The sequence below is a fragment of the Xyrauchen texanus genome, chromosome 11 (genome assembly GCF_025860055.1).
Source record: "Xyrauchen texanus isolate HMW12.3.18 chromosome 11, RBS_HiC_50CHRs, whole genome shotgun sequence".
Lineage (NCBI taxonomy): Eukaryota > Metazoa > Chordata > Actinopteri > Cypriniformes > Catostomidae > Xyrauchen > Xyrauchen texanus.
In genome coordinates this window covers 3298026-3367490 of record NC_068286.1, presented here as the reverse complement: position 1 = coordinate 3367490, position 69465 = coordinate 3298026, and the positions used below count along the sequence as shown (strand labels likewise).

Here is a 69465-nt window from a genome sequence, read left to right as displayed (position 1 = left end):
TGGGTTGTTGGAAAAAACACTCCCCCCTTTTTGTAGCTTTTCCTTTAAATTGGTATGTAACACTGCCTCTGCAGCACCTTCATTTTCACCTACAGTCACAAACGTTTTTACATATATAGTTCTCATCAAGCTGGACAACTTCCATGATTATAGTAATTAGCTTCCCCCAACAGGAAGTCAGACATTTTGGATTTTTTTTTAAATTTGCAGTCTCTGAACTTTTAAATATTCCTCCTAGGGGATTCATGGGACTGTTACCACATATAGACAACATTATGCCAAGACATTGAAGATGCTAAATTGTGAACAGATTTTTTTATATTTTGAACGGTGCTGCCATGGTGAGGCATTAATTTAATGGCAAAAAATGGAAACAGGAAGTGTTACGTATCTTCTGTGTGCAATGTGTGATTTAGATAAAATTGAGATGTATGTTTTTACATGTTAATTACATGGATGTGACTATTTTGGGTCATGGTCATAGCACCACCAACTGGCAGCTGGAAGTGTGGCTCTCACAACAGACTTTAAAATCAATCTCCAAATTGCTTCAAAATTGTTTCAAATAATGTCAAATTCCAAATACATGTGTCCTTGCATTGTTTTCCGAAATCCACAGGGTGGAAATGGACCCATGACCTTTGGGCACATCATCGCTGCTTGCATCTATATTTAGTGCCCCAGCACTGATTGTGCTCTTAACAATATCTTAAATAATGTTGCCATGGCAACACATTAATTGTTATTATTTCTTTCTTCCTATATTTGGGTGTTTTTGAGGCACTTGACATGCTTAATATTTCATGAAAATTTGCACACCCATAGTCGTCGGCCAGTATGACTGGGCAAACATTCATACTTGTGTGAATCTAGTGCCCTCTTTAAAATGGCATTTTTTTTATTTAACTTGGTAAATATATTGTTCTCATCAAGCCGAACAACTTTCATACTTACAGTCATTAGCTTGCACAACAGGAAGTCGGCCATTTTGGATTTTCTGAAAATCGCAGGCTCTAAACTTTTAAATACTTCTCCATAGCACCCCTTTAAAATGGGCATGTAAGACGGCCTTTGTGTTAATGCCATTTTCATCTACAGTCACCAAAATTGGTACATATATAGTTCTCATCAAGCCAGAAAAATGTCTAAAATGTAAGCGCAGCGTAGTTCTAGCAGGAAGACACACAGCTGTACATCATCACACTATTGGCTAGGTTACTCCTAGCCAATCATGTGTCAGCTATTGCTTTATAAGACTGCTCACAATCTTTCATATTGCTGTTTCAGTTTGCCATCAGAAACTGATGGCAAACTTTAAATCCTCCTCCTAGGGGATTCATGAAACTGTCACCACATGTAGGCAACATTATGCCAAGACATTGAAGATGCTAAATTGTGAACAGATTTGATATATCGAACAGTGTTGCCAGCAGGAAGTGTGGCCCATATAACAGACTTTAAAATAATCCTCTTATATTTACCCAAATTTCTTGAAAATTGTTTATAATAATGCCAAATGCATGTATCCACCTTCCATTGTTTTCCGAAAGCCACCGGGTGGAAATGGACCAGTGGTGCTTGTACCCAGCTTCGCTGCTTGCAGCTATCTTAAACATTATTTTCAATATTCTTTCTGTTGTTTGTTTTCTGGGCTTACATATTAATAGACTGCAAACCTGGGGCTCATTTTTATTTTATTTATTTACATTTGAATGCAGAAGATTTCATACACCTTAGCCAAATACATTTAAACTCCCGACATTTAATCATAGATAATTTTCCTTGTCTTAGGTCAGATAGGATCACTACTTAACATAAATTATGTGAAATGTCAGAATAATATTAGAGAGAATGATTTATTTCAGCTTTTTTCATTCATCACATTCCCAGTGGGTCAGAAGTTTACATACACTTGGTTAGTATTTGGTAGCCATGCATTTAAATTGTTTAACCTTTAACATTTTAAATGTTACATTTTTTTTTAACATGTTGGGTAGCCTTCCACAAGCTTCTCACTATAAATAAGTTGCTGGAATTTTGGCCCATTTCTCCAGACAGAACTGGTGTAACTGATTCAGGTTTGTAGGAATCCTTGCTCGCACATGATTTATCAGTTCTGCCCACAAATTTTCTCAGGACTTTATGATGGCCACTCAAATACCTTGATTTTGTTGTCCTTAAGCCCTTTTGCCACAACATTGGATGTATGCATGGGTACGTTGTTTATTTGGAAGACCCATTTGCAACCAAACTTTAACTTCATGACTGATGTCTTGATGTTGCTTCAATATATCCACATAATTTTCCTTCCTCATGATTCCATCTATTATGCAAAGTCCACCAGTCCCTCCTGCAGCAAAGCACCCCACAACATGATGCTGCCACCCCCATGCTTCACAGTTGGGATGGTGTTCTTCGATATCAATGGTCATTATGGCCACATAGTTAAATTTTTGTTTCATCAGACCAGGGGACGTTTCTCCAAAAAGTTAGATCTTTGTTCCCATGTGCGCTTGCAAACTGTAGTGTGGCTTTTTATGGCAGTTTTGGAGCAGTGGCTTCTTCTTTGCTGAGCAGCCTTTCAGGTTATGTCGATATAGGACTCATTTTACTGTGGATTTAGATACTTGTCTACCTGTTCTTTCCAGCATCTTCACAAGGTCCTTTGCAGTTGTTCTGGGATTGATTTGCACTTTTCTCACCAAACTACGTTCATCTCTAGGAGACAGAATGCATCTCCTTCCTGAGTGGAATGATGGATGCATGTTCCCATGGTGTTTATACTTGTATACTATTGTTTGTACTGATGAATGTAGTACTTTCAAGAGTTTATTGCTCCCAAGTGTGATCCAGACTTGTGGATGTCTTGGCTGATTTCTTTTGATTTTCTCATGATGTCAAGCAAAGAGGCACTGAGTTTGAAGGTGGGACTTAAAATACATCCACAGGTACACCTCCAATTCAGTACACAACTTACCAGAAGCTAATTGACTAAAGGCTTGACATAATTTTCTGGAATTTTCCAAGATGTTTGAAAGCACTTTAACAGTTAACAGTTAAACTTCTGACCCACTGGAATTGTGAGATCAATTAAAAGTGAATTGTCTGTAAACAATTGTTGGAAAAATTACTTGTCATGCACAAAGTAGATGTCCTAAATGACTTGCCATAACTATGGTTTGCATATATTAAATCAGTGGAGTGGTTCAATAAATGAGTTTTAATGACTTCAACCAAAGTGTATGTAAACTTCTGTTCCCCTTCTGTCGCTCTCTCCACGTTGTGTCAGAGAAGCGACACTAGGGGTCTCTCTTGAGCGCCGATATTCACCTCTGATCTATGAAAAAAGGCCAATGAGAAGTTGGTATTTGCATGTCCCGCCCCCGGACATTCGGGTATTTAGGCGGCGCAAATACAGGAGTTCATTCAGAAAATTTCTTCGGAGCCGATGGTCGTGCATGCAGTCTGCTGCGAGTTACACACCAAGTTCCTGTTTAATCCTCTGACGCTCTGCATGCTGTTGGATTTGACGGCGCATAACAGCGGCTTTCTCCTTCGTGCACGGCTGTGCATTCTTGCCCCTGGGCGCTTTGACAGCGCAGACAACTCGAAAGAGTTATTCTAAAAGAGTAATTTTGCTCTAAAGAGCAAAACACAGTGGCGTTGAACGTCCTTCTCAGGACGCGTCTTTTTAAAGACGATATTTCTGCCCCTGTGTAGTTTCTGGATGTGGTTGATTTCTCCCCACCTCTGATGGTCATAAAAACTGCCTTGCATTCCTGGGTTGCGATCACACGCAGGCAGCGTTTTTATGAATGGTCTATGTTTTCAGTGCGAGAACATAGCCATGACAGCATTGCGGTCGTAGGCTTTCTCTTGTAGTGAGAGAAAGCCGCTTCAGCCGCCCCCCGCACCTCGCCTCCTTCCCACGGGATTGAGGCAGGCGCCGCGGGCGATGAAAACGATCTGGGGACAATGACGGGCTCCGTTTCGCCGGGTGAACCCCCTCGAAACCCCCCGCCTCCCCGGAACGCTTGCTTGTTTCTGTCCGAGCTCGGGATGAGCATTCTCTCCAATGGGTTATGTTTTCAGTGTGAGAACATAACCGCGGCAGCGTTGCGATCTCTGCTTTCTCTTGTAGTGAGAGAGAGCCATTTCAGCCGCCCCCCGCGCCTCGCCTCCTTCCCACGGGATTGAGGCAGGCGCCGCGGGCGATGAAAGATGATCTGGGGAGGATAACGGGACGCTTTCGCCGGGTAAATCCCCTCGAAACCTCCCGCCTCCCCGGCACGCTTGCCTGCTTCCCCCGAGCTTGGGATTAGTGCGGTCCGTTTAACGGCCTACCGTCCGGTCCCTCGAGCTCCCCGGCATTGGATGATGACATCACCGCTGCATTGGAGAGCGTAACAGCGGCGTCGGATGCGGATAACTCGCCTGGGCCGCCACCTTCGGGTCTGCGCCCAGTCTGAGCCTGACGCACGGAGGTCCACTATGCTTCCCCGGGCTTAATTGGTTCCGCGGGCATGTGCGCCGCTCATAGCCGCGCCCCCCCCCGTTCCTTCCCGGACGTGCATGACGAGCTGAACAAGCCCAGCTTCCTCGCTCCTCCGCTCTCGCTACCCTCGGTGGTAGAACGGTCCGAGACCGCTCCCCCCTGCACGCCATGGCCCCCTCCTGCAAGTCCACCGGGCCAGGGCACTTCAAATCTGCACTTGGGTAGTCCTGTTCTTGACGTGCTGCAGGAACTGCACTCAAACAGGCGATGGCCACCCCCCGTGGTCCAGAAACGCAACGATGGACAGGACCTGGTCGCAGTACAGGAGGCAGACAAAGCACGCTTTCTCAAAAAACGGCCCCATCTCCCAGCTCCGTCCATTCGGCGACACCACTTGACGACTCCGCCCAGCAGTCCTCAGTGGTGAAGAAACAGACGGAGGCTATTTCACACATCTTGCCCTGCCGCAAACCTGCCGCCAGGGGCCATGCCCTGTCTGCTCGCCGAGGGCGTCCTCCTGCGGCTTTCAAGAAAGAAAGAAAGTGGTGCTCCGCCTCAACTAACGAAGAGAGTGGGCCCAGCTCTCAGCCCCAGCGTCGAGCTCCCCGCAGAAGTTGGACGCCCCTCGTCTCATGGACCCCCTCGAGGACCCGGAAGGCTCCCAGGTAAGACCGCTCCGTTCCCCGGTGGAGGGCCGGAAGGAGAATTTTTTGTTAAATTCTGTACACTCTATAGAGCTATTTCCTTTTTGTCTCTGGGTCACCTGGCCCGCAAATGCCGTTCTTACGGCACTTTGCTTTCAGGCCTCAACAGTCCCGGTTCCTGGACGCGGTGTCCCCGCCTTCAGCCCACGACTGTTCCCCGGCCGGCCGGTTCAGACGAGTCCAGAGGACGCCAACATCAGACCTCCTCCTCAGTCACGAACCCGCCCCCTGCCGGGTGCGCGGAGCAAGGTAAGTGCTTTGAGTCTATTCTCAGCACCGGAGCCTCGGGCCGCTTCACCGCCTCCCGACGCCGCATTACCTGTTCCGCACCGCTGCGAAGCCCCGCCGGGTACATCCAAAATACTCGTCCCCTTGGTGCCCCTAGCACGGAGCTTAGAGGCGTGGCTTTCACTGCCCAGCCCGTCACGCTGGCTGCACCGGACCATTCAACTCGGTTAGCAATTCAGTTTGCCAGGCCTCCGCCCCCCTTCATGGGCGTTCATTTTTCCGCAGTACACGGCGAACATGCCCATTCCCTGCGTGAAGAAATCGCCTCCCTTCTAATCAAGGACGCGATAGAGCCTGTCCCTCCAACCAAAACGAAGAAGGGTTTCTACAGCCCTTACTTCGTTGTACCCAAGAAAGGCGGCGGCTTACGACTGATCTTGGACCTACGAGTTTTCAATCGGACCCTGTCCAAACTCCTGTTCAAAATGCTCACCCAGAAACAAATTCTATCTGGCGTCCGGCATCTAGATTGGTTCGCAGCGGTAGACCTGAAGGATGCGTACTTTCACGTCTCGATTCGCCCTCGACACCGACCCTTCCTACGGCTCGCGTTCGACGGCCAGGTGTATCAGTACAAAGTCCTCCCCTTCGGCCTGTCTCTGTCCCCTCGCGTCTTCACGAAAGTCGCAGAGGCAGCTCTTGCCCCGCTCCGAGAAGCCGGCATACGCATACTCAATTACCTCGACGACTGGCTCATCCTGGCCCCCTCGCGAGAGTTACTATGCGCGCACAGAGACCAGGTGCTCAGGCACCTCAGCCGTTTGGGGCTTCAGGTCAACTGGGAAAAGAGCAAGCTCACCCCAGTCCGGAGCATCTCTTTTCTCGGTTTGGAGTTAGACTCAGTCTCAATGACAGCACGTCTCTCCAACGAGCGTGCTCAGTCGGTGCTGAAATGCCTCGCTTCCCTCAAGCCAGGTACCGTGGTCCCTCTAAAACGATTCCAACAGCTCCTGGGGCATATGGCATCCTCCGCGGCGGCCGCGCCGCTGGGGTTGATGCATATGAGACCACTTCAGCACTGGCTCCAGACTCGAGTCCCGAGACGAGCATGGCGCCGCGGCACGCACAATGTGAAAGTTACCACCGCCTGCCGCCAAACCCTCAAACCCTGGACAGACCTCTGCTTTCTACGGGCAGGGGTACCCTTGCAGCAGGTGTCCCGACGCGTTCTGGTCACAACCGACGCTTCCAAATTGGGTTGGGGCGCCGTGTGCAACGGGCACGCAGCCGCAGGCCGTTGGAATTGGGCCCTGCTGCGTTGGCACATCAACTGCCTAGAGCTGCTGGCTGTTTTCTTTGCCCTGAGGAAGTTTCTCCCGTTAATTCGAGACAAACACGTCCTAGTCAGGACAGACAGCACCACAGTGGTAGCCTACATAAATCGCCAAGGCGGAGTACGCTCCCTCCACATGTCACAGCTCGCCCGTCGTCTCCTCCTTTGGAGTCAGCAGCGACTCAAGTCACTGCGCGCCACTCACATCCCCGGCAACCTCAATGTGATAGCGGACACGCTGTCAAGACAAAGCTTGCCCAGCGGAGAGTGGAGGCTCCACCCCCAGTCGGTCCAGCTGATCTGGGACCGATTTGGCAAGGCCCAGGTAGACCTGTTTGCCTCCCAAGAAACCTCCCACTGCCCGCTCTGGTATGCCCGGACAGAGGCTCCCCTCGGGGCAGACGCGTTGGCACACCGCTGGCCCGCGGGGCTGCGCAAGTACGCATTCCCCCAGTGAGCCTTCTTGCACAGGTGCTATGCAAGGTCAGGGAGGACGAGGAGCAAGTCATTCTGGTGGCCCCCTACTGGCCCACCCGGACTTGGTTCTCGGACCTCACGCTCCTTGCGACAGCCCCTCCCTGGCGAATTCCCCTGAGGAAGGACCTTCTTTCTCAGGGACGGGGCATGCTCTGGCACCCGCACCCAGACCTCTGGAACCTCCACGTCTGGCCCCTGGACGGGATGCGGAAGATCTAGCCGGCCTACCACCGACCGTCATAGATACTATCAACCAAGCCAGAGCCCCCTCGACCAGGCATCTTTACGCCCTAAAGTGGCGTCTGTTCGCGAACTGGTGTTCTTCCCGGGCTGAAGACCCGCAGAGGTGCGCGGTTAGGTCAGTGCTCGTGTTTCTTCAGGAGAGGAGGCAGTCCCCTTCCACCCTCAAGGTGTATGTCACCGCCATCGCGGCTCACCACGACACGATAGACGGCAAGTCTCTTGGTAAGCACGACTTAATTGTCAGGTTCCTCAAAGGTGCCCAGAGGCTAACTCCCTCCCGGGCTAACCTGTTCCCCTCCTGGGATCTCTCGGTCATCCTCATGGGCCTCCGCAGACCCCCCTTCGAGCCGCTTGATTCAGCTGGACTCAGAGCCCTCTCTCTCAAGACTGCCCTGCTGATCGCGCTAGCCTCCATCAAGAGGGTCGGGGACCTGCAAGCGTTCTCTGTTAGCGACACTTGCCTGGAGTTTGGTCCGGCAGACACATACGTGATCCTAAGACCGCGACCGGGCTATGTGCCCAAGGTTCCTACCACACCCTTCAGAGATCAGGTAGTGAACCTGCAAGCACTGCCCCGGGAGGAGGCAGACCCAGCCCTTTCACTGCTGTGTCCAGTACGCACTTTGCGTATTTATCTGGACCGCACACAGAGCACCAGACGCTCTGAGCAGCTCTTCGTCTGCTTCGGGGGACAGCAGAAAGGGAACACTGTCTCCAAGCAGAGAATCGCCCACTGGGTTGTCTACGCCATTTCCCTGGCTTATCACACCCAGGCTGTGCCCCCCCTTGCGGGTCCGAGCTCACTCCACCAGGAGTGTTGCGTCCTCATGGGCACTGGCTAGGGGCACTGCCCTAGCAGACATTTGTAGAGCAGCGGGCTGGGCAACACCTAACACATTTGCGAGATTCTACAATCTCCGAGTTGAGTCAGTATCGTCCCGTGTTTTCTCAGGTACCGAGCCCGTAGAACTCGGTAGCACGCCCACGATCTGACCGGGTGAATCACTTGCACCTAGCGCCCTTCCCCCTAACCAGGGGAAACAGTGCGCCTTCATTCCCAGGAGATCTCAGGTTTGGGACACTGGTCGATTCCTCCCTAGCCCAGTTCGCAGTTCAGCGGAGGAACTCGCCGACCCAAGCCACTGCGGGTACCGCAAGCTACCCTGTACTGGTATAGGTGCTCCACAGGTAAGGCCTCCTTCGGACTCCCCCTGTGTGTAACACCACGGTTCTGTCCCCTCTGGCGAGCGGACCCCCATGTTTCCCTTAGGCAGTCACGGCTGCCTCGGTTGCCGTGCTGTATGTTCCCCCTCTACGAGGCTGGATCCACCACCGCACCAACTTTTCCACATAGGCCCTAAGTCAGGCCTCTGATGGTTTTGCCACTTAAATTTGCCTCCCCTCTCGGGTAGGCGTGGCCTCCGCAGGGTCTTCTCCGCCCTGAATAAGGGCTAAGACCCCCTTCCCTCAATGCGTGTAAGGGCCCTGGCCTTAGTTGCTCTATGCGAGAAACATAGAGAGAAAAGAGGCCCGGCCAGGCTTGGCCCGTTCCCAGGTTGGCGGCCAGCACCTTGTTCCGCCCCCAGGGTAACGATAAGGAATCCTGATGGCTTAAATGGGGCATTGGGGAAGGGTACGCGCAGCCTGATACAGTTGGTCGTCCTGCACGTAAGAATACCTGCTCGCTCCTGTATCAGCAGTTCACGTACACGGCTCAGCGCATGGCACTTTTATAAGTGGACCCCTAGTGTCGCTTCTCTGACACAACGTGGAGAGGTTACGTATGTAACCTCCGTTCCCCGATGGAGGGAACGAGACATTGTGTCTTCCCCGCCACGTCGCTGAGCCGAGCCACTGTTGTGGCCGGACCATTTCCGGCTCCTCAGAAAAATCCTGAATGAACTCCTGTATTTGCGCCGCCTAAATACCCGTATGTCCGGGGGCGGGACATGCAAATACCGGCTGCCAACTTCTCATTGGCCTTTTTTCATAGATCAGAGGTGAATATCGCCGCTCAAGAGAGACCCCTAGTGTCGCTTCTCTGACACAACGTCTCGTTCCCTCCATCGGGGAACGGAGGTTACATACGTAACCTAGACGATTTCAACAGTATTTATTTATTAATTTATTTATCTTTGACCTCAATGGAAAACTCTTAACTTTTATTTACTCAGCTGTCCTTGAGATTCATTAAAGGAACAGTTCACCCAAAAAAGAAAATCCTCTCATCGTTTACTCATCCTCATGTCATCCCAGATGTGAATGACTTTTGCATTTGGCATTTTTAGAAGAATATCTCACCTCTGTTTGTCCTCACAATGCAAGTCAATGGACACCAGAAATTTGAGCTTTCAAAGTTCTGACCACACTTTTCTTGCATTGAATGGATGAAAATTGCTGATATATTCTTCCAAAAAAAAAGTGTTTTCTGCAGATATTAGTGTTCATATTTAAAATTAACAGTTTCACACCACCTTTTATTTTTAAGAGTCAAACACCAGCATTTTAAACTTTTGTTCAATTAACTTTTATTATGAAATTATTTTAAAGTATTTTGGCCAAAACATTATTATTAAAAAAAAAAGCTTTATTTAGAGTCAACTGAAGAATAGTATGCAAGAGAGAATATGTTTGATCTTCTGTAATATAATCATTTGTTATATATTTATGTAGAGCATCTGTCTTTTTGTAGCATATTCTCGAGAGTAGTGATGCCGATGTACGATTCCTTGTACTTTGCAGTTTGACTTTCCTCTCTTGTTGGCCAGTATTCAACCCAGGTCTGATCATCCAAGATGTACTGTATTCTAAAAACAACAGAATTAGAAGACAAACACAAAACTTGACTTAGTTTGCTGGCTACACTTGGGTATAAACAACCATCTAAGCATTTTCAATAAATTAACCATCATTTATAAAACACATAAAAGAGACACACAGTGGACACCTACCTTCCTCCTAGCTTTGGCAGATCAGTGGATTTGCCCATGATGAGGTACGACTTTCCTTCTTGTAATAACAAAGATTCTCTGCAGTTGGGATGACCCAGAAATGCTCTTTCCTGTCCTTCCACTACTTCATCAATGCCTAGATGACAGTACAGTACTTAAAAAACAATTCTGTTGTAAAGTAATTTAGCCTCCTAGGCAACTTCCCTCCCTCCAGGACATATATAACAGGCAGTGTGTGAAAAAAGTTCGGAGGATCATCAGAGACTCCAGCCACCCGAGTCATGGTCTGTTCTCACTGCTACCATCAGGCAGGCGGTATCGCAGCATCAGGACCCGCACCAGCCGACTGCATGACAGCTTCTTCCCCCAAGCAATCAGACTTTTGGACACGTGACCTCTCACGAATCAATATATCAGCACTGCACTTTATTAATCTTCTTAATCTTCACCTTATTATCTCACACTGGACTGTCAAATATATTATCCACAATGTAACTACTGCATATCTATTTTTATATACTCTTATTTTTTATTGTATGTGTATTCTATATTGTGTGTATTGTTTACTGTACATTGTATATTATATTGTGTTGCATAAGTATGTGTACATTTGATATGTAAATTGTGTAGTGTAAGTATGTTGTTTACTGTAATTGGTATATGTCCCGTCACTGTCATGACTGCTATGTTGCTTGGAACTGCACACAAGGCTTTCACCTACTGTTGAACTTGTGTACATAGTAGTGTGACAATAAAGTGATTAGATTTTTTTTTTTTGATAGGCAGAATCCTAGCATCAAGCACGATCACTATTCAACTAAGCTATAAACAGCAAGCAATACATTTGTAAATAAAACAATAATTAAATAAAATAGTTCCTGCTTTGCAGACATACAGTTCTTTAAACTTAAGAAATATCATGAAACCTATATTAGAAGGAGATTTCAAGCAGAATGTTAGGCAATTACTTAAAAAAGAATCCACTGCAAATTACTTGTATAAAATTGCAATCAGATTTGCCTTCTTGTTACATCATTGGAAAAGTGATCACATTATTAAATGATTCAGCTTCAAGTTATTTTCTGAAAACACTTTTCACACAAAGTTTTTGTTTTTCTGCACAACAAATTCAAAATAAAGGCTATAATTCCTCAACATGCAAATCAAACATATTTTTCCTTTCTAATGACTCATTAGTGACTCTTCAGTTGTCACAGAGACGCAAACATATGTACACATGGAGAGAATTCCTTTTTGACTTTTTTTTCCTGCCCAATTTGGAAAGCCCAATTCCCAGTTGAGCGCATTACCACTGAGACATAGTGCGTGTGGAGGCTTCATGCTACTCTTGCATCCTTTTGCCGTACAAGGAAAGTGAATAACTGAGAATGCCATTCTGCCTAACAGTTTGCCTTGTGTTCCACATAACAAAAAAGATTTTTGGGTGTGATTAAATGATGACACCATTAGTGAGTGAACTATCTCTTTAAGACTAATAGGACTGAGAAAGACTGACCAGGAGCATCTGCGTGTAATTTATTGCATTTTATGGAATCCAGTGAAGAAGCACGTAACATGCTCAACAAAGAGACATTTTCACATACCTTTGTGAACAAAAGAGAAAAATGAAACTTACCTTCTTTCAGGACTTGCTCCACCTTCATTTTATAGATGTCTGAGTGCTGTGACAGATCAATTTTCACCAATTTGACTTTATAAACTGTAAAACAATACAATGTGCCATTTCAATATCTACACCAGATCAGTAATATGGAATTTAAATGATTCAGCAAAACTTGACTGCTTGACTGTCATGAAAAACGTCATGGTTACTGTCGTAACCTCCGTTCCCCAAGGGAGGGAATGAGACGTTGTGTCGAATGATGTGACATAAGGGGTCTTTCTTGGACGCTGAATCGTACCTCTGAACCTGAGAAAGGCCAATGTCAAGTTGGCAGACAGAATTTGCATGCCCCACCCTGGACATATGGGTATAAAGGGAAGCGGGGCAGCGAATGCCAGTCAGGATTTTGCACTGAGGAGCCGAAATGAAGCACGGCCATTTACAGTGCTAGGTCTAGTGCTGTGGCAGGAGGGACACAATGTCTTGTTCCCTCCCTCAGGGAACGGAGGTTACGACAGTAACCATGACGTTCCCCTTCTGTCACTCACTCTACGTTGTGCCGAATGAAATGACACAAGGGGTCCATAGAAACATACCACGCACTGACCATGTTACGTGACTGTCGAAACAGGCTATTGTATGTTAGAGGCACCTGTACCGGCTGCACGTAGCCCTCACCAACAGCCCCAACTTTTTAGAATTTTGCATACAAACCATAGGTTTCCCGCAATCTTTAGGGGGGAAAAAGGTTTTACATGCCTAGCATGGGAGCAAGCCCAGCAAGCCGCAACCTTCTCTCTCACTATGTCTCTCACATAGGACGTAAAGCAGCTGGGGCCTATCTTAAGTTGGGGAAGGCGGTCTTTCCCCGGGGGGGGGGCAGGAGATACCATATCGGGAGCAGAAGGATGTCCCGAGGCTAGGGTGCTGAGAAAAGACTCGAAGCCCTTACCCTACCTTGCACACCTGGCAGGGAGTGGATTAGAGACTGAGGAAGAGGCCTAAGGGGGCATCTTCAGAACTCGTCAGCGCTGGCATGCTGGGGCTGTAGGCGATGCCAGAGGCAAGGTAGCTTTCTGGTCTGCAAATTTCCTATTCTTTCAGGAGGGACAGACCTGCCCAGTTTTAGGGGGAGGTACTGCGTGGCAAATACACCACGAGGGTTGTGAAGCCGGACGTTGGATATGGCGCGGCGTTAGATCCAGCCTAATCCAGCCAATGTTGAGAAACCTTGCCTTGTCAATGTTGCTCATCTCGACCATGTTCAGCCACAGGTTACGCTCCTGAACCACGAGGGTGGCCATCGCCCGCCCGAGTGCCTGCACTGTGACCTTCGTGGCTCTGAGAGTGAGGTCGGTGGCAGAGCACAGTTCCTGCAGCACGTCAGGGTCGGAACTACCCAGGTGCAGATCTTTGAGTGCCTTGGCTTGTTGAACTTGCAGGAGAGCCATGGCATGCAGGGCGAAGGCGGCCTGTCTGGTGGTGCTGTAGACTTTTGAGGTCAGTAATGACATCACTCTACAGGCTCTGGAGGGGAGTACCAGGCGGTCCCACCAGGTGGCGTCGTTCTCGGGACACAAGTGGATCGCAACCGCTCTGTCCACCTGGGGGACCTCCATGTATCCGTGGGCCGCCCTGCCATCCAGGGAAGTGAGAGCGGAGGGGTCGATTTCGGGCAGTAAAAGGTGCCCTACACGACCGCGTCAGCTCATCATGCACTTCCAGGGAAGAATGGAACTGAGGGGGGGTATGAGTGGGACCCTGACCCGAGTAACCGATCGAGTAGCCGTGACAGTGCGACAGAGGTTTTCAGTCCAGCCTCGCGCTCATGGTGGCCCGGGAAAGCATAGCGGATATCTCGTGTTAGCCTCAGGCTGGGCGAGCAGACCCGAAGGTGGCAGCCCAGACCAGTCATCAGATGCCGCTGTGACACTCTCCGATGCAGCGGCGATGTCATCATCCAATTCCAGGGACTCAGAGAATGCCAGCTGGCCCACGAGGCAAGCCGCACTCATCCCGAGCTCGGACGGAAGCAAGCATGCGTGCCGGGGGAGTGGGTGGTTCGTGGGGATTTACCCGGTGAAACCGAAATATCCCCAAATCGCCTTCATCGCCATCTAGGTCTTACTCAATCCCGTGGGAAGAAGGAATGATGTGGGGCGCGGCTGAAGTGGCTTTCTCTCGTGAGAAAAGTAAGCCAAGACCGCAACGCTGCCATGGCTATGTTCTCGCACTGAGAACATGAACCATTCATAAAATGCTGTCTGCGTGTAATCGCAGCCCAGGCACGCGAGGCAGCTTTTATGACCATCAGAAGTGGAGCGACATCAGCCACATCCAGGAACTACACAGAGGCGGAAAGACATCTTTGAAAAGACGCGTCCTAAAAAGGACGTTCAAAGCCTGCTGTGTATTGCTCTTTTATAAGTGGGAACTCAAACTCTTTTAGAGGAAATAAACTCTTTTTAGGAGGATAACACTCTTTTAACAGGAAGAAAGCGCTGTCGAAGCGCCCAGGGGCGTAAACTGCACAGTGTGCAGAGAGAGAGAGACGCCAGCTGGAAATGCGCCATGCGGATCCAACAGCAATGCTTCTCACTGGTAGAGGTGAGTGGAACAGGAGTGAGACTCAGCTGCTTGCTGCACAACCATTTGGCTCCAAGAAAAATTCTGACTGGCATTCGCTGCCCCGCTTCCCTTTATACCTGTATGACTGGGACGGGGCATGCAAATTCTGTCTGCCAACTTGACATTGGCCTTTTCTCAGGTTCAGAGGTACGATTCGACATCCAAGAAAGACCCCTTGTGTTACTTAATTCGACACAGCGTCGAGTGAGTGACAGAAGGAGAACAGTTTGTATGTATCTAAATTTTGAATGTGTTTACCATAATCCATGCCAGCATGACAGACTTTATCCAAACGTGAATCTTCGTCGACATTGTTTTTTTTCTGGTAACTGCAGTTTTCTATATTAAGAGATGATGATACACACTTGCAATAATCACCACCAAAATCAATACCATTTTTCCATTTAAAGGGGCCATATAACAGAAAACAGCTGTACGGCTGTATGCACCATAAGAACCATGAGTGCTCCAACTGACCTAAAAAAACATTTTCTCTCAGAATATTTCTGCTATGATGATGATGCAAATATATATATAGTTGGCTATTTAAAATATTCAGAACTAGTGATGGACGATTCTTATAAGGAAATGTGGGAAATAAGTGTATTTTCTCAAGGTCCCTGATCATCAAACAGTGCTCTTAACAGTAGATTACTTTTTGATTTTTTTTTTTCATGAATCTGTCACAAAGTAATGCAGCTTTGCAAAGAAGTTAATATTAAATGATGGGATAGTGTAAACTAGAGGTCGACAAATGGTGGATTTTGCAGATACTATAAGGTGGTGGAAAAGGTAGACAACAAATTAATCGGCCCATCGTTCTTTCCCGGTCCGACGTGCCGAACTCGACCCACGGTGTGTTTCAGAGGTTTATGTTTTTGAAAGATAAAACTCCAAAAAAAAAAAAGTAAACATAATACATATATTTGGAAAGCTGAGATACTCGTGATTCGAACGATGTAAACCTTTTTAAGATACAATCACAACAGCAGGTACAATCTATATATTTGTCAGACCACCAACATATAAACAACCAGTAACAAAATTTAGACAACTCACCTATGAAGCCTCATAGTATTCCACTGAGCCATAACTTCCCGACAAAAACGGTGTTGTTTCATTGTCAAATGTCCAAACGATCAAATCAAGTAAAATGTTTAGTCCAAATCACATTATTACATCAATAAATATCCACAGACTCTTGTTGCATCATTTCAAAGCACCTGGCAGCTGTGCCTAATCTTTCACATATTATCGGTAATAACTTCAGTTCAGATGTAAACATTTCCTATATCCGGTATCAAAATGGAAGCACGCACTCTGACCTTTCGACTGACACCTCATTTGACCCAATAGGAGCTTCCATGTCCTATCCAAAGCCTTCAATACCCAACCACAGTCTGTGTCGAATGTAAGGGCATACCCACTTTCCTTTGTTTACTGATCAAACCAGTTACATCGAAGAGTGGAAATGACTGACGCATCGTATAGCCAATGAAATTCTGAAAACAGTGATATGCGGCTTTAGTGAAACCATTAGAGCACGGTTCTCTTATGCGTGTGCGTAAGCTGCCTCGAGTTTACCGACAGTTTTGCGCCTCCGTGCGTAAAGCCATTGGAGAACTGTTTACACATTTGGCGATTTAAATATGGTGAAAAGGACGCGAAAAACAGGATTTTCACCCCAGGATGTGATATAAGAAGGCATTCATTGTCAAAATTCTGAGTTTGGAGATGAAATTTCTGAAAACAATACGGATGATTTGGAGGCAGAGGAAATATGGAGAGATGAGACATGGCTCTGGACAAGTAAGTGTTTTCTTGTGTTTTATAACATATATTACTGTATATTCCGCATAAATAAGCTTTAGTTTGAATAATGAACACATTTTGTAATTACCCTTTGTCGTGTGTTTCCTCAGTGAGTGTTTGAACCATTTGTGCGTGTTTTTAGTTCATTGTTTGTTTCAGATCTATTGACATGCTATATAGATGTTTTGTATATTTACTGATATATATATATATATAAATAAATCAATAAATATAAGTTGAAAATAAGAATATATGTTGTGTTTGAGAGTCTATTTGTTACAATGCGGGGAGGTGGGGGAGGGGTAGGCCCATCTATTTGTTACAATGCGGGGAGGTGGGGGAGGTGTAGGCCCATCTATTTGTTACAATGCGGGGAGGTGGGGGAGGGGTAGGCCCATCTATTTGTTACAATGCGGGGAGGTGGGGGAGGTGTAGGCCCATCTATTTGTTACAATGCTGAATTGATGGGGGGAGGTGTAGGCCCATCTCTTTGTTACAATGCGGGGAGGTGGGGGAGGGGTAGGCCCATCTATTTGTTACAATGCGGGGAGGTGGGGGAGGTGTAGGCCCATCTATTTGTTACAGTGCTGAATTCATGGGGGAGGTGTAGGCCCATCTCTTTGTTCCATAGTACATTGGCAAAGTATACAGTATTTACAGTAAATATACATACAATAATGCATATTTACACACTCGAAAAGAAAAACTAATTATATATAGAACTATATATAGAAAACCTCTATATATATATATATATATATATATATATATATATATATATATAATACAGAAAAGATGGAAAAGTTGTGTCTAGCTTTGTAAATTACATTTATTTATTCTCCCCACTCAGCAAGCGGCCACATAAAGTGGAGCAGCAGGACAGCACCTCATCAAGAGAGGAGGGCTTTCAGAGAGACCCTTGCTGAGGAGCTGGCAGAGTTGGGGTCTCACTCCACAGCCAGACCCGTATCTCCTGCTCCACGAAGAGCACATCACATGCCGTTGCACATCACCAAATCTTGCACCGCTGGTCGTCTGAAGTGCAGGCAGTGTCATGCAAAGACACCAGTGAAGTACTCTTCCTGTGTTGTGCCTTTGTGCTTTGTACCCAAATGTGACTGCTACAATGACTGGCATGTTGCTAGAAACATGTACAATTTTATAATGGTTTGTAAATACTTTATGTAAAAATTAATGTAAATAGTTTGTTGTGTATTTTTTATATAAACAAATTGTCCACCATAGCACTAGTTTTGACTCTTTTATATGCACAACATTTAGTTTCAAGAAGGGAAAAGGCACTCTAATGTGTTTATGCATCAGTTACTCTGTGTCAGCAAAACTAATAGTGGATCTGGATATGGAATATGATAGCTCTAAGTGTCATCTTTCATTAGAGCCCAAAATTATGACTGTACGTTGAAGCGTTCAAAAGTAGGAGCCTTTTTGTCCTAGGTTACCAAAGGGTCCTTTTGGAGTATCCAAAAGGCACTTTTGTAAAACGCCTGGGTGTACCCTTAGAAAAACATGAGTAAAATATTAATTTTTTTATGGTATTGTTCTAAAATTTGAACTTGGACTAGGTAAGGCTTCATGCTGTGATCCTATTGTGTTCTCAAGCTAATAGCTACAAGTTATAGTCATCTGCAGGCATCTGTATGCAAAAAAAAATTTCAGGTGGAAAAACAAACTTCTATTTCATTGTGTTCAAACAAAATATTACTCAAAATCTGTAGCACTTACAGTAATTCTGACTGCTGGGGAAAAAACTTCAGAGTGTCCCCTTTCAAATGTGACCAAAACCATGCATGTACTCCAAACGGTTCAAGAACAGCTTTAAATTTACTTTGGGTATGCCTTGATTAGGCGTTTTAGGCTAATTTTACAGGATTGGGAAGAGGTACTTTAGAATGCTAAAAAACTTTTAGTCTTTTCTTACTTTGATGGCTGAAGACAGAGGCTACAAGAGTTAAAAATCAAACAAACAAACCTGATATTCACCGGGGACTCTTATTTTAAAATGACGGAGACTTGACTCGGTTACAATGGTCTACATTAATGTATTAACAAAATTAAGCTTTATATAAGTTTTATATTTTTTTCACTTTTCTCCCAAATATGGCATACCCAATTACCATTAATACTAGGTCCTCGTGGTGGCGTGGTTGCTCAATCGGGGTGGTGGAGGACAAGTATCAGTTGCCTCTGTTCTGAGACCATCAATCCGATCATCTTATCACGTGACTCGTTGTGCATGACTCTGCGGAGACTCACAGCATGTGGTGCCTCATGCTACTCTCCACAATCCACGCACGACTTACAACACACCCCATTGAGAGCGAGAACCCCTAATCACGACCACGAGAAGATTACCCCATGTGACTATACCCTCCCTAGCAACCGGGCCAATTTGTTTATTTAGGAGACCTGGCTTGAGTCACTCGGCACGTCCTGGATTCAAACTTGCAACTCCAGGGGTGGTAGTCAAATTTATTTGCTGAGCTACCCAGTCCCAGTAGCTTTTATAGCTTTTATATTCACCAGGATTTTGTGTATTTTTATATATTTTACCAGATGAGTTTTTTTATTATTATTTTTATTAGATATGAAGTTGGAGACACGATATATGTGCTGATGGGGCACGTTTCCGTATAATCACAATTACTTTGCACATATTCAATTATCTAATAAAAAAATGTAATAAATATGCATTAAAGTGAGTATAAAATATGCAGGATTTCTAGGCAAACTAGGTGGACATCTCGGCCCCACCAACCCTATTGGTTCTGACCGTAGAATCCTCTAGCGTTGGTTACAGAGGAACACAGCGGAAGAAAGAAAAAACTATCTTTGTGGATTTTTTCCGATAACCTATAGTTAAACCGATATATCGGTCTAAATCTAGAGCAAACTATATTAATACCCAAATGGAAAATGGCCATTAAACTCTTTTTGCAATGACACTGTCAAAATGCTACAAAAAGACATGACCCCTTTAAACTTTTGCAATGAAGTGTCCCTCTAGCACTGTTTCTGGGTGACAATACCTTCCGCACACTGACATATTTCCTTGTTTAAGCACAGTCGGTTTAGAGCGGCATCTTTCTTTTCAGGGTGGTAGAACTTTGTACAGCGTGCATCTAAGAAAACATGGGTTTCATGAAAGAGAGGTGGGTATAGAATATAGCATTGGATCATCCAAAAACAACAAACTATATAATATAACATAATAAAGTATAATTTATAATGTATGTGCCAGCAGATTACCTGGAGAGTAATATTCATACACAGTCACTGCAGCAGGTTGAAGTAAACCCACATTATGCATCTTGTGTATTTTGAAGGAAATCCTTTCATGCTCTTTATGAGAAACCTAATAACACCGAAATCAAAGCAAATTTATAACAGCAGAAATTATTTCCAATACTTTCCGAAATAAAACTTTGTACCATATACAAACCTTTTTATATCTTGTAATCCAAAATAGAAGTTTATCTTACTGCATTTGCTTCTGAAGAAACTCTTTATGCATTAATTATAAATCAATTCAGAAATAATTTCATTATCTAAGTCCTCTTTTATATGAAGCCAAATCCCTGATGTGGCAGCGGGGGTGTGGTCAAGTGTCCGTCCGGAGAGAGGGAAGCGGTAAGGTCACTTACACCTGAGCTAAATTATGTCTAACACCTGTCACTAATTCCAGTGAGCACAGGGAGAGCGGATAAAAGACCCATGCCACCAACACTTGAGAGAGAGAGTCTGGGAGTGAACTGATTACTATAAATAAAAAGTAAAACTGTAATAAAAGATTTACCTTGAGAGGAGCTACTCGCCTTCATGTCCTCCTTAACTACAGAACCCGTTACACCTGATTAAGCTCATCACTCCCTCAAAAGTCTTTTATTTGCTAGTAAGCAAGGAATCATTGACTATGGATCACTGAATTATTGGGGGAAAAAAAGGAACTCCAGAGGTGGAAATGCGGCTACAGCGCGAGGCAAACTTCTTTTCAATCTTTATTTTTCAGTAATTCAATGGTTCTGAGTTAATTATATGGCTAATAAAATGGGTAACATATGTACATGTTTCTTGAGACATTTTTTAGGTTTTAGTCCCTAAAACGCCACCAATAAATGAGCTTGCTTAGAAACAGCCCAAGCCGCCATTACCGTTGTTGCTATAGTAACCTGTATGTCTCATGGAAATTTTATCCATTTGAAACGTTTAAGACATTCGGAAAGATTGTTTCAACCTGAAACTACTTCAAAGCCGTGCAGTTATGGAGAATTACTCAACACATCAGAACTTCTGTCAACCAATCAGAATCAAGAATTCAACAATGCTGTGCTATAAACCAAAGTGCTTTCTTTTAAATTCTCTTTTAGTGTTGCTTTAGACATCTGACAACACTATTGGCTGAAATACCTTATCTAAGTAGATGATGAGGGATCCTCGCTCCGAGAGCTCTTTGTCCATCTCAAATTTCTGAATAGTACGATCCTTCCCTGTGGCTAACTGAAAGTACAAAAAAAGAAAAGTCAATAAATTATATGATCCAATGTTGTTCATTTTGATGTCTTATATTTTGCATTATTCTTCTTGAATATACAGTGAGGTCTGAATTATTAATGCAATTATTTGCTATTTTCTACAGAACTATTACAGTTCTTTCCACTAAATTCTTGTCAAAATATTATCAGTATAACAATTTGAGTAAAAAGTATTATTGTAAAATTAGCATGGATTTTATCATTTCTTAGTGTTTGGTATGTCCCTCTTTTGCTTTGGAAGGAAAAGGAAATCAGTTTGAAAATCTGACCTTTTGTACAGAGTTAACATGGTCAGTGTCACAAATTTGCTTGATTTATTAGAGACCTACATTTTTCAAAATCCTCAAACTTTGCTTATTTCCATGTTTAAGTTGTATCTTCAACAGCAGGTGTTCAATGTGGACTTTTGAACCTCATTGTACATACAGTGTAAGCTGTTCCACAAAGAGCAAACTGGAATCTAGAGCAATTGATTCGTTCTATTCAGACTTGAAGCATCATTGCATCAGTTTATCATCACATTACCGCTTCAAGATCTCCTTCATCCACTTTATACCCGGTCAGTAAGCCGATATCCACAATTGTCATGGTGGCATCATTTGTCTGGCTTTTGTAGCTGTAAAGACAAATCAATGGCAAAAGTTCTTTACAGGATAATAATAGTTTTTTCTATCGGGAAGACACGCAGGCTTGAGTGAAGTTTAAGATGCCATTTATTTGCTAAATATAAAACAGAAAGTAATGTCTCTCTCTTTGGCGTAGGCCCCGTCCGGCGGTCCGAGGGAGTTGTGCCCGGAACTGTCATGTCCTGCCGGAGATAGGAGGCAGGGGCGAGGAGCCTACCCCCAAAAAGAGAGAAAGTAGTATACTACCCCCAAAAGAGATGATCCTGTTTGGTACGAACCAGGTCTTGTGTTGGGCGTTCATTCTGGAGAAGGAAAAATAGAGATGTTTCCCGTTTTTTTTTTGGATGTGATTTTGGGCTCTCCGTCGAGGCCACTGGTTGTGCAGAATCTGCCTAATGCGAGCAGCGTGATATGTGGACCTACGTTAGGCCGGCATTGCTGTGCAGTATCTTTGTTGAAGGACGACATTTGATATGAAAACCCTCCGACGAGGGAAGAGTTGTTTGAGGTATCTTTGCCGAAGGTAGACAACGTGTGTAAGCCATACGATAATGGCTTACACACGTTGTCATTACACAAATGTCATTCGTTGAAAAAGACATTTGATATGTAAACCCTCCAACGAGGGAAAAGTTGTTTGAGGTATCTTTGCCGAAGGTGGACAACGTGTGTAAGCCATACGATAATGGCAACGCTGCGTGCAGCCCATTCGTTGAAAAAGACATTTGATATGTAAACCCTCCGACGAGGGAAAAGTTGTTTGGGGTATCTTTGCCGAAGGTTGGCAAAGTGTGTAAAGCCATGCGATAATGGCGACGTAGCTTGCAGTCCCTTCGTTGAAAGACATTTGATATGAAAACCCTCCGACGAGGGAAGAGTTGTTTGAGGTTATCATTGCCGAAGGTGGACAATGTGTGTAAAGCCATACGATAATGGCAACGTTGCATGCAGTCCCTTCGTTGAAAGACATTTGATATGAAAACCCTCCAGCAAGGGAATAATTGTTTGGGTATCTTTGCTGAAACGGGGGTGACGTGTGTAAAGCCATACGATAATGGTGACGTTGCATGCAGTCCCTTTGCTGAAAGAAAACGTTTAACTATGAAAACCCTCTTACCTATGCCAGGGTTATGGCATGCATGGAGCCATACGATAATGACGATGTTGTCGTGAAATTCCCTGTGAGGGATGTCCCATTATGGTGCTAGCATTCCGGCGAGTGTGGGCTGCCTTGTGTAATACCTAGCAGAGGAACCATGCTTCAGATTATGGAGCCCTGCGAGGAGGGTGGACGTAGTTATGCACCGTTCTTGTGAGCAGTGGGTGTGCTGGGTTAAATCATGGTGAATGAGGGATGTGATGGGATTGGCCACCGACCACCACCAGATAGGTAAGAAACTTACGGCTGATGGAGTGTTGGGCTTGTTTGATGATTTGAGTGTTGGGTCGAATATACTTCAGGTAGGAGGAGGAAGACCAGCGGCCGAGCATCTTGATAGTGGTTTCTGGAATACCTCGATGAGCGGCGGTAGTAGCTGCTCCGATGCGAAATGAGTGCCCCGAGAAGACATGAGGGGAAAGACCGCAGTGTTTGAGGGTTGCGGTGAGATGGCTTCTGAACCAGTAGCGTGACATGGGGTCTAGGGATGGAGTGATGAAGGTTTGCAGGTATTTAACCATGGAGGTGAAGGGGCAAAATGGGCTGGGGATTTTTGAAATGGTAATTTTCCATCCGCGCCCGGATTGGTCTGATTTTTAGTGTTTGAGAAATATGGAGAAGGAATGTAGGGAAAAGCAAATGTTGGAGAAGGAAAGGTCACGAGAAGGTGAGAAGGAGAGTGGTGAATTCTCTGCACCTCATGAACCTGTAAAAAGCTAAAAGAAATGTTGCTTCTAAGAGGATGTCGATGTAGTCTGTGAAGAGGCCTGATCTGAGTGAAGAAATCATGAGGTGAAGGATGTCCAAGGTGATGGGGAGCCTCTTGTTGGGGAGGGAGGGGTAGGATTTTGGACTCCTTTAAGCAGAAGTCAAATGGAAGGATTGGAGAAGATGCTGGGGGTGTCGGGGGAGTGGCATCCAGCATGGAATTGAATACCGGCTACCATTTTTTTTTATGTCTAGAGTGAAAGCAGAAGGAAATGAATGCGCAGACTGTGGAGATTTAGATGGGAAATAGAGGGGTGCTGTGTGATTGGCAGAAGGAGGAAAAGTGAGCCCAGGCAGAGTTGTAGGACGTTAGTGTGGACCGGGCAAGTCCTTTCTGCATGAGAGTTGTGGCGGAATTAAGAAGGGGTAGTTGGGAGGGGCTTAATCCAGCAGGAGGTCTGAGAGGGGTAGGCAGGTAGTGGGTTTGATGCAGAGGGGCATAGAGTGTGGAACTCCTGGAAACGAAAACGAGAGAGGGAGTCAGCACTGACGTTAAAAACCCCGGGAATGTGTCTGGCTGAGATGATAAAATTGCAGGAAATGCTCTGCCATGTCAGGCGTCTCATGAGGGACATGATGAGGCTGGAGGAAGAACGGCCTTTGATGATTATGGTGACGGCTGCGGAGTTGTCGCAAAAGACTATGACGCGTTTGCGTGCCCAGAGGGGGGCCCCATATGACGCTGGCCATGACGATGGGATAGATTTCGAAGAGAGTGGATGAGGGATGCCATGTCAAGGAATTCCTCTGGCCATTTTCCTGCGAACCATGATCCTTGAAAATAACCCCCGAATCCTGCAGAGGGAGCTGCGTCTGTGAAGAAGGACATGTCGTCCGGGGAGTCAGATTTTTTGTTGTAGAAAAAAGAAATGCCATTCCAGTGATTTAGGAGCTGTGACCAGAAGAGGAGGTCCGAACGGCAGCCGTCGTCGATTATTATGATATCGGAGAGGTTGTCTGTGGAGATGAAGGAGCGGCCTTGGAGGCTGATGCGCGTGGCGAAATTGAGGTGGCCTAATAGGGACAGGAGATCGCATTTGAGACTGAAGCTCTCTGGGGGAACGATTTGCAAATAGACCTGATCCTGTCGAGTTTATCTTTGGGCAGGGAAGCTTGAATGTTTAGCGAATCGAGCGTAATGCCGAGAAATTCAAGGGACGTGGTGGGGCCTGTGGTTTTTTCGCTTGAGAGGGGGACGCCCACCTTGAGAAAAAGCTCAGTGAGGATGTCCAAAATGGGGGTGTGTGCAGAGGGGTGATCGATAAGCAGGAAGTCGTTGAGCAGGTGTAGTATGAAGGATCCAGCATAGGCCTTCCGATAGGGAGTTAAAAATGTGGGGACTGCTTCTGCATCCGAAGGTGAGTCGGACGGCAAAGTAGTATTTTGAATGCATCTGACGCCGAAAAGGGGCCATTCGGCGGGGTGGATGGGCATGATTTTAAAGGCATCTGAGATATCGGCTTTGGGCGAGGAGGGTGCCATGGCCGGCCTTGGGGATTAATTGAATGGCATGATCGACTGAGGCGTTAAAAAGGGAGAATGGCTCTAGAGGGATCATGTTGTTCACGCTTGCCACGTGTCCTGATCACGTAGCGGACATGTCAAAAATAAGCCTTTTCATACATGAATATTTGCGGGCGGCTAGGCCGATAGGATTTATCCTGAAAGGGCAGAAGGGGGGAGACCTGAAAGGGCCTATGAGATATCCTTTGCTTAGTTCTTTTGCCGACCCGAAATCCCTGTGTCAGACTGCTTAGCAGAAAGTCAACGAAAACGGGGTCGGGATGCATGGAAAGATAATGCGAGAGAACCGGAACGTTGACTGGGGTGGAGGGATGTAGGGTTAGAATTTCCTTGAAGAAGCCTGTTGATTTCTTTGGGGGGGGCGAAAGCGGCATGGGCACACAGATTTCGGGTGCGGGTCCTTGCAGGAACTACAGATATGAGAAAAAGCTCAGTTAGGAAATGCACACACAGATTCATTGAAATTGTTGCAAATAGGCTTGCCGTGAGCATAGTCAATGGTGCGACCCCGAGCGTTGCGGCACCTTGTTGATCAGTCTCTTTGCTCTACCTTGGGGGCAGTGGGAAAAGTTTTAGGGCACATGGAGGATGAATGCCCATGAGAGCTGCATATGGTGCAGGTGAGCGCACGGTGCCCCCCGAAATGTCTGATGAGCAGCTCGGTGTCAGAGATTGACCAGTTAATTCTTTTGTTATACTGGGAGATGTACATGGCGGATTTAGCTCAAAATTAATTGTGGTATTCGTAGAAAAGTGTGCCGCCATATTGCTGATTGAAATCGCCGATCAAAGCGAGGTAAGAATCTAGTTTTTCTCTGCGCTCAGGGAAGGCGCTGTAGAGAATGTCTCTATAAACACTAAAGGCGATGACAAATTTGTGGAAGGGGAGGTTGCGCAACAGTCTGGGATCTGAAGATTTGAGAGCCACTGACAAGTCCCCGCAATCCACGATTTGGCAATCACATGCGGGGGAGGGAAGTAGAAGAGACGCTAAATCTAAGCTGTCTGTGCTGGAGCTGGAGAAGAGGTCAGCTGAGTGAAAGTCTGGAATCTATATTTTTAACTGACTCAGCGATTAATCTCACGGCTTCTAGCACCGGGTCGAGAATTCCGGACGTTGATGTAGAGGCTTCGCCTGAAGGATGTCTCCAGCGCTTACGCCCCGCTGTTTTTGGATCAGGGGCAGAGATTTGAGGAGGCGTGGCTGCGTCGAGAGTAAGAGAAGGAGCAGATCCCAAAATGTCGAAGGCCAGCTGATTCACCTGAGACCTAGTGTGATCGGGGTCAATAGAAATGCCTTTGTTGGCGAGCATTTCTAGGATTTTTCTGAGCGGGCAGCGATCCCATTGAAGCTCTTGTGTACGCAGACGCTCACTGCGCCGAGGAGCTGCTTGATCCTGGACCTGAGGTAAGGAGCGTGGAATGAAATCTATGTCCTGGGCGGGTAATGGCTCGTCGTGGAGCAAAACTAAGTCGTCATCATCAGACATGGTAGCTGTCGAAGATTGCCTGTTTTTAACACACTGAAACAGCAATGTGATAGATTGTGAGCAGACTTATAAAGCAATGGCTTACATGCGATTGGCTAGGAATTACCCAGCTAGTGATGCGATGATGTACAGCTGCTAGTCTTCCTGCTAGAACTACGCTGCGCTTCCATTGCTCCATCCACTCTGGATCCATCCAGTCTGCATTTGAGTGAGTGAAGCATGTACCAACATGCAGTGTGCAAACACTTTTCTGGATAGCCCGGAATGATTTGGGGCAAACTCTGTGTCTTCATGTTGTGTGAACAGCGATCATGTCACGTGGTAAATGCAGGTGTGAATGGTCAAATTCAATTTTTGGTCAAAATGCCCTTCTTGACCAGTGTTGGATGTGATCTTATTACAAAGTAATCTGTTACTGTAATCTAATTACAAAAAGATGTGTAACACATTACAATTTAAATACGTGTAATCAGATTACAGTTACTTACTTTCAATTAAATTAGGTGCTGTACTTTTATGTAATTTGTTTTGGGTTACACATTTCTAAAATACTTTTTCCTTACACATTTAAAGCATGGAATATGTTCTTGTGTACGTCTGTTTGCGTTTGTGATTCTGTGACAGCTAAAAGGGATAGTTTGCCCAAAAATGTTTATTCTCTTATCTTTACCTAGTGACAAAAAGTAGAAGTATACTTTATTGTATTTTAAATCTATAATTTGTTTTCAATTGTATATTGTACTATATTTAAATATATTACTCCGCTTAGTAGGTCCTTACAATGCAATAAAGCTTTTTCTGATTCTGATTCTGTTGTTGTAACCAATATCACCTGTCCAAGACGGAATTATGTGGGTTTTAAAAGTGACAACATTGAGTCGCTTACTTGCTTTTTAGACGATGAATGGATTTGTATTTACTTTTACTTAAGTAGGTAATTACTTTTACTTAAAAGTAGTATTTTGATGAATTACTTTTACATTTTCTCCACAACATAAATCTTTTTTATGGTGATTTCAAGAGGCAACAACTGAAAACAAAATAGGTAAATTGTAAATTTAAAGTAGTTTAAAAAGTTTTTTTGTTTGGTGGTTATATTGACATTACAGTTAAACAAACAGCTTACTAGCTAGCTTTGTTTGTTAATTAAAAGTCCAACTGTCAAAACTTAAATGTAAACAAACCCACAATAGGCCTTTAATCTTGACCTTTTGTGAGTTTGAATTAAGGAGCATTCCATTGGCTCATTTGAACATTCCATCAATGTATCTGTAAGTCTATGGGACATTTCAAATATTTGGTCATCTGCTGCATGAACACCGACAGTTTGACTGATTTGCCGCACTATTCCAGACCAATCTTGAAGGCTGTACAGGAGTTGTTTCACACATTTGTGCCTTGGTTTAGAGATTTCAAAACAAGCACTAAACAAGCTTTTTAGAATAACAATATGTTATAATAATAAAATGGTTTATTTATTGTGTGTGTATATATATATTTGTTTACTTACAAGAAATCAACAACAAGTTTGTAACTTTCAATGGCTCCTTGGTATTTTGCTGAAGAGAAAAAACACATTAGAAAAGAGAATAAGCAATGAATAAAGAGGTACATTGGGGGTTTTGGTTCAGGACTAAAATTATGGAAAGAGTTTCAGAAAGCACAACAATTCTCTGTCAGTCCTACCATTGCGTTCTGGATTCATTGCAACACTTAGATTGAAATGTTTACAGTCAGCCTCCTTCACAACAGGCTTGGCATAGTACAGGGTAAACACCTGAAATAAACAAAATACACTTGGGTTAGATGTTTCAACATTTTTTAAAGGAATCTTGCTCTTGACTACTGTGTAAATGGACACTCACGGATAGAGTGGCTGTTCCAGTTCCTTTAGCAGTTACACTCAAGATATTTTTCATCTGGACCTGTTGAGTGAACATAGACAGATGTCAGCATGATGCATGCATGATACAGTATGAATATTATTAATTTCCTTTATCTGTCTCCTCACCTTTACTGATCTTGTGACATGCATAGTATCCTTTCTGAATCTCCATTTGACTAGTTTGCTGCTTCCTGTATCAGACAGCTCAACGTCCAGATCAAAATTCTGTTGGTTCTTCACCTGTGTGCGGTATTCAGCCACTGCCTGGAACACCATGATGGTTGCCTAGAAGAGAAGGGTGTGTAAAATGTTGGCTTATTAATTCAACTGATTATGCTTTTAATTTTGTAACATTTTAAGGGATAGTTCACGCTCAAATGAAAATGATGTCATTTACTCACCCTCATGTCATTCCAAACACGTAATTCTTTCTAAGGTAGAATAAAAGTACCCCTACAGTATATCCTCACCATATAGTGAAAGTGAACGGGGATGGTCAAGATAAAAGTACAGCCAAAATAAAAAGCAGCATAAAAGTATTACAAAAGTGGTCCATCTGTCTTCACAAGTTATATACTAACTTTTTTCTGTGAGGAACAGGCCAAAATTTCAGTCATTATTATGTTGGCTTGTTGAAGCCAAAATACAGTTATTTGACAAACTTGATTTTCAAAGTACCAACATTTCTAACATGATGTTCTCCCAGATCTTTCAAGCTACATCCACCAAATTTGGCACAGACCTTCAGACTGTTCTGGAATGGCATGCTCTGTATTTTCTAACTGATCACACTTGCGGTTTTTGCAAAAGGTAAAAATCCATAAACTTACATTGACAGAATGTTTAAACGGGACAACGGAATGCTCGTTATTTCAAACTCCATCTATCAGTCTGTCCGTCCACTAAAGTAAGTCAGTTCAACTCTAAAAACTTAAGATGACTTTACTCAATAGATCTCCAAAACTTAATTAAGTTTTACTTTACACTTTACTTTGTGTTCATGTAGAATTAACAAAACTGTTCAAATTAAGGCAACATAATAAAATAAGTTTCCATTCGTTAACATTAGTTCATGCATTCGGTATCATGATCTAACGATGATCAATATAGTATTAATTACAGAATTTATAAATCTTTGTTCATTTTAGTTAATAAAAAAATACAATTGTTCATTGTTTATTCATGTTAGTTCATAGTACATTAACTTATGTTAATTAATGCAACATTTTAAAAATGCTCTAAAATTATTGTTCATTTTTAGGTAATGTTAACTAATGTCGTTAACGTCTAGGTTACGGATGTAACCTCCGTTCCCTGATGGGAATGAGACATTGTGTCGAAGAAGTGACACAAGGTGTCAAATTTAAATCACGCCATGCGCTGAGCCGTGTACGTGTACTGCTGACACAGGAGCGGGCAGGTATTTTACGTGCCAAAGCGACCGGCTGTGTCAGACTGCACGTACAATTCCCCAACGGCCCATAAAATCATCAAAACCTTCTGGTTCTTTACCCCTGACAGGGGGGAACAAGGCGACGTGCCAAGCATGGGAGCAGGCCACGGCCTGGTGGACTTGCAGGAGGGCCATGGCATACAGGGCGGAAGCGGCCTGTCCGGTGGCACTGTAGGCTTTGGAGGTCAGTGAAGACGTCATCCTACAGGCCTTGGAGGGGAGCACAGGGTGACCCCACCGGGTGGTGGCGTTCTCTGGGCACAGGTGGATCGCAACCGCTCTGTCCACCTGGGGGACCACCGTGTAACCGTGGGCCGCTCTGCCGTCGAGGGTAGTGAGAGCGGATGAGCGAGAGGCTTTGTGATGGGTGGAGAAGGGTGTCCTCCACGAACTTGTCAGCTCATCATGCACTTCCGGGAAGAAATGGATCGGGGGGGCTGGGGGGCTACGGCTGTGAGCGGCTGTGAGTCGGGTGGTTCACGGGGGCATACACAGCAAAACCTAGCCCACTGCCATCCCCAGATCACCTCCATCGCCGGGTCGTCCTCAATGGAGCGATGCAGGAGCGGCAGGAGTGGCAATCCTTTTGAGGAAGGAAAGCCGCGACCACAACTTTGTCATGGTCATGTTCTCGCAGTGAAAACATGAGCAATCCACAAATGCTGCCTCGGTGTGATTGCTGCCCAGACACACGAGACAGCACCTGTTGCCATCAGGAGTGGAGAGCACTCTACCGCATCCACGAACTACACAGGGGCGGAAGGGCATCTTTATAAAGAGGCGTCCTGAAAAGGACGTTCAACGCCAGCTGTGTATATGCTCTTTTAGAGAAAATAACTTTTTTAGAGAATTAAACTCTTTTACTGAGCTGTCGAAGTGCCCAGGGGCAAAGCTGCACTGCTGTGCAGAGAAGGGAGAAAGCCGCTGATATGCGCAGTAGATCCAACAGCAATCGCACTGAGAGATGGGAGGAACAGTATGTGACTCGCAGCTTGCTGCATATACAACCAGTCGGCTCCGAAGAAAATTTCTGAATGAAACAGACGCATTTCCCTCCCTTTATACCCATATGTCCGGGGGCGGGACAGGCAAATTCTGTCTGCCAATTTCTCATTGACCTTTTCTCATAGAGATGCAAAAGGCTCTCAAGATAGAGCCCTAGTGTCGCTTCTTCGACACAACGTCGAAGTGAGCGACAGACGGGGAACTAATGTTAACGAATTGAACCTCATTGTAAAGCGTTACTTACGTTTACATCATACAATAACAGCTTAAAAAAGAAGATGATAACCGATTTAATCAATCATTAAATAATCTTAATTCTCCACTGATATACATGTACTTCAGTTGCTCATGCACAAGGTAAGGTGAAATAGAGCTAACAGGGTCCAACTTGACCAAAGAGGGCACAAATCACCCTTAAGGTGACATCACAAGAAACATCTATTTGCAACAAAACAATATAAATTATGCTATAAAAGAGCTAAAAAGTAAATACAAACATTTTTTCCCGCAAGGACAATATTAGGCTTTACAGTGTAGAAATGGATCAGTCCAATTAATGAACAAATCATTTAGTTTTCTGATCATACTGATTATTTGACTCAAAAGAATGAATCCTTCACAAATCGGACCTCGTTGCTACTTGCATGAACTCTCATGGTGGATTTCAAGATTTTCAGTAAAAAACTACTTCAATTTTGGTCTGTTTTTCACACAAAGCTCACAGTCTTATGGCTTCAGAAGACTTGCACAAGTTGTTGGAACACTTTAATGATACTTGAATGGTGCTTTTTTTTGTCATTTTGAATCTTGAGGGTCACACACCATCTATCTGTCTGTCCGTCCACTAAAGTAACTGAGTTCAACTCTAAAAACTTAAGCTGACTTTACTCAATTGATTGGTTAAACTTGTTCCCACAATTTAATTGAGCAGTGGCATCTCTAAACTTAATTAAGTTTTACTTTACACTTTAATTTGTGTTCATATAGAATTAACAAAACTGTTTAAATTAAGGCAAAGGGTTACCTAACCCTAACCCTAAATCCTAACACTAACCCTAACCCTATTCAGTTTCATTATATAGAAAAGAGCAGACAGTATATTCTTCAAAATTTTACTAGAATTGTAACTTCTGGCTAAACTATTCCTTTAAATATAAATGTGTTTGCCTATTTATGTTGGCTTGACAAAGCCATGGTTTAGAGTAGGAGCTGATCCATATCTATCAAACTCAAATGACAATTTGTTACTGTACCTGTGTGGTTCCACTTGAACCATACTGAGCCTGTTGTCTGGCCAGCCAGTGCACGGCCTCTCCAGCTTTGTCATAATCTCTTGCCCTTACGAGTCGCGAGCACTGCATAGGCTGTAGCTTCTAGAGAGTGATGTTTTTGATTGGTGTTCCAAGCAGTTCCTTCTGTTTAAGAGACACAATAAATATATACAAGATGGTGTCGCTTTTTCATTCTCTATTCATACCATTACTGTGATGATTACTAATGATTTCTGAGCACAAAACGGCTTTCAGGCTAGAACTAGGAAAGCCTTCTCTTCCATAATGATCACTTATTGCCAAACTCATTGAATTGCTTCATGATGTATAAAACATTCTGTCTTTTTGGATCTGGTTGTGATGCTACTGACCTTCCATTTTGGTGGAATGCTTCATCAGCAGGTCTTTATTGAGTTTGTCCGCATTGGCCATGGCGTAGGACGTCATCGCAACAGCATAAGGATTGGTCATTTTTGGAAGTCTGGCTTCCAAATAGTCGACTGCCTTCCTCATACTGTCATGAAGTCTCTAAAAAGTGTGCGTAAGTGAGGTTAAAACCAAGAGTGAGAGATCAGTGCAAACAGTAGCAGGACAACATGCTAACTCCTGTTACTTACACCAACAGATTGGGCACAAATCTCGACGCCCTCTTGCATGGCAATCAGGACAAATGCAGTGAGAGAGGCATCAGCATCATTACCCTGTACATCACCCTAAAAGCACAAATCAACACACTGTCACAAAAGACCACCAGACAGTGTTGTTTATTTTACTTGTTTTGTGTGTTAAAGTGGCTAATCACAGTAAAATGCAACTTACGACCATCTCTCCATGAACTACAGGTGCTTCTTCTTTAAAGGAGCCATCTGGCAGTTGTTTATTGAGAACCAGCCACTTGAGAGCGCTGCAGATCACATTCTCATTTATAGTAATGAGGTTATTAGCCATAGCAAACACTTTTGCCACATACGCTGTTAGCCTTTAACAGACACACAAAACAGAAACAAAAGCCTGTTAATGTTACATATGAATAATGGGAGAAAATGGTCATAAACAGCAGAAGGCTTATTTCTCAAAAGCATTTACTGAAATGAAAAACATTTTACCACGTGCTGCTTGGTCTGTATGTCCAGGCAGCGTATGAGCCATCTGGTTTACGGTAGGCCAGCTGCCCTTGATAACCTAAACCAAAAAATAATAACCCCCATAAAAGTTTAGGGCCCATTCTGTTTCGTTGAAAATGCTTTTGATTTTATTTCAATCCCACTTCTGATTCTTTATCTTACAGGAATACTTCACTGATGTTGTTCCAAACCCAAATGAATTTTTTCCGTGGAACACAAAAGGACATTTTAGGCAGAATGACAGTATCAGTCACCATTTACTGTCACTGTAGAGGAAAAGATGCAATGAAAGTGAACGGTGACTCACATCCTGCCCAACATCTACTTTTGTGTTCCACAGAAGAAATAATGTCATCTGGGGTTGGAACAACATCCAGTAATGGTGAGTAAATAATGACTGAATTTTCATTTTTGGGTGAACTATCTTTTTAATTTATTGTATTCTGCTGACCTGTGATGATGTGTTTAATGGCTTCATCACGGCGGTGCATGCCAACAGCCTCCCACTGATTGGTGCTGTCCAGGTAATGAGTGGCAATGAGAGGTAGTGTCATATAGATCATTATTTCCTCTCCAGAGCCAATGGGCAGGATGATAAACCGACCCATGAAATCTCCACTGATGGCCTGCTCACCTATCTGTGTGATTTCTTCACCTGGAGGCATTAAAGAGTGATGCAAAGATTTCAGTTCAGTTCCTTTATTATCATTGAACAAATATTACAACATTTTTCATGGAGGCAGTGTACACGTAAATGGATGTATAGAATTCACCTCTCCTTAAAACAAAACAAGCAAACATTTCTGAACACAAATGCAAAACCGCAAAACCATAAAGTAAATGCAATATACGCTAAACATGTGTCACACCGTGCGCTAGTCACTGTCATTCTTTTCAGTGCTAACACAGAGGGCCGAGCATGGAAGCAGATTTCCCCATTCAGATCTGATCCACAAGCTCACAATTTGATTTCAATTCTATTTAGTTCCAATTCTTTTGGGTACATTTCCATTGTAATGTCCATTTTGATTACACATGAAAGAACTCAGCTAATGCTGGTATTTATCACAAGTCACACATGTTCAAGTCACAAGCAAATCTCAAGTGCAGTGCAGACAAATCAAGTCAATGACTAGCAAGTCAAGTGGAGTCCACAGTCAAGCCACAGTACTAAAATAAATAGAGGTGCAGCAGAAATATAGCTGTTACCCTGGTAACGCCTGTACACAAAGCATTACACATTAACTCAAAAAAAACTTTGGTTTTAGTTTTTCAGTGTTGACTTTTTTTTTCCAGATTTTTTTTTTTCATGTCCTGAGCCTTCTGTTCTCTTCATGCCAGGGTCGGCGGGGCAGAGGCGATAACATTAATGATGAGAGGGGAAAAAAAACAAGAAAGCTAAACTGTTCATTCAGCCAACCCTAATGATAAGCACGGTTTAACAAGATGAAGACTAGTTTATTGTATGTTAAACTTGATCAGTTACTGTCAACCTTAAAGCATTTTTAGCATCGAATTAGCTAGCTACTGTATCTATAGCCATACATCCAAACAATATCTAATGTTACATAGGTCCCAGTTTATAGGACTATGTCACCGTGCACAGAAACATTAATTTAACAGGTACACAAGCATGTACCACTACAAGTTAGCCGATTTTGTTTGTTGGTTTGTTTGCTAAACGTTAACCGACCTGTCGGAGTCCCAGTCATAGCACTGCTGCATTCATCAGTAGTTTTGGAGAAACTCATGTGGTGGGCATGTTGGAGGAGGACTCGTGTGGTGGATAATTTTCCAACAGAATGTGTGGGTGCGATTGCAAAGATTGAAGTCAGTGACACTTTTGATTTACTTTGTCCTGAATTTTTTGTTCAGCCAACTCCTGGTGAACAAGGTTTGAAATGAACACCTGCCAAATGAGGATTTTTCATGCAGAGTATTTTGCTGATGTACCAGCCAATGTGGAAGGTGACCTGCAAGACTTCTCCGAGTGATTTTGAAGAACAGATGAAAGAAAAGGCCACCGATGCGTGTCTGATTTGACAGGTGGGTGACCTGTAAGAAATCTCGGAGTGACACCTGACAAGAAATCATGTTGGTTGAAGAAACACACTGTAAAGTAATTAATGGAAGGAGGAGGCATAATCCGGCTTGACAATATTATATGGTAATAGAGCATAGTTTAATAGGTTATATTTAAGATTCTTCAATTAATGTATTACATTTTTAAAGCAAAATCAATCAAGCAAAAATATTCAATATTCTAAATGTGATTATCATTAAAATATTTTTTACGTATCACCAGCCCAAAAGCAAAGTTACGTTATTCATGAACAACTGTAAAAGTAATTTTATGGAGATCGCACAAACACATGTACTCAATTCCATATTGCAACATGTTACCTATTAATGTTTGCATATTTGTTTGTTTTTGAATAGTCTGTGGGCAAAATAATCATTTTATTTGATTGAAAAACATTGTTTTTGAAAATAGTAAATTATTTGTTTGTGGTAGGACTCTTTTGAATAAAATTGGCTCCTAAGTGAAAAAAGTTTCCCGACCCCTGCATTAAACGGAGGTTAGATGAAAAGGAAATGCCATCGAAACTTTAATGAAGACAGTCAGTTCCCTTCAGAGATACATTTATATAAAATAGTCATAAAAGTATTGATTCAAGGCTTTAGTTAAAGTCTTGAGACGTCATAATCACAATGCGAGCACTTGGATTTCGTCACGAGTCATTCTGTATTTTTTTTACTAGTCACATTTTAAATAAAGTGTTGTGACTGCAAATCTGCCTGTTATTTATATTGCCAACAAATGGTTCTGATATATTGCTGACTGTTGAGAAGGTTTAGAAAAGGCACACACACACACACACACACACATTTACAGGCAATGTTGGGTAATTTCAAACTTGTCGCGCTACAAAACATGAGATTAATCGTGAATCATTTTCATTTACTGACAACCCTCAAACATTTGAACAGTAATTTTACATATTAATCTTTCTGGATAATGAAATTATTTACTTATCTTTCCTTGTGGTTTTTGAAACATCTGGTAAAATTCGAGGTTGTGGTGGTTGTATCGGATAATTTTGCATTGCATATTTTCATACTTCTTTATTCACATGGTCCAATTCGAAATCTTTATATCCAACAGAGATTATTTTGGGAACTGGACAATCATCTGTCATTTTGGCGCATTGTTAGCGCAGCGTTAACTGCGCAGATGCAGATCAGTGGTGCTGGCGGGCCTATATTTTTTGCATATGAATTAGTCAGGTCAAGTCTCGAGTCGCTGGTTCTCAAGTCAAACAAACAAAACTATCTGCATTGATCTTTGCAGTTGACCGATAGTTCCAAACAGCAAATATTGGCTCCGAATAATCGGTAAAACTGATATCTCATATGGAGACAGGAGTTGTCTTAAATGGAATACTTCATCATCATCATTATCAGTTTCCACGATTAGTGAATCGTGCCAGCTGTAATTGTAATCTCTAATTGTGATAACTTATTTGATTAATTGTGCAGCCTATGCAAAACATTTATTAAAATAATAAAAAGCTTTAATCAGGCAAAATTATATTTTTAGAGAATTTCCCCCTGAATGTTCATGGAAACACAACATATTACTTTGCCTTTTCCCTTACCAGTCACTGTGATGTGCGTGCTAGCAGGCGAATCTGGGACCCAATCCTCTGGTATGTCTGTTCTTACAGATATATGTTGCTCTCCATCTTTTCCTTATGGGATGAACAAAGAGAGGAACATGATGATGCAGAAAATGTAATGAGGCATCTTCATAATAAGAAGGACAATGTGTGATGTTTAGAAACTCTGTTGGTCAAACGCATTTTGGCTACGCTAATTCGCTGGTCAGAGTTCACAAACATAACATTTTGAGCGCAGTGAAAGAAAACACCTCTTTGCATTGGCTTGCATTTCTGCTTTCCTGCATTTGCATTGGAAGTGAATGGAGAGCCAAGGTGTTGTACTTTGGGTTTGTGTGGTGAGATTAATAAACACACAAGAGAGCTGTGCTGAACTACAACATAACAGGTTTTTTACTTCCACCATACATGCGTTCACATACACGTTCCTCAGGTGCAGAACACGCCCCCAGTCACATGACATTCACTAGTATACCCACATAAACTACACAAGGCAAGTGTGACCTTTACTGGTTGGAAGTATAATCCAAGAAGTGAAATCTCACCGTACTTAGCAGGATTGAGCTCCACATTTTTGACCTGTAATGGAACTAGCACACCCTCCGACTGAAAGAGAAAGAGAGAGAGAGAGTGAGTTTTTCAGCATCCTTTTCAAAATGACAATTAGTCTTGTTAAAGCATATGTATTTATTCTTATGTTACAATCAAAACAACTGTAATAGGAGTGACAGATTCACATCAGACTTACCACCACCTTCAAGGTCTTCTTCACTCCATCAGTGCTGACAGAGTCATACGCTGCAGCTTTCACTTCAATCACATGATTGCCCACCGTCATGGGAATAATCACAAATGAAACCGCTCTGGTGGATTGGCCCTGGACTTCTACCACTGTTCTGTATTTGTTCTTCTTACTGGCAGCGCTGCAAACATTTTCTGTCTCCATAAACTCAACACGCACCTGGTGAAAATCAGACAGTGGGGAGGATCTTGTACAAATTTTGGAGGAGCGAGGAGTCTTGTGGAAGAACTTGTCTAGCCTGCACAAAGCCCAGAGGACTCAGAAAAAAAAGGTTGCCCAAAATCAAAACAAAAAAAAACAATATCCAAAAATATGCTTTAGTTTGAGTCATGACCAGCTCAAAAACATATATTACTCTGTGATATGAGTCACGGACTTCATTTATCCTGATTTGTACACCTCATCTGATATTATACAGACAGACTGACCTTCATCTTCTCGTTGTTGTAGTTGTGAATAATGGCTCTGATTTCTACTTGTTCGTTGCGCACAGCTGAATAAGGCATCTTCAGATCAATGAAAAAGTTCTTGTAAGTGATCATCTCCTCCGGTTCTGCCACACAGATACCTTTGGAGAAGAAGACGTTTACAGAGAATGTTTTAAACTGGCAGAATTATTTCTGTTTCTGAATCATCATGAATGTCAAAAAGTTCTGCATGTTTGTAGCTTCACTCTTACTGTTTGTTTGTGACATGCTGATGGCTAAGATTTGCCAGGTAGTGATCGATTCTTTAAGGTAGATTCTGTTTCTTGTAAATGATGTTGTTTGACTGGAATATGAGGAAAGGACAAGTAAAGATCAGAGCAAACAGCATCCCCAGCACTCATATTGGAGGTGCCCATTTGTAATAACTCACTTTTACATAAAAAATAGCTCATTGAAATAAATTCACAAAACCGGGGAAGCCTCAGCTTGCATGTTCAAAATATTTAGATGCAGTGCATCAGAATGGAACTTTATGGAGGAGTATGGAAGTATATTTATAACAAATGTCTTTAAAACAAAAAAGCACACTGAATTGCACTAATTGAAAAATAAATGCATGGCATTAACAGTGCTTGCATTTTTGGGGGATGCAATTTCACATAAATGTAACATCAATTACTCGCCCTCATGCCATCCAAGATGTGCATGACTTTCTTCAGCAGAACACAAATTAAGATTTTTAGAAGAATATCTCAGCTTTGTAGGTCCATACAATACAAGTGAATTGGTGCCAAATCTTTGATGCAGCAAAAAGCCCATAAAAGGAGCAAAACAGTAATACACAGTGGTTAAATCCATGTCTTCAGAAGTTATATGATAAGTGTGGGTGAGAAAAAGATCAATATTTACGTCCATTTTTGCTAGAAATACTTCTCCCTGCTTAGGAGAATTGATGATAAAAATGGACGTAAATATTGTTCTGTTTCTCACACCTATCATGTTGCTTCTGAAGACATGGATTTAACCACTGGAGTTTAATCGATTACTTTTATGCTGCCCAATGTGATTTTTGGAGCTTCAAAATTTTGGCACCCATTCACTTGTATTGTGAAATTATTCTAAAAATCTTAATTTGTGTTCTGGTGAAGAACGAAAGTCACACACATCTGGGATGGCATGAGGGTGAGGAAATGATGAGAGAATGTTTATTTTTGGGTGAACTATTCCTTAAAATATATAACCCTATGAAATTGCATCCCAAAACAACTCAAGTGCTGTTAATGCAATGCGTTTATTTATTAATTTGTGCTATTTAGTGTGCTGTTTTTCCCCAAGACATTTGTCATTAAAATACTTCCATAAAGGGTTTTCAAGAAGCGCTTTTCAAACATGATGAGTCATCTAAAAAAATGCGCTGTTCAATAGCATCCATTTGCCAAAACAAGATGTGTAAAACAGCAATTCTCAACAAATTGACCAAAGATATTGATATCTCAGTTGCCAAATGAATTGCTGTGTACTAGGCCAGTGATAGACTTATGTTCAATGACTTCTAAAGCTAACGTTTTGTAAATCACAGACAGCAGTTCGGTATTTCTACATTTAATTCAGATTTAAAATGAAGTTTGTACGCTTTCGTTTTGGCTGCGTTGAAATGTATATTAAAATTACACCGTGCCTTTGCACATTCAGATTTAAAGTTCACAACATGTAAATGTTACAAAAGTTATTCATAATGTGCAGTGCTGTACTCCCTAGGACTAAAAGTGAGAATCACGGATGTAGATGAAGTCACAGCTTTTGTCTATCAGGTGATGTTCACTCACCAGTTCTTATCTTTGCAAGCGGGTAGATCTATCTCCTCCCAAAGCCAAGCCTCAGGGAACTGTGTGCGTGATACGATCTCATCAGACTGTATATAGTAGTCATCATCATCTTCACCTGTAACAGATTACAAAATACAATTCAGAGAAAATCAGATCATATACAGTATATTTGTGAGATTATATATTTAAGAGATTTTATAATGATTTAACGTCTACTCAAACTGAAAATTATGTTTTTGTTAATGAAAATGAGACATGGATATGTCCAGAAAACCGACCGTACAGTTCAGTGGTAAGAAATGAATCTATTGCAATATTAGTTTTTCAATTTTAAATGTTTGTCAATACTTTTTGATGATTTCAAAAACCTTACATTGTGTTGAAGGCATTGGTTATTTGGCATGGGGAGGCCACGCCCCACCCGGACAGAAGGCTGGACCTCCATTGCACCCCCCCCACCCCCCCCACACACACACACACACTCTCAATGGTTTACTATTACTCATTGAGACTTATTCCGTGTATGAAACTCATGATGCTTAGCTCTAGCAGCTCCGAATCCACTCCACACTGCGGCTTCCAAGGGGCCATCTGAGTAGGATGAGAGAGGAGGGTATAGAGAGCGAAGACATTTTAGAAGTGTTTCTCGTGGCTGAGGAACAAGTTTGTAGAATGCCACAGGTAAATTTTATGCCTGCTTTACTGTGTTGATGCCATGCCAGAGAACGGTCACAACACAAACTTTAATCCTCAATGCAAGGCATGTATGCTACTAAAAAGACCCTGTGGAGTGTAGAAACGCTCTCGCTTTCTCCATCCAGTGTGACTGGCTTGAGAACACTATTTTCAGTCTTTTCTGTTCAGAATACCAGAACTCTGCCATGCTCCAGCATGACTGACAGGCCTCGTAGCGGCTGCACAAGGCACAAGCATGTTCACAAGTGAGCAAAATTTCAGTTGAGCCAACTTGGTTGCACTGAGTGACCACGGCTCAATGGTTAATTGATTGAATTTTTCTGAAAAGTTTTTAAAGAATGTATAAGATTGATATATAAAATGCCATCACACACAACTAAGAAAAATTGTCAGGGATAAAACACAATATACAACGAATACACAATAAAGCCAATAAATAAATAAGAAAGCCAAAGGCTGTGTGGCGTTCAGCCACTGGCGTCCACACACTGAGCACGGCTATGGGCTTCGGTTCATAAGGAAACTGCCTCACTCGACAGTGCGAGACTCTTTTACATTTACGTTCAGAGGCACAATACCTTCTTGCCAAATATGTGATAATAACATGGTGCGAGGCACATATTGGCTTCTACAACAGCATATTTTCTGGTCACCAAGTACGATGGTGGGCTGTGGCGCAATAAAATTGAGTATGGTCACATTCATTGTTGAACCTGGTGAGTCGAATTCTCCTCTGAATCGAGTCTTGTCTTCTACATGTGATGCACAATCAGTTTAGAGGAATTGGGAAGTATTCGGAAAGCCAAGATTAACCTGTTTGCCATCCCAGAGACCATGCATCATTGCCTTTGGTACTCCGTGACAGCAAGCTCCACCAGGCTTGGGCACCTTAGCACACAGATGGCCAGCGAAACGCGAATATGCACTTCCCTTTTCAGCTTGCTGCATCAAGTATTGTATAAGACAAGGGAAAACAAGTAAACATTGATAATATGTGCCAAATGGCCCAACAGCCACTGTTCCCAGATGTGGTAGAGCTGTGCTCCCCAATGGGAAATTCTTTTGAGGTCAGATCTGCTCTCACAAGCTTGTGGCATAATTTGGCATCCCTGTCCAAAGCTATGGAGACTGCATGTCTGGCCCCTAAACAGGGCTCACCTGACACAATTAGGTTGTCGCAACTGGTGTAAAACTTCATACTACGGGTCTAGGCCCCATCAACAAGGTGGCTGTTTGCCTTAAAGTGCTGACCTTTGCAGACTGGTGCTGCTCCCAGGGTGAGGACCAAAAGCATTGTTCTGTGCAGACTAACTCCATCCACACTCAAGGTTTATATCAATACCAAAGCAACCACTCATGACCTTTTAGGGCTTGTCTATCAACAAACACCCTCTGGTCAGCAGATTTATGCATTGTGCCAGACAGCTTGGACCCCTATTTTGCCCTGCTGCCTTCCGGTTCGGGACTTAATGCTGATTTTAAATAAGCTTACTGGTTCCCTGTTTGGGCCACTAGATGTGGTAAGGCAGTTTCTTACTCTCTTTGGAGACTGTGCTGCTAATAATTTTGGCATCAGTCAAACATGTAGGAGACCTACAGGTCCTTTTGGTCAGCAACTATTGTTACAGTTTGGAAAGAGCCTGTAAAATGTAATTCTCAAGCCGTGTGCCAAATGTGTTACCCAAAAGTTGTTACCCTGTAGGTGTTCTCTAAGATCCTCCTCCCTTGGAGTTGGATGAAGCTAAGGCACTGCACATGCTCTGCCCTGAAAGGGCATTACGCATGTGCACTGACCGGACAGGTCAATTCAGGGTATTGGAACAATTATATGTTTCTTCAGAGACTGCTCATAGGTTTTGGCCATGTCCAAGCAAAGAAATCCCCACTAGGTTGTGGATGTTATTGCATTTTCTTCCAAGGCATACAGTGTCCCATGGGCATAAAAGCTCATTCTATCATTCTAAGAGTATGGTCTCATCTTGGGCATGTGCAAAGGGTGTGTCTCAAGAAGACATACTGTATGTTTGGCTGCAGGTTGGGCTTCCGCTAACAACTTTGTCAGGTTTTACAACTTGCATGTATCTTCCCTCTCTTCCCAGATATTGACAGAGAAAGAAGGTTGATCACTGACCAATTGGTTAGTATTGCTGTTATAAACTATGGTGTCTCCATTCATACTGGTGTGCAATATATCACTACACTGTTGGCTAGTGTCAATCTACAAAGCCCTTGTCAAGACAACTGCTCTGCTCCCCTCCTTTCCGCTAACCAGTAAGATGTGTTAAGACATTGTTCCACTGCCCATTATAACTACCCTGTCTTGACATCAAGCCATTGGTTTATTGTTACCACTTCTTTCCTATTTCTCAATACGAAGAGGTGGCTACAGCAATGCTTTTGACTACCATGTAATGGGTAGTAGGCATTGCATATCAGATCTTCGGCATTACATTATACGGCTCCTTTTATATAAGCTTCCCACGCATAGTCAAAGTTACTTTCTTGAAAGGGAACATCTCGAGATTCAGCATAGCTTCTGATTTTTTGGTATTAAGGGTCTAAGAGATGCGCTCTCTTTCCTTCAACTGGCTAATTGTTTAATGTCATCATAATTTACATCATTGTTTTTGTGCCAATTTTTCTGATATTAGAATTAAATTAAATTTGATAGTCTTTTTAGTGCTTCAGTGCTTTTAGCTACTTTTTGTTTAAGCTTGCAGTGAAGCTTTCTACTTTTTAAAAGTGGTAAATAACTTGGGAAGCTACAGTTTCAAAGTAGCTTCACCAAAAATGGAGGGGAGTAGTGGTATATTGGAAACTACTCTGGAAATGTAAGCATAAGTATAGTTCTAGCAGGAAGAATTTGGGATTAATTCAACAGGCATTACATCCCATTACAATACAGCCTCCGGTTTATAATGCTACTAGCTGCCTCTAATTGTTCATATACTTCCATGTTTTCACCCCATCCCACCCCATCTCCACTAGTTTAGGTCCCATCCTGGGTGGGGGTAAGCTCTGCTCATCAACTCCAACAGGATCTGACAAATCAAGCTGCATCAGAGTGCTGAAAAGTAGGATGGGGCTTGCACCAAATGATATAAGTATCTTTTTGTTCACATTATTAAAATAATCTTGAGATTTTCTGATAGAACCAGAGTTCTCTAAAGTTGGGAAACATGAATTGTGTTTGAGGACTAAATAGTGACTTAAAAAAAGTTAAATATGAGAATGGTTCAAGATCTTTAACACAGTGAAAAAACATGATCAAAGAATCTTGTCTGAATTGAATGGTTTGTTTTTAATCAGAATAAATACAAGTTTCTCACCCAGTGTAGAGGTGACCTGCCAAAGACTCTCAGCTCTCCGTCGTCTCTTTGGAGGGGTGGGACAGCCATGTTCTAGAGGACATTTAATCAGAATGAATTAGCATATTGTACTAAAACTCAGATGACTACAATGCAGATGCAAAAGATACCAAGCGGAGAAGACTTATTTAGTAAACTTATTAGTCTTTCAAATTCTATCATCAGTGACACTAATGGCACTTTTCCACTGCACGTTAAGGTTCGACTCGACTCTGCTCGCTTTACTTTTCTGAGCTTGCTTTTCCACTGCTGTTTAGTGCCGCCTCAACGTTGGTGGGATTATAGGCTGATCGTCATATTTGCACTGTCTCTACTGCTGTGACATCATCTTAAACGCAACACAAAACAATAAACAATAACACCACCGCTAGCTGTTAGCTACTAGCTCATTGTGCTGCATAAACCAGTTGCTGGATTATGATTTTACACAAGTTAAACAGTTAAATTGGCCTGGTTGTTTTAGAAGCAAGTTTTCCAGTAGCTGGCCAAATAAATAAAGTGAAGCTTTCAAGCAGAGTATAGAGTTAACATAACAAGACATACCATCCTCCATCGTGGATCAATTTGATTGATGATCAGTCCAGGGCACTCTCCCTCCCATTGCTCACCGGTCTAGATAGTGTCTATTTGGTCGTACCACTTCCAATTTTCCTTGATGGTACTGTAGTCACTTTTAAGTTGTTGTATTTTTTTTTTACTTTTCCCTACACTGTTGGTAGGCCCAGTGGTAACCGTGTCTCAGCTGTGCGGCCAACAGCTGAGACATTTCCTAAAATAATTCTTTGTTTATTTAGTTGCTAACGAGAGGAACGTCTGCACCTTGTTTATTGACCGAGGGTGTGGGAGTGGTGGGAGTGGTGGTGGTGTAGTGGGCTAAACCACATAACTGGTAATCAGAAGGTCGCTGGCACCACCATTGTGTCCTTGAGCAAGGCACTTAACTCCTGGGGGATTGTCCCTGAAATAAGTGCACTGTAAGTCGCTTTGGATAAAAGCGTCTGCCAAATGTATAAATGTAAATGTAAATGTAAATTGACCTCGCCATGGTTTTATGCACAGCCATTTCTTTTCTATTCTTCTACAATTCAAAGGTCATGTGAACAAATGATACTGCTATCGCTGTGATGATTATCTTTGACCAATTAGTGATCTGCAGGGTTTTGACATCACATTTAGTATTGGCTCGGCTCGCTTGGAACCTCAACTGAGGTGGGACTAAAAAAGTACCAGGTACTATCCACAGTGGAAATCCCTCAAAAAGCGAGCAGACTCGAGTTGAGTCCAGTTTTACCGTAGTGGAAAAGCCCCATAACATCACTTTCCTTAGTGAAACAAGAATTAAAAAAATGTACCTGTTCTGATGTTTGTGCCTCCTGCACTGTTGGACTCAAACATCAGACCTGCATCATAGAAAACCCCCATACTGTCCTTTCCACTACCTGCTGTACAGCCAGTGTCATGTTTCTCTATGATGTCCCAGATCTAGGAGTGACATCAAGAAAGAAACATTGAGACCAGTGAAGTATGTTTTATACAAGTAAGTGTCATGAGCTGTTTGTACTACTGTATGTAGTCTGATGAAGATTCATCACCTTAGTCTGAGTGAGTCTGTTCTTGTTAAGGACCTGCACAGCCTTGTCCACCACCACCAGTCCAACTTTAGCTCTAGGGTCTCCAGTTATTTGCAAGCTGAACTCTTTTCCTGGTTTATAATACATTGCCTTGTCCTTCACCTCAACTTTGAGCTATTTTTAAAATGAGAGTTAGGCTGGTTGAAGACATTTGTTATTATTATTTTATTTTTTTTACAGCAGGGCACTGATAGCTTGTCCAAGTTAACGCTTTTCCTTTAAAATGAGCTGAATCAGATAATGTGTTACATGCTTAGATCATGTTGACCATTTCTTCTGATTGTTTACCCACCGTTCCCATGCACGTGTCCTTCACATCAACCCAGACTGAGTCAGACACCACCTCAGAGCCCACATGGTAATAAGCCACAAAGCGGAAGGAAGGCAGCATGTTTTTGGTCACAGGTAGAGACAAAGTCACTAGAGCTTGTTCTTTCCTCTTAAACCTGTTGGCTTGTACAATCTGCCCTCTACTTAAGATCTGAAAATATACCAGAAACAGAGGTGAGTAAAAAGACAGTAAAGCATTTAGGACATTCATGCAATCTCTAATACAAGCTGTATGATTTATTTTCTTGTATTAAATTAATATTTAAACAATAATTGATGGAGACCATGTGTTTTAGTCTGCATGAAATAACTCCCTCACCATATAGGTGAAACACTGACATATTAATGGTACATCTAAATTACAAAAAAAAAAAAAACTCACAATGTATGTATAATCTTGATTTTTGGCTCCTGGACTGTTTCCCGTGTACAAGTTGACTCTCACTTGATGACCAATCTCAAGCTCTGCAGCATCAATGCCAATGTGCAGGTAGTTTTTGGAGTCACCTTTGGGTATGTAGGCTTGAGCGGTCATCTTATTCACCGCCTGCTGTTCTTCACTTAACATTGGATCTTTGGTCTTCACCTAAAAATATTTATTGATTTGAACCAACACAACCAACAAAGAGCTATTTCAACAACACTTTTCTGATTGTTGACTAAAGCTCAGATCTGATTTGAATCATCTCTCACTAGTTCACCAGTAAAACTGACTGAGCGTCAGTGCAGTTGAGATGGCAGATCTTACAGTGATCTCAAGTGTAGAAGATCCTCCCTGAGAATTGATGGTAATCTTCGCAATGCCATTGGCATTGGTTCGACCGTTGACCCCTCCAGGGTTGACCTCCACTTCCACATTTTTAGCAGGTGTCTGGTTGGGATTTGTCACATAAACCTTTTTGGAAAAAAAATTATAATAACAAATAATTGTGGTTATAGAGCAAATTTATAATATAACCAATTGGATTGGACATTAGATAGCATTAAAAATTGTTGCTTTCTGCTAAATTTTTTCTACCGAGATATCCAAGGGCATTCCAGGTTTAAAGAATTGTGGTGTTCTTTTGAAGTGGATGGTGTACGGTGATGTCACAATCTGAATACCTCTCCTGTAAGCTTCTACCATTTCACTGCCTGAAACAAACAAACAAACACACACACACACACACACACACACGCATGTTGTGTTTCCATGTTTTATGGGGACTTTCCATAGACATAATGGTTTTTATACTGTACAAACTTTATATTCTATCCCCTAAACCTAACCCTACCCCTAAACCTAACCCTCACAGAAAACTTTCTGCATTTTTACATTTTCAAAAAACATAATTTAGTATGATTTATAAGCTGTTTTCCTCATGGGGACCAACAAAATGTCCCCACAAGGTCAAAAATTTCGGGTTTTACTATCCTTATGGGGACATTTGGTCCCCATAAAGTGATAAATACACGCACACACACACACACACACACACACACACACACACACACACACACACACACACACACACACACACACACACACACAATTACTCACCCTTATCAACAGTTTACACTCACACACATAATCAGCATAGATAAACAGTAAGGTAATGGTTACTGTTGTAACCTCCATTCCCCGAGGGAGGGAATGAGATGTTGTGTCAAATGAAGTGACACAAGGGTCTTCCTGGGATGCCGAACGTACCTCTGAACCTGAGAAAAGGCCAATGTCAAGTTGGCAGACAGAATTTGCATGCCCCGCCCCGGACATACGGGTAATAAGGGAAGCGGGGAATCGAAGGCCAGTCAGGATTTTGCACTAAGGAGCCGAAGATAAGGTACGGCCATTTACAGTGCTAGGTGCTGTGCAGAAGGGACACAACGTCTTGTTCCTTCCCTCAGGGAATGGAGGTTACAAATTAACCATGACGTTTCCCCTTCTGTCACTCACTCGACATTGTGTTGAATGAAGTGACACAAGGGGTCCCATATAAAAGTGGCACGCACTGACCGTGTTACGTGAACTGTCGAAACAGGTGCAAAGCAGGCTATTGCGTGCTAAAGGCACCTGGACCGGCTGCAGGGGGGAAACAGGTGCTACATGACTAGCATGGGAGCAAGCCCAGCAGCCGCGGCCTTCTCTCTTACTATGTCTCTCACATAGGCCCCAGCCGCTTCACGTCCTATTTTAACTCGGGGAAGGCGGTCTGTCCCCAGAGGGAGCAGGAAATAGCACTTCGGGAGGAGGCAGAAGAGCGTACCAAGGCTTGGGTGCTGAGAGAAGACTCGAAGAGATGACTTGCTCCGTGCACCCAGTGGGTTAGAGACTGAGGAAGAGGCCTAGAGAGGCGTCTTTGGAGCTCATCAGCGCTGGCGTGCCGGGGTTGCAGTGCGGGGCCGGAGGTGAGGGAGATGCTTCCAGGGAGTCCGCTTATTTCCTATTCTTTCTAGAGGGAAAGACCCTGTGGAGGCCACACCCTGCCCAGTATAGGGGTAATCTGTGGCAAATACACCACAAGGGTTGTAAAGCCGGACGTGGGACATGGCGTAATGAGGGGGGACTATACAGGCATGGTGCCCGGGGCAGCGGGGTTGCCAGAGGGAAACACGAGGCCGCCGACAGGGGGACCGTACCATGGAAAATACATCACAAGGAGTTAGCCAGAACAGGGAACTATGCCCGTGGAGCCCGACCCCAGTACAGAGCACCTGTGACTCGTAGTGGGTCTGGCCGCGAATTGTTCCGCTGAATTCGGAGGCCAGAGGGCTAGGGAGGAAAAAACATCCAGGCAGCGATGCTCAGTGGCTATCCTGGGACAGAAGGCACACTGGATCAACTTGGTGAAGGGCGCAAGGTGCAAGTGGAACACCCGGTTGGTTGTGCCGCGTATCGAGTTCTACCGGCTCGGACCTGACAAAACACGGGACAAGACCGACTCAACCCTTAGATTGTAAAATCTAGTAAAGGTATTGGATGTTGCCCAGCCCGCTGCTCTACAGATTTCTGCTAGGGAGGTGCCATGGGCCAGTGCCCACGAGGATGCCACACCTCTCATGGAGTGTGCTTGAACCCGCAAGGGTGCGGGCACGGCCTGGGTGTGATAGGCTAAGGAAATAGCATCAACGACCCAGTGAGCAAACCTCTGTTTGGAGATGGCGTTCTATTTCTGCCGTCCGCCAAAGCAGAAAAACTGCTCAGAACGTCTAAAGCTCTGCGTGCGGTCCAAATAGGTACGCAAAGCACACAATGGACACAACAAAAGGGCTGGGTCTGCCTCCTCCCGGAGAAGTGCTTGCAGGTTCACGACCTGGTCCCTGAAAGGGATCGTAGGAACCTTGGGCACGTAGCCCGGTCGGGGTCTCAGGATAACGTGAGAATGTGCTGGACCGAACTCCAGGCAGGTGTCGCTGACAGAGAATGCTTGCAGGTCCCCAACCATCTTGATGGAGGCTAACGCGATCAGGAGGGCCGCATTCAGGGAGAAGGCCTTGAGCTCAACTGAATCAAGCTGGATCGGCTGGATCGCTCTTTTATTGAACATGTGGGCAAATGAAAATAAGGGAAACAAGGATTCTCCTCCCGGCCCTCCACTGGGGGATGGGGTGGTCTTAGTACCAGCTCTGGAGCGAACATCCGACTGCCTGGGTCGCCCATCTCAGGAGCGCTTCAGAGCTTTTTTGGTTCAGGAAGGGGTCCTGGAGAGGCATACCACCTGCGAGGTGCTCAACACTGGGGCTGAGAGCTGGGCCCAGGTTGCGGAGCTGCCTGTCGTTTGGTCGCAGGGGGATGCCCTCAGCGAGCAGGCGGGGCACGCTGGTTAGGTGGCACCGTGGCATGATATATCGCCTCTTCACCGCCGAGAACTGCTGGGCGAAGTCATCGAGCTGGGAGACGGGGGTGTTGAGAAACCTTGCCTTGTCAACGTCGCACTTCTCGACCATGTTCAGCCAGAGGTGGGTGTCCTGGACCACGAGGGTGGTCATCGCCCGACAAAGTGCCTGCGCTGTGACATTCGTGGCTCTGAGAGCGAGGTCAGTGGCAGAGCGCAGTTCCTGCAACATGTCGGGGTCGGGACTACCCCGATCTTTAAGTGCCTTGGCTTGATGGACCTGCAGGAGAGCCATGGCATAAAAGGCGGAGGCGGCCTGTCCGGTGGTGTGATGACGTCATCCTACAGGCCTTGGAGGGGAGTACTGGGGTGGGGGCGTGGCTGTGAGTGGCGCCTGACGCCGAGGTACCAGTCGTCAAGCTGCGAAGGCTGTGGGGAGGACGGAAGGTTCCAGTCCAAGCCCACACTCACGGCAGCCCGGGCAAGCATGTTGGCCATCTGCGCGTCCGCCTCAGACTGGGTGGGCTGGCCCGAAGGCGGCAGCCCATTCAAGTCTTCTGCATCAGATGCCTGGACGCTCCGATGCAGTGGTGATGTCATCATCCAAACTCAGGGGCTCAAGGGAGAATGCTGGCTGGACGTGAGGCGAGTCACACTCATCCCGAGCTCGGACGGAAGCGAGCGTGTTGGGGGCGGGTGGTTTGTGGGGATTTACCAGGCGAAAACAAGCCTGTCATCATCCCCATATCACCTTCATCGCCAGCCGGGTCGTCCTCAATCCCGTGAGAAGAAGTAGCGACGCGGGAGGCGGCTGAAGTGGCATTCACCTTCAGGAAGGAGAGCCGCAGTGAGTTTATGAACCATCCACGAAAGCCGCCTCAGTGTGATCGCTGCCCAGGCATATGAGGCAGCATCTGTGGCCGTCGTTCTTGGAGAGAAATCTACCGCATCCAGGAACAACAGAGGGGCAGAAAGGGATCTTGAAAAAGAAGCATCCTGAAAAGGACGTTAAACAATGCTGTGTATTGCTCTTTTTGTGAGTGGACAACTAGAAGAAAACTAGAATATAAACTCTTTTAGGAGGAGAACACTCTTTTAACAGGAAGAAAGTGCTGTCGAAGCACCCTGGGGTGTAAACTGCACAGCGTGCAGAGAGAGAGACGCCAGCTGGAAATGCGCCGTAGGATCCAACAGCAATGCTTCTCACTGACAGAGGTGAGTGGAACAGTAGTGAAGCTCTTCTTGCTTGTTGCACAACCATTCGGCTCCGAAGAAAAATTCTGACTGGCATCCGCTGCCCCGCTTCCCTTTATACCATATGTCTGGGGCATGCAAATTCTGTCTGCCAACTTGACATTGGCCTTTTCTCAGGTTCAGAGGTATGTTCTGCATCCCAAGAAGACCCATTGTGTCACTTCATTCGACACAACGTCGAGTGAGTGACAGAAGGGGAACCAGTATACAGTATCAATCTTACCAATTTCTGTTAAAACACTGACTGAAACATAGATTGAGTGACCAACCAGCTGTTCAATGTTTGGAAAGGTCTTAAGTATCATATCGCTGGTCAGCTCTGCAGTACTCTTTCCTTGATTTATCTATTTAGAAATAAGACAGAGAACGGCCTCAGTATACCAGAAGTGTATGATTGTGTTATTGTGTCATTGTGCATGTGTTTGATTTGGAATAATTGTGAAAGTGATCCCAAGTTGAATATTTCAGCTCAGGTCTGTAGAGCTCACCCGAACCCTTTGCAGAGAGGCAGCAATACTTGTTTTACTGTCATCTTTCATCACGCCAAACACCACAAATCCATATCCTTCTACCTTCTGTCCAAACAGGTAGCTAAAAAAAAAAATACAATTTATAAATGACTTGATTAGCCAAAATTGAAAATGCAAGATGACAATAGATACTAACTAAGGCTGTTGATTTAGGGTGGTAATTAGTTATATAAAACACACACAAATTGCAAATAATGATGCCACCACAATGGAATTTTCCAACCAACAGAGCATTTCAAAGTTGAAGTGTGTAACTTCTGCGCCACTAGCACCATCGAACTTAATGTGGAAGAGCATTTTAAGCAGAGCATCTTCATCATGTTAAAGAGATGATTCAGGTGTCTGGATCACAGTAGTGCAGTGATGCTGTACAGTCCTGGTAGAGTGTGTCATAACTTTACAGCGCTCAGAAACAGCCTGCAAAATTGGAATTGAGCGTGCAAATTGCGTTCCGCACACATTTTGAAGGCGCGTTTGCGCTTTTGGCTGATTTGAATAATTTCTTTAGTCAATCGGGTGGTAAAACAGTGCAGACAGCATGTGCAACTAACTAGCAATTTTACTGGCCGCAATGAATCTTAGTGAATTCCCCCCATAGTGTTTATGAGATTTCAAGAAAATTAACCTACAGTTGTCTTTGTATATTAAGCTGAGAAAGGAGAAAGTATTTAACAGAAAAATGAACACTACATTTTTAAGACCGAAATGCAACCGCCATGTTTTATCAAGTCAGCAAGGGGCAGTAAGAACAACTCCAGCTGTTCAGGTAAAAAACAGCAGTTTTAAAACTACATTTAATCTGAAACAGGTCCAGAAATGTGGAGTTAATGGTTAGAGATCAGTGATAGTGATGCAGCCACAGTGAGATGCACCAGAAGCGTTCATCGGACATATGTCGAGACGGAACGCAATAACGCGCGGACAGATTGATGAACAAGGAGTGGATTGTAGGCGGGTGATATTCTTATGTTCAATGATATGGAAATAAACCAAACAATATATTGACTTCTACAATTTGAATATCGTCCATTCAACACGTTAGTATATTATTATATTTAGAATATATTTAGAATTTGGCATATTTATATTATTATATATTGACCTTTTTCATGAAATATTGATATATGTGATTAATTGTCATTAATTCAAATAATTAATTTCTTGTAATTGATTAATCAAACATTTTACAGCCCTAATTAACAGCTCTAATAATAACCAACACTCAGATTATAAAATCTGTCTTCTGAGGCTAAGATAAATGTTTTTCTATCATTGTTACTTCAGGGGGTCCTTATGCCATCTCAAATAAACAGGAAAGACAAGTTGAAAGAGTCGTTGCTCAATATGGTTGTAGAAGAGGAGAACATTCTGAAAATTGTGCTGTCACTCCTGTTTAACTCTAGTGTACAGTAGGTGAGATGGCAGGTTTCACAGTGATCCCCAGGGTAAAAGTTTCTGGCTGAGAGTTGATGTTTGTCTTTGCAATACTATTTGCTTTGTTTTAACTCTGACCCCAACCTTAATAAGCCCTGTCCCTCCAGACTGGAAAATGAAACGGATAAGAATATATCTTACTCAGCAGTAATGTCGACTGTCAGACTCTCAGCACGCACATAGAAGAATGACTCACTGGGTGTTAATGTGACTTCAAATGTTGGTAGCACTAGAGACCAAACATAAGACACACATAGATAGATAAATACATAAATTCTTTTAAGTTGTGATCTCATTCTTCTACAACATACTGGTTTGTCGATGAACATCTTACCATATTCTTTGACCTCAAATTCGGCAGTAAACTTCTTCTGTGGAGTGTTTGCGTACCGTGTGATCACCTTCCAGATCCCAGGGCTTAAAACATAAACATGTCAGAATTCATAGCAATAAAATAGATGATAATAGACCACGAATAGAGATGAATCTGACAACAAATAGAGATCCTACCTACAGCTATTGTCAAGACTTGTTTATTAAATAACTTAAATGTCTTGAAGCAGACGGCAAAATTAAAAATTAATTTTAGTCGGTTCATTTGAGTACAATAAATTCAGTCTTGATTGCACTTCACACATGTACTTAACACACCTGGCAACCTCAGGTATGGTGTATGTTCCAGACTTCATCCCATTAACTGGCAATATCTTCTCTTGCACAAGGGTGTTGTTTTGTGGATTCTTAGTAGACATTGAAATCATACAAGATTATTAAACAGTGCCTGATAAAGATGGTCATTATAGCTGTGTTGACAAATATGTACCATGATTTCCACGGAGATTCCAGACAGGTGAGGTGTCAGATTGGGAGTCAGAGAGAAAATCCTGTATTGAACTACAGAAAAAGAAATATGATTTTTAATGGTTGGTTTTCTCTATTAATCTATTTGACAAACAGTGGAAACGTGAAATCATCCAGAATGACAAGAACTATTGCTAATTTTATTAGGACCATGAATAGAACAGGGCTGCATTTCACAAAAGCATTGTAAGCCTAAGTAGATTATAGAAACCATTGAAGCCAATAGTCTCTACGATCAGCTTAAATTTACAATGCTTTTGGGAAATGCAGCTCAATGTTATTTGTACAGATAACACGAGATTACAGTCTGCATTAATGCATTCTCTTTAACAATATCTTACCTGTGCTAGCAGGTGTGTAGATGGGCTTGTCAGTTTGTACAAATATAAATCCAGACTGGAATGAGACCATGACCACTTTCTCTAGAAGGTTGCCTGGAAATTCAGCTTGTAGATACACGTACTGCTTCTCCAGAGGATCATCAGTGAAATAGTTTTTATCATCAGGAATCTGAACAACAGAAAATTAAGTCATATACATCAAAGAATTTACAGCACAAAGTTTCAGAGACTTAAATGCACTTAAAATTCATCATAGCATAAATACAAGATACGCTTGGGACATAAGAATGGTGATGTCACCTTTATATCTGTAAGGATCTGATAATTGTTTTCTGCAGTCAGGGTCACTTGTTTTGACATCATCTCTTTGTTTTTGTGTGGGTGGTTCTTCACTATGATATTCACATTCAGGGGTCCTCCGGTGTAGTCCTGAGCCTCCACAAACACATTTTCCGAGGAACCCACCCTCAGCAAATTAGGAGCTGAGACAGCATATCTGAGAAAACAACAATCAAGTAGTTTGAATAATTAAAGTCAGACATACGGGAGACCAGAGTACGCAGTGACAGTATACTGTAGCCTGGACTCCCCTATACATAAATATATCGATACACAGTTTTAAATACTCACAGTGGGTCACACAGTGTCAGCAGGGGTGAAGAGAGAAGAACTACAGTGAGCCACAGCAGCTTCACTTCCATCCTGTCTGTCTGTGTGTGTCTTGCTGTGAGTGTCTGTTGACATGCAGCACCTCAGATTTATACTCCCTTCACTATCAATCAGATTTCATCTCCCTCTGACACCCCTCGTCCTATCATTGAGATTACATAAGACACTGGGAAAGAGGAGAATCTTGGATTTTCTGCAATATATCCAAAATTGGGTAATAAGTCCCATTAGTGTGCTTAAAGGAAACATTCTGTCATCATTTATGCACTGTTGATCCAAATTATGTTCTTTCCTCCATGAAATACAAAATACAATTTTAGGCAGTTTTAGTGCAATTTTAGACTTCTATTCCAAGTCTTAAAGCCATACAAATCTTTATGTGAGGAACAGATGGTTATTGAAATCATCATTCACAGTTTATTACTTCTATTGTAATCTGTTACTATCAAATCTTATTCATCCTTGTGTTTAATTGAAAAGTGGCCAATTTAGATGTTGCACCTGGTTTGACATAACTGATGGCAGCGATCACAACACAGTAAGATTGAATATAACAGTACGTCAATGCAACATTATATTATTATTACTACTATTATTATTAATTAAAATATGTCAACTTTAAGTAATATTGCGTTTATAAGTCTTTAGATTTGGCATCCTGCAGAACTTATAAACTGTACAGCACTTTTTCAAGAGCACATGAGAATGTGAGTTAACTGCACATGAGTTAACTGCAGTCAAATACAGATTTCCCGTAAATGACCTGCACAAATTTCTTGTGTACATTCAACCTTTGGTAAATTGGCAGCTGCTCTGTTGATTTTTTAGGTTAAGAGAATATTGATCGGTACATTTCCATGATGATGTGTATGTAAACTGCAGCTCTTCAGTGAGGTGTGTTGACAGACCTGATTAGTTTACATTGCTCAACATTTGAATGTTTTCGTGCTTATTGAATATTTAAAGTTATTAAATGTGTGATTTCAATCATTTAATAGGCCTTAATGTCCCACTAAATAATTCATAATATTGCTAGTTTAAAAACACTTTGCATCAATATTTTAATGTGAGGATCGATCCTCTCGATGCACAACATAAATAGAGTCAATACTACAAGATCGATCCGCTAATCCTATATCACATAGAGAGCTTATTTCTCAGGACATCTATTTCAGTGATTTCAGAGATATTTCAGAGCATAGCGCTTCAGTCCAACGTCTCCATTGTTCACCAGCATCTTGAATTGTCATCATGTTTTGCCACTGCCTTCAGCTTCTTTTGCTACCTTACCATGTGTTATTTGACTGTCCGAGTCTACGACTGCCTTGGGGGATCCAATCAAGTGCAGTTCTACTGATGTCTTGTAGAGGCCGATGGAGGGCATGACCAATCCATCACCACCTACGTTTCTTGATTTCACTGGCCATTGCATTTCTACCTGTGAACTCAAGCAAATGTTGGTTGGAGATACAGTTGGATCAAAAGATATGTAAGAATACGATGAAGGCATTTAATGGCAAACACTTGCAAACGTTTGATGTTCTGATGTGTGATACCCCAAGTTTCACAGCCACACAGGAGCACACTCTCTACATAAGCACCAGAGATAAGAAGCTTCACGTAGATGACTTCCACACCTTGCTCAACGCGAAATAGGCTTGGACGAGCTCAGTTGATGTGATTGAATCAACATCAATTCCACGTCTTTTGATAACTTTGCAGCCGAGAAAACAGAATTCCTCAACGTCTTTGACTGCCCCTTATCTATACGCGCTTGCTCATTTACTAACCTGTGTTATGTGTGTCTGTGTGTTAGTTTAGTTTTATGTTGTACTTGTAGATCGAACAAAGTCTCATTTAAATTCAAAGAGAAGTTGACTGTGGTGTATGATTGTACTTATTGGTCACTTAAAATCTATTTAATCCTTACCTACATGCTTATAAACTGTGATTTCACTATATTTGTGATTTTGTCAGAGGCCACGACTAGAATCTCTAGAATTATGTGCACTTCAACTTATCACTGGCCAAATAGGTTGAGCAGATGTAAAAATGTATTCTTTCAATATTCCCTAAACTAATTATTAATTCTCTTATTGAGCTAAATTCCATACACTGAACTGTTGTATAAAAGTAAGATCACACTCGCAATAGTGCTGAATATTCATCAATCGTTGCATAATGACTATGATCATGTGATATTGCTTTATTCAATTTCCCAACCTTCAGATGTGTAATCGGTTAACCTCAAGTTAGAAATCTCAAATTGCCTGCTTATGTGGGTAGGGCCACTGATATTAAAGCAATATTGCACAAGCAAGAGTGTTGTATAGCCTTATATGTACAGTGTGCATGAGGCCGCAGGCTGAGTGCTGTAAGTAATCACAGCTGTGCTGATTTAATGCCATACAGCACGATTGCGAGTGTGATATTGCTTTTAAACAACAGTTCAACAAACAATTTAATAAAAACGGAGGAAAATTTAAATACTCTCACAAAATAACTCACTTGTGCATGGAACTACTTTCTGAAACCATGAATTGGGATCTGCCATTTCAAAAGATCCGTCCAAACCTTCATTACTAATTAGAAAATGTCACTTTAGAACTAGTAATGATTGCTTGGGCTGTTTCTAACATGTTATTGGAGAATATTATTACATGTTAGGTATGTGTGAGTGAGTGTGTGTGTGTGTGTGTGTGTCAAGTCATTTTTATTTGTATAGCACTTTTCACAACACGAATCGTTTCAAAGCAGCTTTACAGAAGATCAGGCATTAACAGAAGATAAAACTGTAATATCTATAATGTGTAGATCATTGTAGATCATTGTGTAGATTGATAAAATACGATTCGCTGTCTGTCGTTCACTTCGACGTTGTGTCAAAGAAGCGACACTAAGGGTCTCTCTTGGGCACCGATTATACCTCTGATCTATGAAAAAAGGCCTGTGAGAAGCTGGAAGACAGAATTTGCATGTCCCGCCCCCGGACATACGGTATAAAGGCAGGGAAATGTGTCTGTTTCATTCAGAAATTTTCTTTGGAGCCGATGGTCATGTATGCAACAAGCTGCGAGTCACACACACCTGTTCCTCTTACCTCTGGTGATCTGCTGTTGGATCTACGGCGCACTTCAGCAGCATTCTCCTTCTCTGCACGGCAGTGCAATTTGCCCCTGGGCTCTTCGACAGTGCAACTAAAAGAGTTGTATTAAAAGAGTGATTTTCTCTAAAAGAGTATTTTCTTCTAAAAGAGCAATACATAGCGGTGTTGAACATCCTTTTCAGGACGTCTTTATAAAGATGCCCTTCCGCCCCTGTGTATTTCTAGTTCTGCCTAGAGTTGTTGGCTGTATTCTTTGCCCTGCGGAGATTTCTCCCGCTAGTTCAGGGCAAACACATCTTGATCAGATCAGACAGCACCATGATGGTGGCGTACATAAATCGCCAAGGCGGCGTACGCTCCTGCCACATGTCGCAATTCGCCCGTCGTCTCCTCAAGTCACTGCGCGCCACTCACATCCCCGGCAACCTCAATGTGATGACGGACGCACTGTCACGACAACGCTTGCCCAGTGGAGAGTGGAGGCTTCACCCCCAGTCGGTCCAGCTGATTTGGGAATGGTTCGACAAGGCTCAGGTAGACCTGTTTGCCTCCCAGGCTGGTGTGCCTGAACAGAAGCTCCCCTCGGGGCAGACACACTGGCACACAGCGGGCCCTCGGGGCTGTGCAAGTACGCATTTCCCCCAGTGAGCCTTCTTGCAAAGGTACTGTGCAAGGTCAGGGAGGACGAGGAACAAGTCACTCTGGTGGCTCCCTATTGGCCAACCCCGGCTTGTTTCTTGGACCTCGTACTCCTCATGGGCACTGGCCAGAAGCACCTCCCTGGCAGACATTTGCAGAGCAGTGGGTTGGACAACACCTAATACCTTTGCGAGATTCTACAATCTCAGTGTATAGTCAGTCTCGTCCTGTGTTTTCTCAGGTCCGAACCAGTAGAACTCGGTAACATGTTGATGGACTGACCAAGTGAATCGCTTGCAGCGCCTTTTCCCTAGGTTGAGGTAATACCGTATGCTTTTTTTCACAGGAGATTCCACTTACTCAGCTCCCTGGTTGATTCTTCCTTAGCCCTCAGGGTCCCCAATTCGGTGGAGGAATTCGCCGACCCAATCTACTGTGGGTACTCAAATCTACCCTGTACTGGAATAGGTGCTCTGCTGGTCAGGGCTCCTATGTGGACTACCCCCTGTGTGTATTTTTCACGGTACGGCCTTACGAGTGGGTCCGCGTCTCCCTTGGGCAGTTCCCGCTGCCCCCCGGTCGCCGTGTCTGTAGCAACTCCTCCCTCCGAAGAGGCGGGATCTACCACCGCGTCCATTTCCCACATGTGACCTAAAAGCCCTCTCTGGGCAGGTGTGGTTTCCGAAGGGTCTTTTCCTTGAAACTGGGTAAGACCTCCTTCCTCGGTGCGTGTAAGGGCCCAGCCATTGACTCTATGCGAGAAACATAGAAAAGAGAAAAGAGGCCTGGCTAGGCTCTGCCTATTCCCAGGTTGGCAAGCATTGCCTTGTTCCCCTGTCTAGGGTAACTATAAGGGTTCCGACGACTTTATGGGGCATTGGGGAAGAGTAAGTGCAGTCTGATACACCTGGTCATTTTGGCACGTCATGTACCTGCCCGCACCTGTGTCAGCGGTACACGTACACGGCTCAGCGCATGGTGTGATATAAATTGGACCCCTAGTGTCGCTTCATCGACACAAAGTTGAAGTGAGCAACAGACGGGGAACATCTAGGTTACGGATGTAACCTCCATTCCCTTGATGGAGGGAACGAGAATTTGTGTCCTCCCGAGCCACTGTTGTGGCCGGAGCATTTCTGGCTCCTCAGAAAACTCCTGAATGAAACAGACGCATTTCCCCGCCTTTATACCCGTATGTCCAGGGGCGGGACATGCAAATTCTGTACACCAACTTCTCATTGGCCTTTTTTCATAGATCAGAGGTATAATCAGTGCTTAAGAGAGACCCCTAGTGTCGCTTCTTTGACACAACATCTCGTTCCCTCCATCAGGGAACGGAGGTTACATCTGTAACCTAGACGTTATGAATCGTGTTTAAAAATATGTAATTAAATAATAATTGTATTTATAACACCAGTGAGCAAGCTGAAGGCGACTGTGGCAAGGAACACAAAACTCCATAAGATGTTGGTTAATGGAGAAAAATAACCTTGGGAGAAACCAGACTCACTGTGGGGGCCAGTTCCCCTCTGACTAACATCATGAATATAATGACAATATTAATTATGTATAGTGCAAGTCATGGTTTAAAATTATTAAACTATGTAAATGTTAAGTGACAGTGTTTAAACATAGATTTTGTATGAAATGTAAGATTAATGATTAATGTATTTGAAGTCCATCCTGGATTAACTGCAGAAGTTCACATTGATGCAGTTGTTCTTGTTAGTTGGCTGAAGAAGTTTTTTTGTTGGCTATTAATTGAAAGCCTATGTATTCCATTTCAAGAGTGTAGTCCATCATTATACTTAGGTAATGCAGGCAGAGATCAGTGAGGTGCATCGCAGTTCAACCTGGCCGGTAATTTCGGTGAGGTCTATCCAGGTAGTCCAAGGTTCAGACAATGGCATAAGAAGTATCGCATGTCTTATGGTTTGAGTTGGCATCAGTTCATCCTCTGAAGTTCCTCGTAATAAACTGATATGATGTTTGGCTGGCAATGACTGCTATTAGTAATCATCAAACAGCGACACTTAGCAGTGGAGTCCAAAACAAAGCAGGTATGAAGCTGGATCCAGCCAGGATCGGAGTCCCGAGGTTGAGACAGGGAAACAAATCAAATTATATTAGCATAGATGCCATTCATTTTATTGCAGATTTCTAGATCTCATTCACTGTTTCTGGTTCCGGCAGACCTAGCTAAAGCAGCCTAATTGTGACTTGAAGGATAAATTAGGTGTATGCTTGGCTAAATCGATGAGTCTTTATTCTAAACTTAAACTTAAAGAGTGATTTTGTCTGCATCTCGAACAGTGTTAGGGAGACTATTGCATAGATTAGGAGCCAAATATGAAAAGGATCTACCTCCTTTTGTGGATTTTGATATTCTAGGAACAATTAACAGGCCAGAATTTTGTGATCGTAATGAACGTGATATAGCGTGGTAGAAGGTCACTTAAGTACTGCAGAGCTAGACCATTCAAAGCTTTGTACGTAGTTAACAATTTTTAAATTAATACAAAATTGAACAGGTAGCCAATGTAACAATGATAAAATAGGGCTAATATTATCATATTTGCAATCTGGCTGCTGCATTTTTAATCAATTGAAGTTTATTTATTGATTTTGCTGGACATCCTCCCAGTAATGCATTACAATACTCTAGGTTTGAGGTCATGAACACATGACCTCACAACACAACCCTTCTGATGTAGTGACACTAGGGGTCGCTCTTGGGAGCTCTGAACACCTTCCATTCTTTGAGAAAAGGCCAATGAGAATTGGCGAGTGGAATTTGCATGCCACTCCCCCGGACATATGGGTATAAAAGGAACTGGAATGCCCACTTCATTCAAATTTTTTCTTCGGAGCCAAGCGGTTGTACTATCAGCAAGCTGAATACTACTGCTGTTCCATTCACCTCTTAATAAGCATATTCTGTTGGATATATGGCACATTTCCAGTGGCTTTCGCTCCTTCTGCAAGACAAAAGCAGATTTTGCCCCTGGGTACTTCGACAGCGCTAAGAGGGTATATTCCTGCTAAAGAGTATATTTTCTCTATTAGAGTACACACATTGACGTTCAACATCTATTTAAAGACACGTCTTTATAAAGATGCCTTTCCGTCTTTGTGTGATTCCTGGATGTGGTCGTTATCTCTCCGCTTCCGACGGCCACGGGCTCTGCCTCAAGTGTCTGGGCAGCGATCACACTGAGAAAGCGTTTGTGGATGGTTCATGTTCTCATTGTGATTGTCAACCATGGCAATGTTGCAGTCGCAGCTTTCCTTCCTCTGGGGGAAAGCCACTCTAGCTGCCCCCATGCTGTGCCTTCTACCCATGGATATGAGGCCGGCCCGGCTGGTGCTGGAGGCAAATTACTCCAAACACGTTTGCTCCAGTCCGGTTCTGAAATGAGACCAGCCTGCCTCATAGCCAGCATGACATCTCTTTCGAAGCTAGCGAGCAGGATGAGTCTTCGATTGCTGCATAGGAGAGCACACTGGCGATGTCGGACGCCGATGACTTGACTGAGCTGCCACCTTCTGGTCTGCCTGCCCAGTCTGAGGCTGACACAGAGCTGACTGCCATGCTTGCACGGGCCGCCGCGAGCATCGGGTTGGACTGGAATACTCCGTCCTCCCCTCATGGTTAGATGATTTGTTCCTGGGTTCGGGGCACCGCTCACAGCCATGCACAATCCTCCACCCTGCGTGCGGAGACGTCGAGTGACAGAAGGGGAATGTCTCGGTTATAGTTGTAACCTCCGTTCCCTGATTGAGGGAATGAGATGTTGTGTCCCTCTTGCCACAAAACTGTACTAGCCGCTGAAATGGCCAGGAATTAACTCTCGGCTCCTCAGCTCAAAACCTGTCTGAACAGACGCACGCTTCCCTCCTTTTACACCCGTATGTCTGGGGGAGGGGTATGCAAATTCTGTTCGACAATTCTCATTGGCCTTTTCTCAAAGATAAGAGGTAACTGAGGCTCTGAAAAGAGACCCCTAGTGTCACTACATTGACACAATGTCTTGTTCCCTCCATCAGGCAACGGAGGTTACGACATTAACCAAGACGTTTTGGTTAGTCAAATGAAGCATCCTTCAAAAAAAGAAGTTCCTGCATCCTGACTTCACAAAACATATGGTTCTCTTAATGGCAGGTACAAAGAACACACGGTGGCCCATAGTCTTTCAATGACTCAGTATGAGCCATGCCCCAAACCAAACTTTTTAGACTCACAAGAACAATGGACCAAAAAAAACCATCTACAAAACATAAACGCAGAACTAAATATTTTGACCCACCACATTCATCCAGTCCAGAGTGTAAAGAAGAAGACACCCAAATCTTTCACAATGTCATCCAAAAGGATAACACCAAAGTGACTGTAGAGACACCAGTGGACCTATCAACACAAACAAAAACAGAGGGATAACACTAAGTGCATGGAAATAAAAAAGAGCATCTAATATCTACAACCTCTCAAGGCACAGCAGATCAGGTATTACTTCATAAAATCTAATCTAATTTTCCCAGTATTTTCCATCTTACTAACCATGAAAATATTATTGGCAGGTCCAAAACCTTTGGTCAAAAAAGGCATGTGAAGTGGTAGTTGTGCAGTCAACAGACAAAAAGACCACTTTCACTCGTCAACACTAGGAGTTCAAAGCTCTAGAGAGGCAAGAATAATCATGAGTGATTTAAAAGTGTTTCAATTGCCGAATGTGCACGGTCAACATTTTACACATCTGAGAAGCTATCAGTTACTATTCTGTAACCTCTAATATGCATTTTACATGTAATATTTCATAGTTTATATAATTTTATCTTTTACTCAGACAACTGAATGTTTCTTCCAAATAATCTTACACCAAATGATACAAAACACCATTTATCTCCAGAATCACTTCTCGGCTGGTGTCATCATCAATGGAGACCGAGATGCTGTATGCAGATAGAGCCTACGGAAGGTACAACTTTATTATTATACACTGAAGACCTGAAAGCACACCTTTAACAGACTTTACTGATGTGACACAATCAAACATTTATTTCAGGTGGACTTCGGAATGTATGAAACACTCGTGTTGACCTCCATGGCTTACATCATCCCCACAATATAAACACTTATCATTTGGACAGTTATGAGGTTTGGGGTTTTTGGCAGTGTGGTAGCGTTTACCGCATTTACAACAATATTTTGTAGTATCGCAAGGGGATCTACCACAATCATAATTCATAGGGGGTACTATTTTATAGGCATTAAAACAGTAGCTAGATCTGCAATAGCGCAAGCAGTCCGGACAGTGTATTATGTTTTTAGGTTGCTTGTAGCACTCACTATCATTGCAAACAGAGCACACATGTATACAGTTATGATTCTGTCTGCTCGTATACCCTGTAACAGAAATCGCATACATATAGTGACACCTCCATTTCTAACCAATGCTTCAATATCGTTCTGACTTAAACTCACATGGGGTGCGTTCGAGTCTGTAGAGATATTGCTTACACCACCAGTCTGTACTGCATCAACAAACAGCTCATACACATTATTATCATCCTCATGCATTTTTATAATTTCTTCTAATCTTTCTCACAGATCATGGAATATACAGATCGCTAAATTTTATATGATTTTGAAACACGATGTGATAATGGAAAGCATGTTGCTAATTATGTTTGCGCCATGACTTATGATGGTGAGACATTTGAATTTGGAGGTGAGGGGTGTGTGAGAAAGCTCATTTGTAGGTTTAGACTGCCGAGATAAAGATATTACACATGGATAGCCCACAATGCAAGCGGATTCGACAACTTTTTAATTCTGGAGTATTTTTGCAATGCAGGACTCATACTTAACATAGTAATGCAAGGATGTAGAATCATTTTCATGTATGATGAGACTTTTAGGGAACGTTTATCGATTCTTACTCATTCCTCCACATGGCTCTGTCTAAGACATCTTCTGCGTTAAATTTGCAAAATAAAGAAAAATGCTTCTTTCCTCACTATTTCAACAGACAGGAAAATCAGGCTTATATAGGTCCATACACTGCGAAAATCTATTATGGGTACAACACCATGACAGATAGTACCAGGGCAAAATTTGATCGGTGGAATGCAACAGTCGATGGTGAAGTCTTTGATTTCAGAAAAGAGATTGGCATTTATTGCATGAATGACGTCATTTTATTACGTGAAGCATGCATTAAATTTAGAGCTGAATTCCTGCAATGCACACAGGTAGATCCTTTCAGCTACGTGACTCTTGCTAGTTGCTGTATGGGGACTTTCAAGATGCAATTTCTCTCTAGAAATACACTGGCTCTGACGCATAATAATGCATACGTCAATCAGTATAAGACATTCTCTAACATCTCTATTGAATGGCTTGAGTATGTGAAAAAAACCCGTGACGTAGACATCCACCATGCCCTAAATCACGGCGAAGTGAAATTTGGAGGGTACTTTGTTTATGGATATTACGAAAAAGATGGTGTACGAAGAGCTCTAGAATTTGCGGATGTTTTCACCATGGTCACGAGTGTCGTTACAGACCTGACTATGCAAATTCCCTGTCAAATATTCCTTTTGGAGTGCTCAGGAGGCAGTTTAATGACAAGATTGATGTTTTGCAGAACGCATACTGTTTAGACGTTGAGGTGATGCATGAGTGTGTATGGAAGAATCTGAAGCAAACTGACCCTCATGTAATTGCGTTTATGACCATTTATTCGGCACCTGAGAGACTGAAACCACGTGATGCACTCATTGGGGGGCGTACAAATGCTTACAAGTTGTACCACAAAACTGCAGAAAATGAGAAGATCAGATATGTTGATTTCACGAGTCTTTATACTGTCAGGCTCGAAAAGTTACCCTGTTGGACATCCAGAAATAATCTTCAAGGATGTTGACCCCCTTGAAAATTATTACGGACTTATTAAGGCCACAATGCTACCCCCCTGAAAACTGCTTCACCCTGTGCTCCCTTAGAGATGTGCCAGGAAACTCATGTTTCCTCTATGCAGATCATGCGCTGAGAAACAAATCAATGTTAATCTTGTACGCATACAGATGAGGAGAGGTCTATCTCAGGCTGCTGGGTGAGCATTAAATTGTTAAAGGCGATTGAGAAAGGGTATATTGTAATGGAAGTCTCAGAGGTGTGGCACTTTGCAGAGAAATCGGAAACACTGTTTTCCGATTATGTAAAGACCTTTCTGAAGTTAGTATATATCGTAGTGGCTAAAGCACAGGGCTGTTAATCAGAAGGTCACAAGGTCACAGGTTCTAACCCAGCCACCATTGTGTCCTTGAGCAAGGCACTTAACTCCAGGTTATTCCGGGGGGATTGGGTAAGTCGCTTTGGATAAAAGCGTCTGCCAAATGCATAAATGTAAATGTAGATCAATCAACAAACTGTTGCTGAATAGTCTGTGGTGTTTTTCAATGAGAGAAAATCTACCCACTTCTAGGCTTTTGAAAGACCCAGAAGTCTTTGCTCACATCATAATTGCCTGTCAGTATGACATTAAATATTTCACATTTGTGAGTGTGTATGAAAGCAAAGGGTATAACTTTGAATGCCGAAAATTCCATGGCCATTAGATTAGACACTTTGATTGGTCTTGTTGACAGTTATGTAAAATCGCATGACACCAGACACATCCTAGCCTACACAGACAACATCGTGAGGAATAAAAAGAACTTCACTTTGCAAAACAAGTGAGTTGTTAAAAAGTTTCAAGTAGTGTATAATAAAAGGCAACTATTCCCTGATTATACAACGATATCAATGATGTTGTTGCGGATGTGTTGAAAAATGTACCATTGAAAAGTGTGAAAAATGCAAGATACATCATGGATAAAATGTCTAAAGCCAAAGAAGTTTCATCTTGGAATGATTCGGGGGAGTTTGTATTTAAATGTATTACTATAAAGGGATCACACATGCTGGATCTTGTGAAGAGTGTTACAGCCCCACATAATATTAGGGGTGACCGTAGACCTCATGGATGGACTGAGTTTTTGCAGGCAATTGCTACTTTAAACATCCCCTATTCAACAGTGCCAAACCATACGGTTAGACATGTAATAAGTTCATTTAAAACCAAACCGTCTACATCATCCTCTATGGTACAAAGAATATATTTAAGTACACCTTCTTCTAAGGATTCAGAGGCATCAGCGTTTAAATCACCGACTCTTGATCAAAACTTATGGTTGTCATTTTGATGTTGTATAATTTTGATGTAAATATTTTTGTACAAATTAATCATGTGATAATCAATAAAGTTATGACATTGGTACATTTAGTATTGAGCACTTTTAATTTATTTATTAGAAACATCCATTTTACAATCATGTATTTAACATAAACATTTCACCCATTTGCACACATTGAATACACTTAAATGTAGTACTATTACAATGAGTTATCCTTAGTTTTTTCACAAAACACGATACAAATTCATAATTTTTAATCATCACTATAAAGCATCATCATAATCATGACCTCGAATCATATGATATAGGGAAAAAAAACACAACGATGACCACATGTGACAGACATAAAATGCTGAACTTGTTTAGCTGAATATTGAATACGTGTTGAATTCATTTTTAGAAAGTTAATGATTGATACAAGTACAACTAATAGATACAACTAATAAAATCAGGACTATTAGCGAAACTGTCAAAGAAAAATGCTGAACCATCCTTATTTATGTAAATAGCCAGCCAGTGTTCCCCGGGAAGGTGTGAAGGATGTGTGTTGATTATGGCAGACGTGGGTAATGTTCTTAACGGATCCTTCGGTAAATGATCACATGGTAGTACACCAAGAAAATGCGTGTTTTGTGTGATTCTGTCTATAGCCGCGGTAAGTTCTGTGGTGTTCATGTTTTCAATTAATAGTAGTCAACGAGCACCTGCCTTCGGTTAGAAACTTCAATGATGTTGTCAAAAACAGCATAAACAATCATATTAATGGTTCTTGGAAGCAGTTGTCTGAACCGCACTTCTAGTCTGATATTCCCAGACTTAACAAGCGATATGTGTTGGCCGCAATCTTTGTCTGGAGTGAGGTTAAAACCATAAAGGGTATAACCCTGCAGAAAATCTTCTCTGTCGATTACCAATGCTTGGTTTTTTAGATGTCTTTTTCGTATGACCCTGTAAAAGCATAATTATCGACCATACCCAGTATGATAGATTTGGGGAGCATTCCTAAGAATATGTTTTGCTGGTTTGATACATGTCCTCCAGCTGGTATGGAGAAATTTTTCAGGCAGACTCTATCAATGGGGTATTTGTGATGGTTGTGAGTGGTGCTTGAGCGTGTCCCAGTCTCACTCCTGGTGATACAGATACTTTTTTGACAAACAGGGATGCTGACAAAATATTTAGATTGTATGCTATACCATCACTCCTCATTAGACAAAAATCATCTTTGCCTCTTGTCAGACGGATTTTAATGTCAACCCCATTAAGCAGTCGTTTTTCTTGAAAGAAAATATCACTGTGTATGGGTGATAAAAGTTTGACTACTGCACTTTCATTGCTAAAGGCAGCCCTCTTTGTCAGACCATTGTTAGCACCTGCCGGATCGCCTACATCCATATGTCCTGCAGAATCTTTGTAAAATAACCCTGCTGAGAAAACACTTTCCAGTGTATCTTTACCATAGTTTAAAAGGCATTCTATAATGCATTGATAAGGGTACGTGTTTGTACTCTGTGAAATGAACCTATCGCCAATACCAACCTGTGAAAAAAATTGGGTTTCCTGGATAATTGACCAGTCCAACAGGCATCCCATCTCTGACATTTGAGCCATCCGGATTTGTGATTTTAACACGCATGTAAAGTAGTGTATTATTCAAATCTATATAATCTTCACCATTCCCCGCTATGAAAAATTCCAATGGAGCGCTGTCCGATATCACAGATAGAGGAGGGATTTCAATCTACGTGTTATTTTCAATAGCCATCTGAGTCATCGGTACTGTAAACAGATCCTAACTGCGGTGTTCTTAGGGGGTGTCCTGGTTTTCTTTACCGCTAGACTACTCCTCCCCCTCCTCACTCCAGGTGGTTTAGACCTCTGTTTACGTAACATAACCATTAAACCTGAACCATCTTGAGATTTATTGTTATTAAAGGAATGTGTTTTAGCATTGGTGACAACGTCGCTGACTATGTTTTTAGCAGCATTTTTAAGGTGTGGTCTGGCTATGCTGAAACCTCTTTTTAACAACGGAAGAGCCATTCGAAACAAACCCCTGAAAAGTTCTCCGTGGCCTGCACCATACATAACACCTCCATCAGTATACCCCGGCATTCCTCCGCCTGCTTGATTTTTATAATAGTTTACATAATGAGTAGGATCCATTTGGTGTGGATTATAATACACTATTTTTAAAGGATCGGCTGTTTCACAGGTCTGAAGTGTAGTTTAACGACAACGTTACCATAAGAAAACGGCACTTCCCTGTTTCTGTCGTCTTTGAGTTCAATACAAATCTCTCCAATATAATTTTTATTCACTGTCACATAGTGTACTCTGTCATATGCAACACTGACCATTTCACTATCCGATCCGGTTATATGTACACATCTCAAAAGCGGAGCATGTGCATCCCCCACAGATTGATATTCGATAACATCTGTGTACAGGTACATGGTGTTAAACC

At 43.0% G+C, this 69465-nt stretch overlaps 1 pseudogene; it reads right to left on the bottom strand.

Moving 5' to 3' along the window:
* Positions 1-10145: 10145 nt before the first annotated feature.
* LOC127651248 (complement C3-like) lies at positions 10146-55062 on the bottom strand (annotated as a pseudogene).
* Between the last annotated feature and the right edge of the window lie 14403 nt (positions 55063-69465).